The sequence below is a fragment of the Podarcis filfolensis genome (genome assembly GCF_964270895.1).
Source record: "Podarcis filfolensis genome assembly, chromosome: 15".
In the NCBI taxonomy this organism is placed as follows: Eukaryota; Metazoa; Chordata; class Lepidosauria; order Squamata; family Lacertidae; genus Podarcis; species Podarcis filfolensis.
The window spans coordinates 27,993,289-28,065,377 of record NC_139618.1 but is presented as its reverse complement, the minus strand read 5'-3'; the positions used below and the strand labels follow the sequence as shown (position 1 = coordinate 28,065,377).

The window sequence follows — 72,089 nt, the reverse complement described above, 5'->3', positions numbered from 1 at the left end:
GCAACATTCTGTGTATAAGACGACCCCCAATTTTAAACTTAAAAAAATTGGGGGGAAATACAGTAAATATTAGCCCAAAACACAGGGAGTTTGCTTCTGTGGCACTGCAGGGGAATCTGGGCTCATCCTAAGGCAGGACCCAATTGTTCATTTGCCACAGTCTCAGGGTGAGATCCAGGGCTGTGTGTGACTGTTTGTACCCCAAAAAGGGAAGAAATTGTGCTAAGGCATTCCAAAGTAAAAACTCAATTCTGCAAACTGTACACATGATCCAAGTCGCAGAAGTATGGGCCTTTTATCTTAGCTTGCCTCATTTCTTTTGCTATTTTGCTTGATTATTCCACTCATGGGAGGAATTTAGGATGTCTCTATTTTCATCAGAGAAATGTTGGAGGATATGGGATTAAGGAGCAAAACAAGGCCCTCAACCCACTGGCTTCTGAAGATTCAGCAGATGTCACCCAAATCACTTTCGAATACAGTGGTACCTCAGGTTACATACACTTCGGGTTACATACTCTTCAGGTTACAGACTCCCCTAACCCAGAAATAGTACCTCAGGTTAAGAACTTTGCTTCAGGATGAGAACAGAAATCGTGCTCCGGCGGCATGGCAGCAGCAGGAGGCCCCATTAGCTAAAGTGGTGCTTCAGGTTAAGAACAGTTTCAGGTTAAGAATGGACCTTCAGAACGAATAAAGTACGTAACCAGAGGTACCACTGTATATTGCTGTAGCCATGAGGGATAGGAACTTGCTTGTTTATTAAAAACAAAAATGGAGTGCCTAAATTTTCAATTTCTGTTCAGCATCTTGTGATAATATCATCGTTGTTGTCATCTGTCTGCAGTGCATCAGCAAATAAATACATGATGATGATGGTGATGATGATAAATTATATTGCCACTTTCTATGGTCCTGTAGAACCACAGCCAGGGGAGGGAGGGGCATTCTGTATCATGCTTCATGAGCCTTATCTGCAAAAGCGCCTATAGAGAGATCATCAGGTCAGGCTGCTTGTCTGTCAAGTAAATATCCTTATGTTACACTTGCTGAACGTAGCTTAAGGATGTACAGCAGGCTCAGTGCTGACACCTGTTTCTTCCTGGTAATTCACATGCACTGGAACACTTTTGTACAGAGCTGCATGCTTAGCTGGAACCATGCAGTATAAAGTCTTTCTTATACACACAGAGAGCTCTCCGCACGAAGCAGCATCTTTCCCTTCCAGGCAAAAAACATGTTCTTTAATATTTAAACCCAGATGGCCAGGAGACAAGCTGCTTTTCTTTTTTATTATTTATTCTTTTAATTAAACACCAATTAGAAAGGAAGAGTGAGAAAAGGCATTAAACGTTTAAAACACACACAGGCAAACACTCTCCACCACAGCTGACTCAGACAGAGCTCTTACAGGCTAATTGGGTACTTAAATGATCCTCTCAGACTCCATATCAAACAATGTATAATTCCACAATAGATACCTGCACTTTGATTGCAGACAAGGAAAGTGATGGATGAGCTACTTTTTTCATTTGCTTCCAAGATTTATGCTGCAATCCTAACCCTGCTTACCTGGGAGTAAGTCCTGTGGAATTCAGTGTTTACTTCTGAGTAGAGGTGCCTAGGGTTGTGCTGTTCTATCCAACCTTTCTTCCTCATTCATTAGGATTATACTCTGCTCCAAAAATGCATTACCTGGACAGCCCACAATAACATGATTTTTAAGATAATCAAATAACAGGCATCTTAAAATAAAAGCAGTGACTTGATAAAAGCAGCGTTCAAAGAAAACAGATCAACAAAATTTTAAAAGTTTAAAAGTTTAAAAGCCCTGTTTAGGGAAGTTTTTAATATTTAATGCTATATTGTTTTTAACACTCGATTGGGAGCCTCCCAGGGTGGCTGGGGAAACTCAGCCAAATGGGTGGGGTATTAATATAATAATAATAATAATAATAATAATAATAATAATAATAATAATATTATTTATATCCCACCCTCCCCAGCCGAAGCCGGGCTCAGGGCAGCTAACAACAACAACAACTATTATTATTATTATTATTATTATTATTATTATTATTATTATTATTATTAGCTTTTTAAAATGTTGCTGTTGTTTTAAAAAAGGTCTTTCCCTGGTATCAGGAACCAGACTCAGGAACAGGTCAGTAATAAAACACCCCTTGTCAGTGAAATTAACTCTTTATTCAAAGGAACCAAACAATGCAGGCCTGGTGATGACAATAACTCTTCCCAGTAGGTCTTGCCCCAATGAGGTAGTTGCAAGGACAACCTTGTCTTTCTTTGCTCCATTTCTCTGCATGTTCTGGGAGACCAGGGGCAGGAGGGGGAGATCCCCTGGATTCCCCAGCAGCCTACCTCATCTCTGTCTACTGGCCGCCCCTCCACTGCAGCCTCTGAATCAGGCCTGCTCTGTGCCCCATCCTCTTCCTGCTTACAAAGTCCTGTTGCCTCTTCAGCTTCATCCTCCACCTAGTCTGCTCCCTCTTCTCCCTCTGGCAAATCACCATCATCCCACCACCAATGCTCTGGTTCTGAGCCTTCTTCCCATGGGCGTTCCCCAGCTGGTGCCTCCCACCCACCACTCCTCTGCATCCAGCCAGTCCAGGACAGAAGGACACTGGAGTGGGTGCCAGGTGAGCTTTTCTTGGGGAAAGAATCAGCATTTGGGGCACCAGTGGCCGAAAGGCGGCTCTTCTTCTTCTTCTTCTTCTTCTTCTTCTTCTTCTTCTTCTTCTTCTTCTTCAATTTATATCCTCTCAAACATAGAAACATAGAAACATAGAAACATAGATGTAGCCACTCAAAACATCTCAGGTGGTGGAAGAACTCAGAGAAGGGCTTCTAAGTACAAGCAGACATACCAGGAGTTAGTTCATCCTCCAGACTCAAAGGCTGAAGTCCCTGAAACCCAGAGGTCAAAGCCAAGACCAGAATTTTGAACAATGCCCTGAAACAGATTGGGAGCCAGTGCAAATTCATGATGGATGCTTGGGCGTTGTCTTGGACAGACAGGTCACTTTTCAGAATGACTGCGTCGTTACAAGAATGCCTGCCTCTGAGCATGTGCAGAGCACCTTGGTCTCCTCACTGAGGAGTGGCAGTCAGCTCCCCCATCCCATGTCTCCAGAGCCTTGAGGGTCAAAACAGTTATTGGACTCAGCTTGAAAAGTCAGAATGTTTAGAAAGCATCTGGATGTGTATAAATAGGGGAACTTCCTTTGAAGCTTCCAAGCTCGTTTTCCCCTCCCTTGGAAAATGCAAAACAATGAGATGGAGAGGTTGTGAAGGGAAGATGACTCTAAACGCACCACCGAGAATTCAAAGATGCTTTAAAGCAGGGATATAGTCCAGGGGAAAAGTGTCTGCTTCCAATGCAGATTTGCTTTTGTTTGAAATAGCTGGTGCTTATTTTAAGCCCTGCTGGCACATTGTCATTTCCCGATTGCCTGCTTACTTCTGCGAAAGCCATCCTTAATTTCTCTTTTTTTTTTTAAAATATTTTTATTCGAGAATTTTTTCCATATAAACATAACATACATAAACATACAAAGACAAAAACAAAACAAAAAACATGTACCATTTCATATCCTAATTTCTTGTACCTTTCTTCCCCGACTTCCTCATGCCTCCCTTTTCTGTATTCCAAATTCTTATCGATTACTCAGCAAATCTTCCCTTATTTTAATTTAGATTTAAACTAATCTTCCTTATTCTCCTTGTCTTAACCATTGCTAATAGTAACCATTTACTTTCCAGTCCAACATCATTCTAACTTTCATTAACTTTGTAATATTTCTTTAAATAGTCCTTGAATTTTTTCCACTCTTCTTGCGCTGCTTCTCTTCCCTGGTTTCGGATTCTGCTCGTCATTTCTGCCAAGCCCATGTAGTCTATCACCTTCATCTGCCATTCTTCCAGTGTGGGTAGCTCTTGCGTCTTCCAGTACTTCGCAATGAGTATTCTAGCTGCTGTTGTAGCATACATAAAGAAAGTTATATCCGTCTTTAACACCCCTTGGCCGACAATACCCAAGAGAAAGGCCTCTGGTTTCTTGGAGAAAGTATATTTAAATACCTTTTTAGGTTCATTATAGATCATTTCCCAGAATGCCTTAATCTTCGGGCAAGTCCACCAAAGATGAAAAAATGTACCTTCAATTTCTTTACATTTCCAACATTTATTGTCAGGCAAATGGTAAATCTTTGCAAGCTTGACTGGGGTTATGTACCACCTATATATCATTTTCATAATATTTTCTCTTAAGGCATTACATGCCATAAATTTCATCCCGGTGGTCCACAACTTTTCCCAATCAGCAAACAAAATATTATGACCAATGTCCTGAGCCCATTTAATCATGGCTGATTTAATTTCTCACCTCTCTTTGAAGATGGAGCAGGGGCCTCGCCTTAGCAGCAGAGGGGTATGCCAGGAGGGCAGCCCAACACTGCCTGTGTCAGGCTGATGGGATTACTGAGGAGCAGCTGTCAGAGTCAAATGTGTCATGTCAACTAAAGCCAGGGCAGATGATGGGAAGTTACGACTGATTTTGAGGAATGGACAAACTGCAAGGCATGGCAGGAAGAGACTTCCAAGATACATCATCAGGGGAGGGGGTTTGGGGGGTAGGGGACAGGAAAGTTTATCCAAATCATTCTGGGACCCTTGGCACCTGCCTCCATCAGGACAATTTCATTCTGACCAGGACATGGCTTAGGTCTGCCACAAGGCAGCATCTAGTGGCACTAGCTAAGCAAGGGCTGTTTGCACTGATGGCTTGTTTAAGAACATGGAGATAGGAAGCTGCTCAGGACTCCCATCCCAGCAGGGGGGTCATGGAGAAGAGCCTCCTGCAATGTAGAGTCCCCTTAGTGGACAACAAGGCCCCTCCAAAACATGGATCCAGTCCTGCTGCCAGGTCAGATTATTTGTCTGTCTAGCCCAGACCTGTCTACACCAACTAGCTCTCTGAGATCTTAGGCAGAAGTCTTTCCCATCACAAAGAAAGCTGACTTAGAATCATAGAATTGTGGCATTGGAAGGAACCTTAATAAGACGTTGTACTATTTTTGATCTAGTCTAGTGTTTCCCAGACTTGGAGCTCCAGCTATTCTTGGACTAAAGGTAAAGGGGCCCCTGACCATTAGGTCCAGTTGTGGCCGACTCTTGGGTTGCGGTGGTCATCTTGCTTTATTGGCCGAGGGAGCCGGCGTACAGCTTCCGGGTCATGTGGCCAGCATGACTAAGCCGCTTCTGGCAAACCAGAGCAGCGCATGGAAATGCCGTTTACCTTCCCGCCAGAGTGGTACCTATTTATCTACTTGCACTTTGACGTGCTTTCGAACTGCTAGGTTGGCAGGAGCTGGGACCGAGCAACAGGAGCTCACTCCATCGCAGGGATTTGAACCACCAACCTTCTGATCGGGAAGCCCTAGGCCCTGTGGTTTAACCCACAGTGCCACCCGCATTCCATTCATGGACTACAACTCCCATTATCCATAGCTAGCAGGACCAGTGGTCAGGGATGATGGGAATTGTAGTCTAAAAACGACTGGAGACCCAGATTTGGGAAACACTAATCTAGTCTAATGGTAGAGAACTGGAACCAGTCAGTGCTGTTCCCTCACCTGTACTGAGTGATTTTGACAGGTGAGTCAAGCTCTGCCCATCTGTCAATCACCTGATGTCACCATGACACCAGGTGACCCATTTTTGCTTTGTAATATGCCTAGCCAAGCTGATGGGCACTGACTTCAAACGCTTCTTTGGGCAGGTTCCCCATGGGAAACTGCATAGCACAGCTTCCAGCAGTCTGGAAGTCACTTCCTATCATCTGCCAGGCACTGACTTCAAGCCCCATTTCCTGCAGAACTCCATAGAGCAGCCGATCACAGTGGGCTTGCTGTCACCACCTGATAGGAACATAGCATAAGAACATAGGAAGAACCTGCTGGATCAGGCCAGTGGCCCATCTAGCCCAGCATCCTGTTCTCACACTGGTCAAGCAGATGCCTGTGAGAAATCCACAAACAACACCTGAGCGCACTCTCCTGTGGTTTCCAGCCACTGGCATTCAACATCACTGAATAATAACCATGGAGGCAGAGCATAGCAGTCATAGCTAGTAAGCATTGACTGCAAGCTTCCTTTCGAGAGCCAGTGTGGTGTAGTGGTTAAGAGTGGTAGTCTCGTAATCTGGGGAACCGGGTTCGCGTCTCCGCTCCTCCACATGCAGCTACTGGGTGACCTTGGGCTAGTCACACTTCTTTGAAGTCTCTCAGCCCCACTCACCTCACAGAGTATTTGTTGTGGGGGAGGAAGGGAAAGGAGAATGTTAGCCGCTTTGAGACTCCTGAAGGGGAGTGAAAGGCGGGATATCAAATCCAAACTCCTCCTCCTCCTCTTCTTCTTCTTCTTCTTCTTGTGAACCATCAGAAGTGCACTTTCAGGTTACTGGTTGAGAACTACTGGCAGTTTTCTGGTATGGGGAAATAGCCAGAACCAAATTGGGACCCACACTGGGCCTCATTAGCTTCTCAGGCCAGAGGTTCCCCAGGCCAACTTTAGTCCACTACTACCTCCAGTTCTCAGGCTGAGAAGCCACCCCACCAGCTGTGACCCTGATTCTTTAAAACTTGAGATGCCAGGGATTTGTCCAGGGCAGGTGCACCAGCTTCTAGGGGATGAAGCAGTTTTGGTCCCATCTCAATGTCCAGAGGGCATTCGGCTCTGCCCCTTGCCTCCAGGTGACATCACATGTGTGATACTGGGACGTCATGTTGGGCCACCTCAATCATCTTGAGAAGATGGCGCCTCTGGTCCTGGAACATTTTGCATGCAAAGTGTGTGCTCTGCCTCTGAGCTATGCTCTCTCCACAAGCCAAGATGGATTCCCCCCTGCCACTTTTAACCTTGCTTCATGGTTATCTAGCCTTTGCCAAAGGCAGCTGTGCCAAACCCTTGACTTTGACGGAACCGGGGCCCTCCTCTCTCATCTGCACTCTCTCTTTCTCCCCCACAGCAGAATCGTCCTTTTATTTTTGTGGCAGAAGGGAAGGCTTGCTCCTTTGTTGGCTCCTTTTAATAAAGGATGATTAGCTACCCTCAAAGGGAAATGCAGAAGTTCATGCAGAGGTGTGTGTCATCTAGGAAAACTGGAGGGTTATAGATGTTCACTTTGTAGCTTTATGAAAGTGGTCTGCCTTATGGAACCTGAAATGACCAAGATTAGATTGAATTAATATGTACCTTTTTTAATATAAAGATTTCCAGTACAAGCATTTCATAAAAATGCAAATCTCAGCTGAGATTTATAATTAGTGCAGAATATGTGCAGAGCTAACAAATTATCAGCAAAGCCAACCTCTCCACAGATAATTGCATGGGCCCGTGAGCAGCCTCTGATCACCAAGCCACTGAACCTGGGCCAAAACTTGCCAGGTCTAGCTGCAGATGGCAGGGCATTCAAGCCTGAATCTTGCTGCTTGTTGGCTCTCCAGTAGGGAGCAAACTGTGCGCTTATCTCTTTTTGCCATGGGCAGCACTGGGGATGGAAGACTAGGTAGATCACTCTGTGTCCCTCTGGACCTCTCCACCTCTCTCATGTCATGGTTAGCACCTTCCCAGGCAGGAAGACATCTCCTGAGACACAAAAGATGCACGAGGGTAATGCTGTACTTAACCCTACCTGTCTGCAACATACTCTCCAACATTTTAACAATAGAAAAGCAGCCATGCTTGAAACATCAGGATTCTGTTCATAACAAGGGGCGCTGGCCTCATGTCCCCTGAGGAACACGGGAAGCTGCCTGATCACTGAGTCAGACCATTAATGCATCTAATTCAGAATGGTCCGCAAAGACTGGGAGAGGCTTCCCGGGGTTTCCAAAGCCGTACGTGGAGTTGTTTGGGACTGAACCTGGAACCTCCTGGATGCAAAGTGCTCTACCACTGAGCTACGGCTCATGACTACACCTCACTGAAGGCTGCACTGTGGTGGTTGAATTCATCTACTCTTGCAGCCACACTCTCACCACAGACTTAGAAGCCAAGACAGTACAGTGGTACCTTGGGTTAAGTACTTAATTCGTTCCAGAGGTCCGTACTTAACCTGAAACTGTTCTTAACCTGAAGCACCACTTTAGCTAATGGGGCCTCCCGCTGCTGCCACACCGCCGGAGCACGATTTCTGTTCTCATTCTGAAGCAAAGTTCTTAACCTGAAGCACTATTTCTGGGTTAGCAGAGTCTGTAATCTGAAGCATATGTAACCTGAAGCGTATGTAACCCGAGGTACCACTGTATTTGTTTTGTTGCTTTAGTAAAGAAACAACAGCAGTATTCGATGAAGCATTTGTTGTAGCACAACAGGATTTCCCTCCTCTCCTTTCCCAATGTGCCCACCATGCCATACCCAAATCTGCTGTGGAGGGTTGAGGGAGCTCCCAGAACAGGTTTAGGGGGTGCATGGAGGTAGAAGGGGTGGTGGTGTTCTGTGGTGCGAGGGATGCTCTTGCCCTGACAGCATGTCCACTATTGAACACACTCCCCCAACTCATTAACAGGTTTATCAACTGATCAGAAGAGATCTGAGCAGCTGCAGCTTGTGAAATGGGAGTCTGTGCACTATGCAGTGCCTTCGAGTTCATACTTACACACTGGCATGGAGGAACACTGGAATATTTCTTTTGTATTTCAAGAACAACCACAAGCACAAAAGCACCTAATGCAACAATAGCTGATGATGCATCCCATTACACATAGTCATAGCTACAGACGCCCACCCCACCCCCACTCTCTATCCATGCAATCTCCCTCTCTTTCTCACCCACAGACATCTGTTGCTTAATTAGTAATACAAGCCTATCTTTTACAGCAGCATATAATCAATTCCTGCTCATGAAATTCCAAGTTCTCTCTTAATATAATGGACCACTGGGTTCCAGCTACTTAAAACTTCTTTATAGTTCACTTGATTTCGCATCATCACTGTTAATTTAATAACTCCCACTTGCTCTCATAACTTCCTAATCAGCTCAGGTTTACCTGCCATTCAGCTTTCCTTTTCTAGACTCTGGGTGGGCACTATCAACACAGAAGCACAGAGTCGGAAGGGACCTCTTTGGACACATTGCCCACGTTCCACACCATGCAGGAGATTAACCACTACAGCATCCCTGCTGAGTGGACCAACCACATTCTGGGTCCTACCCTCTGGATCAACAGAAAACTAATTTTCTCCACCAATTTGCTCTTCAAATATCTGGAGATCACTCTCATATCACCTATTAATTGACTCTCCTCCAGGCTGAACACACTCAACACCTTCACCATATCCTTGCTGGATGGTTTCTGGGCCTCTCAACTCCTCTGTTGTCCTCCTTTGGGCATGTTCCAAAAATTCACCCATTCCTTCTCTATAGAGATTTGAGTTCTAGACACCCTGGGGGAGGAATCTTAAAGAATGACAACTCCAGCATCTCACATGAATGAAAATGTCCACAGACATTTTGTCTCACTGGGCCAAAACTAGGGAGAGAGATTGGCCGGGGACAGAGATTAAGAAATACAGATTGTTGGAGAATACAGTCTCCATTCTTCCAAATTATGGAAGAGGCAGGGCTAATCTGGCATCTGATAGCCTCCAGGTGGATAGGTAAGAGAGGCTTGAAAAGACAAGAAGGACTGGTGGACAGCCCTGCCCAAATCCACAACCACCAAGAACAGGCATAGGTCAACTCGGCCCTCCAGATGCTTTGGGACTACAACTCCCATCATCCCTAGCTAGCAGGACCAGTGGTAAGAGATGATGGGAATTGTAGTCTCAAAACATCTGGAGGGCTGAATTTGCCTATGCCTGACCAAGAGTGACGAGGTTTCCCACAGTCCCCAAGGCCCCCAAATGAACTGCATTGCCAATGAGATAAAGCAGCAGTCAGATATTGAGCCTTAGCAGAGACCAAAGGCTTATGGCCCCCCTTGCCTGCTCTGGGAAGTACTATGAATTTGGTTTTGAATGACGATCCTATTTGCCACATGAACACTGTGGCAATGCTGCTGCTGCTGTTGCACATGATGATGGGATTTGAATACATGTTTGTTGTATCCAAAATGGACGCTAAAGTGCCTTTGCTACTTGCAGGTCTTAACCCTTCAGCAGAGCTGATTTGCTTGCCCTGGTGTGCATCTGGACACTTCTTAGATCTTCCATGTAAAGGCAATCACCAGTCTGCCCAGCTGCAGCAGCCCAGAGGTGTTACCAGAGAAGTGGAAGGAGAAGTGAGCTCATCGAAGCAGCACTTGGAGCCCCAACTGAGAGCTCTGACCCCAAAGTGGCACCTGAGCAGGGGCTGCTGAGCCTGGAAGGGAGCCATGCAAGCCTGTGAAGGGCCCTGAAGCAGCTCTGCCCTGCTGATGCCATTTAAGACGTCCAAACCACAAATTTGAACACATTTGGTTTTAATGATGATAAAGATCTATGCTCCAGGTCCCTAAATGCTCCTTCACTTTGCCCAGCCTGGTGGAGAGGTTGAATACGGCTCCCATTATACCGGCTGTTTGAAGAGAGCTTGTTGATTGTGAGAGTCACTCTCTTCAGTGCTGTCTGGCCCTTCTGCCTTTTCAGGTCATCCATCCCCTCTGCAACAGGCATGCAAGAGGAGCCATGGATCAGCTTGTCTAACTGCCTCCCCTGAAGCGGGTGGTACTTAACTTCTTCTGAAATGAGCTAGGAGTCAGGGGTGAGCAGCGAGAGACCCATGTTTGCTGCTGCTGAGTCCAAATTATTCTGGGTGGTGAAGTCCCAAAAGGTCCTTGAACGAAATGGAATGTGAATTTATTGCGAGCTAGTGAACATCCAGGCATGATGGGAATTTCAGTATGTGGTGAGAATCCCTGTATGTTGGTCATAATATACAATTAGAAGACTGGGAAAGATTACTGAAAGAGGGAATAAATGTCACGCCTGCAGTGCTTTAAAGGAAAATATAATGAAAATGATGTATAGATGGTACATAACACCAGTGAAATTAGCTAAAATGTATAAAATAAATAAAAATGTTGGAAATGTAAGGAAAAAGAAGGTACTTTTTACCATATGTGGTGGGAATGTAAGAAAGTGAAGAACTTCTGGGAAATGATTTATAATGAGATTTTAAAAATGTTGAAATATACATTTGTAAAAACAACCCAGAAGCCCTTTTACTTGGTATTGTGGGTACAGAGATTCATAAGCATCATAAAAAAACATTTTTATATGTGACAACTGCAGCAAGAATACTATTAGCCCAACGATGGAAGCAGGAAGAATTACCATCAAAAGAAGAGTGTCAGGTGAAATTGATGGACTATGCCGAGTTGGCGAAATTAACTGGGAAAAATCAGAACCAGCAAGACCAGAGTTTCCTGAAGGACTGGAAGAAATTCACGATATATTTGAAAGACAATTGTAATCAATTGACATCGCTTGTAGGGTTACAAGAAGTTTTGCAAGAAGAACTACTGTATATGACATCAGTTGGAGGTGAAGCATTTCAGAAGATATGTGAAGGGAATCTGGAGCCATTTAGGCTGTAGCAATCTAAGTAGAAAGGGACGCGGATGGCGCTGTGGGTAAAACCTCAGCGCCTAGGACTTGCCGATCGCATGGTCGGCGGTTCGAATCCCCGCGGCGGGGTGTGCTCCCGTTGCTCGGTCCCAGCGCCTGCCAACCTAGCAGTTCGAAAGCACCCCCGGGAGCAAGTAGATAAATAGGGACCGCTTACTAGCGGGAAGGTAAACGGCATTTCCGTGTGCTGCTCTGGCTCGCCAGAGCAGCTTCGTCACGCTGGCCACGTGACCCGGAAGTGTCTGTGGACAACGCTGGCTCCCGGCCTCTAGAGTGAGATGAGTGCACAACCCTAGAGTCTGTCAAGACTGGCCCGTACGGGCAGGGGTACCTTTACCTTTACCTTTAATCTAAGTAGAGCCTGGCTGCTGTATCAGGTGCTGTATCAGGCATCCTGTTCTCATAGTGATTGAATCACAGGATCGTAGAATTGTAGAGTTGGAAGGGACCCTGGGGATCATCTAGTCCAGGGATGTCCAACTGGTTGACCGTGATCCCCAGGTGCTAGCGGGAGATCATGGGCTCATTTTCCTCTGTGGGGGAAAGAGAACATCCGGCCCCATGCCCTCGCTCCTTCCTTCCTTCAAGCACAATTGCAATAATGGAAGATGGACTTATCACTGCACTGTTGCCAGATTTTTTTTCAATGAATCTGGGGACACTTTTCAACTTCAATAGGAATGATAGGATTTTGTCAGGGGACTGATTTGTAAATCTGGGGACTGTTAGCACCTGTCTGGTAACCTTACCCTAAAAAAAGCTCAACAACTTTGACCTGCCCCTCTTAAAAAAGCCTTTTCCCATAGAAAATCTGCCCTTTTTCAAGGAGTTATGAAGTCAAGGGGAGCACACCATCTGTGTTCTATAAATCCCACTCAGCTGAAAGAGCAGTATGCCTTGGTTAAGTCTTTCCATTAAAATAATAATATTAATAATAATTAATAATAATAATATTAATAATATTATTATTATTAATAATAATTCTATTTTATAAAACAAACAATTGTCTGAAGCTTGTGATAGCTCAGTCGGTTCACCATGAGACTCTTAATCTCAGGGTTCCAACCCCGTGTCAGGCAAAAGATTCCTGCCCCCCTAAAAAAATTATACAACTTTGGGTCCTCCCCCAAAATGGGTAGATCACAGTCTCTTGGGAGTTGGACATTGCTGATCCCCTGCAATGCAGGAATATGCAGCTGTCCCATACAGGGATCAAACTTGCAACCTTGGCATTATCAGTTCCATGTTCTAACCAACTGAGCTACCCAGATGCCAGTGGAAAACCCACAAGCAGGTCAACAGCAGCTCTCCCCTCCTGCAGTTTCCTGCAACTGGTATTGAGAAGTATAGCGCTTGTGACAGTGGAGGTGGAACCTAGCCATTGTGGCTAGCAGCCATCAATATTCTTATTCTTCATAAATTTGTTCGATTCTCTTTTAAAGCCCTGCAAGTTGGTGACCATTGCTCTCTATTGCAGGAGCAGATTCTGAACCAAAAAGAAGACAGTTTATGTACTCGGCGTAAACAGTTGCAATGGCTGAGACTTGCATAAAGAAGCAACCTTTTGCAAATTTATTCCGATGCCATTGGAAGGATTTTATTTCCTTTAAAGGAGGGCTGCACAGGTCAAGAGTGACAGGAAGAATTCTACAAGACCCAAGATCTCTGCCTCCAGACCCTAGGCAGCTCCCCACCCTCACTGCTCCATTCTCTCCAAATGACACAATCCAGTTATCTCTGATAGACAAGGATAGAGACCCAAGAAGACTTGATGACTGCTCTTTTGCTGCTTTGCTTTCCGGAAGGTGCCAGACACCTAAGAGAGGCTAATTAACCTTGAGGTTTAAGGAGGAGGGTGTTTTGTTTGTTTGTTTGACTCTGGTTGAAGATTACTGTAAAATTTTAATTAAGTTATGCAAATGAGTTCCTCACTTAGGGATGATAATAAGGTGTCTGGCGGTTGTCTGTATTTACGAGTAAGCACACACAAGAAGCACACACACACACATGCGCCATTGCCTACCCCTTTGCAGTCATGTTGTGATGTGTGCATCTGCCCCATCATGGCACCCAGATGTGCCACCTTTGCATGTGCAGGGGACACACAAACACAACCCAGGCACAGATCCTACAGAAAAGGCTCTCAAATGGTCTACATAGGCAAGATACACATTGGACGTACTCCACACAGCAGGTTGCTGTGCAAGCCCCATCAAAATGTTGTGCATGGGATTCACAAACCCACTGATTGATAAGCAACATATGCAACCATATTTTGTTTGGTTTTCCTTCCCTCTGTAGCCTGCAGCTGAGCTCAGTTGCTTGAGTCATCTGGAGCTTGGAAGTCTCCCCTTCTTTTCCAAAAGGCAAAGGTTATTTTGGCATGGTTTAATTATGGAATCTGCTATGGGATGTGGAGATGGGCCCTAGCATAAATGACCTTCTAAATGCTTTAATACATTCCTGGAAAATGAGTCTATCAGTGACCATGAGCTATGGTAGCTAGTGATGGAACCTCCATATTCAGGCAGAGCATACCGTTGGCAGCGAGGTAGTGGGGCTGTGCAGCAGGGGGCACCTTTTGGAACCTAGTGTGTCAAAGAACTCTAGTTCAAAATTACCTATACACTAACAGGCAATTGATTTCCAGGATTTCAGACAAGGGTTTTGCCCAGCCCTACCTGAAGATGCTGGTAACTGAACCTCACACCTTCTGCATACAAAGTAGATGCTCTACCACTGAGCTACAGCTCTTTCCCAAAGTTTCCCTGAGGGGCACTTGGCTGGATATTTCTGGAGGCAGGTGTTGGACTGAAAGATGCCCCCCCTTAGTCCAATCCAAGCTTGGAGGTATGCATATGGGGGAGAACTAACTCTCCCTTCCTCTGTGGGTGCAAAAATACTCAGCTCCCCTCTAGTGTTAAGCCCTTAGAAAGTGCTTTTCACACTACTCTGATTTCAGCCTCTAGTTCAGGCATAGGCAAACTCGGCCCTCCAGATGTTTTGAGGCTATAATTCCCATCATCCCTGACCACTGGTCCTGTCAGCTAGGGATGATGGGAGTTGTAGTCCCAAAACATCTTGGAGGGCCGAGTTTGCCTATGCCTGCTCTAGTTTCAGTCCAGCACTGGAGAGTCTGCCCAGCTGAGCTCTGAGTTCCTTACATGCCTCACAGAGAACCTTGAGCTGAGATAGCTCAGTCGCTAGAGCATGAGACTCTTAATCTCAGGGTGGTGGGTTCAAGTCCCACACTGGGTGAAATATTCCTGCATTGCAGGAGGTTGGACTAGATGGCCATTGTGGTCCCTTCCAACTCTACAGTTCTATGTGGTTCAATACCTTGGCTGCCCCCAACACACACACACACACACACACACACACACACACACACAGTATGATTAGGTTGTTTCCCCCCCACATCCTGGGATCATCCAGGCTCTCTGGAGTGAGATGTTTGATAAGCCCCAGGATACTTATTGCTCACCAGGTCAGTGGTTAACCATAGTTTCTTGTGCCTGGGAAATGCATTGTAAGGCACGTGCCAACCTGATCCTTCCACTCTAGCCTGAGCTCCGGAGGAGACCCCAGATTCATTCCTGCCCTCCGGTGCGCTGTAACTTTAAAAGAAAGAACGAAAGGGGGTATTTTATTTCCGCACAAAACTATCCACTTTAAATACCCTTTTTATTACATTATCTGCATAGTAATACTAATAATAGATCTTGCTGACAGTTCTAATGAGGCTGGAGAATATAAGGTTTCCAATAAAGTTAATTGTTGCCTTTAATATTCTCATACATTTATACATGGTAAATCTTTAAAGGAAAAAAACACTCATTTCTCTCCTATTAAAGATTCAGGAGCAGCCCAGTCAGTGTCTGGTGCAGAAAATGCAAGCAATTGCTTTTTCTAGAGTCTGGGTGCAAATCATGAATTACACACCATCAATGAATTACACACCATGCTGGTCCTTTAGACATCATGAAACAGGCTGCATTTGTGGACCAGCTGTTCCCCCCCCCCTGCCAAGGAATAAAGGAGAGTGCTGATACACTATGCTGGTTGACAGGCAAGGCAACATTTGTTAAATGATAATCATATGGACTAGTAGCTTTGGAAGGAAAGTACTTAGGTAAGAGAACTGTGACATGACCGGGGAAGCTGGCAGAGATAGTAATGAGGAAGGCAGAGCCCTGGGCCTTAATGAGCTGAAATTGGGGGAGGCCAAGAGCAGGAGGAGCTTATTCCTGTTTCTCAGAATAAACCTCAAAGTTGTTGAGTCGCACTTCAAATTGGAGCACCCAGGTTGAATGACATGGAATCCTAGGATGCTGTGTTATGTGAAGACTATGGGAACAGTACGTAAGTGTTCATTCTGAATACTGAAACAGAGTTACTGCATGATGCAATGGGTCAATGCATCTGACTGTTAACCAAAAGGTTGGTGGTTCAAGCCCACCCAGGGATAGCTATGGGCAGGATTTCCTACATTGCAGGGGGTTGGACTCGATGACCCTTGGGGTCCCTTCCAACTCGACAATTCTTTAATTCTATGCTACCTCTGATACTGGAGGTAGTCAACTGTCATCATAACAAGTAGCCCATCTCTTTCCCAGGGTTTGCCACCAGCGATGCCACACACTGAATATGGGACTTTCTGGAGGTCTCTGTGGGGACTGGTGGTAGTTATACAATAGTGAAGCAACTGTGCTGTGCTCATTTATGCGTTTACTGTATTTCTTAATCCTGCTTTTAGACAATTACTGTATCTCAAAACATCTCGTATCAAGAGAGAGAGAGATGTGGAAACCAAAAGGATGAGATACACAAGGAAAGAGGAGTGGTGGGAGAAGGAAGCTCAGTTCTTCAGTGTGGTGCACCATCTGCAAGCATTTGGATCATAGCTGTCAACTTTTCCCTTTTCTTGTGAGAAATCCTATTTGGAATAAGGGAGTTTTCCTTTAAAAAAAGGAAAAAGTTGACAGCTATGATTTGGATCCAATTGGGGTTAAGCTGGTTTTCCCTTGCTGGTTTTCTTGCTCAAATAGCAATGGGTGACTCTTGGCCAATGGATGGGGCCAATTTGACTTTCTTCCCTGCTTCTGCACTCCCAGACTAAGTGGCAGTCAGAGTTGAGTCCCGCAGGTGATGGGAAGCAGTCTTTCTGCAGCTTCTTCTTCTCTGGGTTGGGCCAAGCTGATCTCCTTTGCATGCTGTGATTTTCTTCCGGCAGGCGGGGGCTGCCAACTCCCAGTGGCCTTTATCCCCCTCCCCCTCCAGTCAATCCCAGAGATCAAAGGGTACTTTCCCTAGTTTCTGCAATCCTGAGGAAACAAGCAACTAGAACAGAGTGTTCTTCCTTCAGGCAGTGGCAGGAGTAGAAGGAGAGAACCAGCTCGCTGCATCTGCTCCTTCTCTGCCTGGTGCATGGACCAAGGTTGGTTGCTCCCAGATGTCCTATTATATGGGAAACTCCAAGGCCACAGTCAAGGGACCTTGTCAAGATGTGCTAAGCTCACCCCATGGGTCTGTCTGAATCATGGCCCTCTGCAGAAGCAGCTGGTGGACTCCTTCAGCCAATGAGAAGCTGTTCCTTCACCATTGTTTCCCTTCTCCTAGTCACCCTCCCCAATCCCTGTCTTTGAAGCCCTGTGGTAATTTATTCAGGAAGACCCTGATTGGCTGTGCCCAGATTTATAGCGGCTGGTTGGATAATTAAGCGTGCTTTATGCAGACAAACTGTTTTCCGCAATCTAATTGCTGATTCCCTATAAATAATGCAAGCAGGGGAGGGGAGGGGAATTATTACACTCAGGACATTGCCCGCCTCCTCATAATTTGCTTAACAGAAATAAGCTCGTCCATCATTTGCAATGATTTCCTTTAAGACCATATACACGGCTGCTCTTTACAGGCTGGGAACCCGGCGCAGCACACTGTGATTGCAAATTTAATTAAATTATTTGGATTGTTTGTCCGCTGCACGCGAAGTCACTCCCAGGCAGAGTCCAGGAGCAGCAAGATGGGGTGGCTTAAAGACTGGGGTGTGTGTGTGTAGAAAGAATCCATTGGAAAGAGTGGGTTGCTAATAATTATTAGCACAATAACATATTGTGCTTTTCCCAGTGCCTTCCATCCTGGAAATGATCCCGAAGCTCATTAGAGAGCTTTCTCTGTGGCATCCCCTAAACTGTGAAACTCCCTCCCTACAGAGTTGCATCTAACATCTTCATTATACAGCTTTTGTTGCATGAAGATACACCTCTTTCCCTGGCCTTTATCAATTAAGGTTGATTCCCCTCCCCGCCATGAGACCCACCTCTTCTGTGCCGTTTTTGCCTGTAATTGATTTACCTGATTTTGTAACTGTATATAGACGCTTTTTCATCTTTTACTTGTTTTTACTTGTATGGTTATATTGCTGTAACCTGCCCTGGGATTCTATGGTGAACAGTGGCTGCTGCTCCTCCCCACTCACCTTGCCATATTCTGAGCCATCTCTCAGTTTGGCGGGGCTTCTTGGGCTCTGTTATTCCAAGTATGGGCACTACTAGACTGCCATCCAAAGACACTTAAGACGATAGAAGACCATGGGAGTTACTCTTTAGTGCCAAAGGTTCTGGGCTTTTAACTGTGACTCTTGAAGGCTGAGGCTGGGACCTGGCCATGACTGCTGCTTGGGAATGGGTGGTCACTATGAGGCAGTGTTGTTGTTGTTTGGGGGGAGTTGTTGATGTTGGTTTTTTTGTATCTTTATTTTAGATCTTGAGATTTATGCAGAAATTGTTCGATTTGGTTGTGTGTTTTTTGATGCTTTATTTACTGTTAATGACTATTTTTGTTATGTTGCAGTTATGTATTTTTTCAAGTTGTAAGCGACCTTGAGCATGATTTGAACTGTGGGAAGGTGGCATACAAATAAAATTACGTATGTATGTATGTATGTATGTATGTATGTATGTATGTCTCGACTCTCAGAGGTTTTGTCATCCCACCCCCCACAAGTGTGGAGGACACACTTAAATGGGTGTGTGACACAGAAGCACTAAATTCTTCTGCCCATGCTGGTATGGTGGTGTAGAATTTGCTGCCATTTCAGCATCTGCTTCCAACGCAGGGCCCACAACTGAATTCAGGAACCTTTGAATACATGATGAAGACTCTCTCCAGACCTGTTTTTGAATATGGCTACCCTCTGGCCCTGGCCTGGCCCAGCCATTGAAGCCTGCTGAAGGTAAGTCAAAGAAAGATTTAATGAGAAGCAACCAGACCTTTTGTATGGATGGACAATTATTTATTATTACATTTGCTATTGCAATAAGCAGTCCCTGCCCACCCATGTAGAGAATAGAATGCATGAGAATGGAGGAAGGAAGGAAAGAAGGAAAGAGGAAGGGAGGGAGGAAGGGAGGAAGGGAGGGAGGGAGGGAGGGAGGGAGGGAGGAAGGAAGGAAGGAAGGAAGGAAGGAAGGAAGGAAGGAAGGAAAGAGGAAGGGAGAAAGGAAGGAAAAGAAGCCATGTTCCATTGCATTCTGCAGGCCGTGCCAGAATTGTATGCTAGACAAAGAGCTTCCCCACTGTGCTGGGTGTCCATGGCCATATGGAAGCCGAGATTCTTCAAACAACACCATACTTCGCTCTTCCTGTCAGCTGAAAGAAACATATTTTGGTGCAAAGCAAAACAGGACCTCAGGCACTAACCGCAACACATCGGAGGCATTGCTAGGTCCTTAAAAGACTTGAGCGGGGAGGGGGGAAAGGTCTATGACCTACATTTGCATAACATTTGCATCTGTTAATATATATGCATAAATCAAAAATTAGGCTGAATTTCAAAGGGAAAGCCTCATTGTGGGTAAAGTTAAAAAGAGGAGAAATTAAATTAAAGCGCAAGTGTGCTCATTCTGCAAATACTCTTCTTTAATTTGCATGCTTTATTCTGAGATGGTTTGGGGGCAGGATTTAGACCTTGGAGCACAGAGCACTGCAGGAACAGAGCATAGGGATCTGAGGGGCAGTTGAAGAAGATGCATGGAGGCCATAAGTGTGGGATTGTATGAGTTTCATTCCCTAAACCAGGGATGGGAAATGTGTGGCCCATGGGATGTTGCCAGACTACAACTCCCTCCATCCCTGACCATGCTGGCTGGGACTGATGGGAGCTGAAGACCATCAACACCTGGAGGGCCACACGTTCTCCATGGCTGCCCTAAAAAGTGGAGCTTTTCAAAGTGACCACTGGCATCTTTTGAAATGGATCTGTAAGCATGAAAGAAAGGACTAAGAGCAAGAGGTCTGGAACACCCTCCCACCCCAGCACACACAGAAATATGGCAACATTTGGGGCCATTTAGGTTTTTTTTGTGGGGAGGCAAATAAAAAGAGAACATTGTAGAGATGAATAAACTGACACATGGTGTGTAGAGATTGGATAGCGAGAAGTTTTTGTCCTTCTCACGTTATACTAGAACAGGCATCCCCAAACTTGGTGCTCCACCTGTTTTGGAACTACAGTTCCCATCATCCCTAACCACTGGTCCTGTTAGCTAGGGATGATGGAAGTTGTAGTCCCAAAACAGCTGGAGGGCCAAGTTTTGGGGTGCCTGTACTAGAACCTGAGTGAGGCCACCCAATAAAGATGAATATTGGAAGATTCAGGGCACGCAAAGGAGATACTTCTCCACACAGCAAATAGTTATACAAAGGTGATGGCCAACTTGGATGGCTTGAAGGGGGGATTAGACAAATTCATGGAGGATGAGGTTATCCATGGTTAGGATGTACCATGGTGGCTGGTTGTATGAACCATGGTCAACACATTCATAGTCACATTCATGTCAGGAACTGTGATGGCTCTATACCAGGGTTCCCTAAACTTGGGGTCTCCAGCTGGTTTTGGACTACAATTCCCACCATCCCTGACCACTGGTCCTGCTAGCTAGGGATGGTGGGAGTTGTAGTCCACAAGCAGCTGGAGACTCAAGTTTGGGAAACACTGTCCTAGAGGGTCAGAGCTCCATACAGTCTCCAGGATGATGCCTCTGGATACCAATAGCTAAGAATCACAAGTGGGGAAAGCGCTGTGGTTCCTTCTCAGGTCCTACCTCTGGGCTGCCCAGGAGGCTGGACTAGATGGGCCCCCTCTGGCCTGATCCAGATGCATGTTCTGATGTGACACTTATCTTTAAATGGAAGCAAATAATCTCAGGAATCCATATGGCAGGAGCAGATTCCGTGTGAAATATTGTGGAACGTGGAACTGCCAAAGCCAGACAGTCAGATGTATTCCTAATGAATCTGGCCAGGCTCTCTCCACCGTTCCATCCGTGTTTCCTGTGACTCTTCCAAACTCTGTGAGTTGTCTATTCATCGCATCAGTTTCATCCATTGGCATTATTTTGCATGCTTAACTGCAGCCATCAAGCACTGCCTTGTTTAAAGGGAAGACACTGTCATGAATCCAATATAACAGAACATTATTTCTTTCCTTATCACATACCGAGCTCAATCCTTTTGTAAAGCGACAAGCATATGTGATAAAGAAAAATGGTCTGTGATAGCAGATCTGTGTTGTTGGCTTCACACAAGCAAGTGATTCCACTTTAACAGTCGATTATCATATATATGTTATTCAGGGACTTGTTCCTCCACACGGTGTTAATCCTGTGGAGTCCCACCCTCTCTGTCTCATTCCCAAGAATGAATTGAAGGGCGACCATCGGCAGCAGGGACTTGGTTCTACTCATGCAGACTCCCTGCAAGTTTAAGAACTCATTGAGCGTGACAAGGACAGCAGCAGACAGGGGCGAGGCAAGCATACTCACCCCTCCTTCCTCCTTGGCACAATTTACATTTCACTAAGGGACAAACTCTTGGAAAGGGCTTAATGCTGGGAGTTCAGTGATTTGAACTGAAACCTCTTGAGGGACTCAGATTCAGGACCTGCTGTGTGAACTTGGGACTATGGTCACTGGCGGAGGAAGAGGAGTGCAAGGGGAGCGCACCGCCCTGGCAGCGCGATCCTGGCAGGGTGCCATCGCAGCTGCCCCCTGTCCACACTGGGTGCCACGCCCCTGCAGGTGGCATGCCCCACCCCCAGGACGCACGCAACGCCCCTGTGGGTGGTGCGCCCCACCCCCGAGATGCACGCCAGCCCTGCCCCCACCTGCTCTCCGCCCCCCAGTGCCAGAGCATGAAGCTCCGCCACTGACTGTGGTGACCTGAGTTCAAATCTCTCCAGATGTGCAGCTCACTGGGGCAAACTTAGGCAGCTCCTAGGGGCATTGTGAAGGAAATATGGGGTAAATCTCATGGCGATGGCCCTGAATTCCTTGAAGGAAGAGCAGGATACAAAATTTAAAATAAAAGCAGCAATTCTGAAGGGCAAGTGTATGCATGTTCACTCAGAAATAGGTTTTGCTTCTTTTGTAAAGTGTTTGGGATGGAAGCCTCCCAAGTGGAGGAAATAAGTTTTCCTGGATCTACTCCTGAGTCAGGAAAGCCCATCTCAAATACACCACTCCTGGTTCTGTGATTTGCTCCAACTGTCAAGTGTGTCTAGTCCCTCTTTTCCCCCCTTTGCTCTTTAAACAATATATATTTATATTTTTAATGTGTGCATAATATAAAGCACCAGTATAAAAATGTCAGGGAAAGTTCAACCCTATTCATTATCCATTTCACACAGATTAAAATTTCTAGCGGGCTTCCTGGTTGTGACTTGAGTCGCCTTTCCTTTAATGAGCTTGATATAGGAGGCAACGGATGCTAATTCACCCTCGCATCTCTACCCGAGCTTGGCTTTTACTATATAAAGCATCAAGGTCGCATTCTGGGGGAATCGTCTTTTTACCAAAGGTGCCATAATAATAATGAAGAAGCAATTTGTTTCAGCAAACTGCCTACAGTAATGAAGCTTAATTATAACCGTGTTATTAATACTGCTGCTTAAGGTAATTCGCTTCTGAGCAGGGTGCAGAACAGTAAACTATAATTTAAACAAGAATCGAGGCCTAATTTAAATCATCTGATCTACTGTGGAGAAAGGCAAACAGAATGACTGTAATCTCATGCAATGCTCCACTCTCCCCTTTGGAACAGCTGCCCAGGAATGGAAGGCAGGCTGTGAAAAATGTCAGAGATTGTTGCAGGATTTTTTTGGTCTCTTAACACTCTGCCTCTCATTGGAAATCAAGTGGGACTCGTTTGTCTGGAGAAGGAAGGGGGGCTTCCCATGCAAAATGGGCCCTGTGGTCCACTGGGCATGCTACAGTCTTATTTACTTAAAACATGTGCATTTATTTAAAATGTTTGCCCAAGGTAGCCTAATACCAATTAAAAACATAATGCATCATCATAACCCAAGCCAACATTAGCAAAACAGTAGCATAAAAGCTGCTTTCTTATGCTCTTCTATAAATGCCCATACAACTGAGACTCTCCCAGGCATTGAAGCTATAAATAGAACACGTCACATCTCTCTGATATCAGCAACTGTTGTGCCTCCTCCATCTCCTTGTGGAGTATCAGCTGAAGTGTGGTGGTTTGGGGAGTGGGATGTGCTACTTTGAGAAGCTGGATCTGCACACCCTCTCTTCTTTCCCCAGAGTGGCCCTCCTGTAAGCTTCACTGCTTTTGACCAGGGCTCTGAGTGATGCATTTGTACTGCTCAGAGCTTTGGAAGGCAGCAGTCTCCCAAGAGTCATGCTTGCCCTGTGCTGAGCCCAAAATAATGCAGGAATTCATCAGCAAACAACATAAAGGGCAAACACAACAGTAAAGTATTTCTGTTCCACTGCACGTGCTCTAAAATTCCTTGCTTTCCCCCCAGCTCAGAATCCCTGTCCAGTCTGATTGAAAGACTCAGTGACCCGTGTTGAACCCAGCTGACTGGATGAATTTGGAAGAGCGTATGGCAATGGAGATGACAGCCTTGCTTAGGTTAAGGTCAACTCTGACCAAGTTGTCAAGAGTCCTGCTCCTTCTCCTGGCCCTTGCTCCAGTTAAAAAGAAACAATTTCATAGGAGCTCTCCATCGTCCTGAAAACTCATGGCCAGTGCAAAGGAGGAAAAAAAATCTTCTATGGCATTAAAGAAATAAAAAGGTATACAACCTTATAGTCTTATTCCTGTCCCACTCAGTCTAACTGGATGCTATCCTGAGAAGTAAATGATGTGCTTTGCTTTCCAAAGATCCCATAGCCCACTCCTGGCACCCTCTGCTAAAAGTAGGGCCAGGTAGGAGGACCTGACAGGGCTTGATCAGCCAGCGGTCTGATTCACAGCTCAGTGAGAAAGCACAAGCTTTGAGTGCAGAGGGTCTGTTATAAGAAAAAAACCTGCTCCTTTTCCCTTATGGGGTACCCAAGAGCCTGTCCTTATGTAAGTGCTTTATCTGTAGGAGAAAATAACAGAGGCCAACCAGAGAATACTGAGAAGCAAAGCGGCTAGTAAGCATGATCTTTATTAAACTATTGCAACAGAGTGCTCACCCCACACACACAGGAGGAAGGAGGAACCCAGAACAATGGTGTGCAAGCCCTTATATCAGGGTTCAGCAACCTTTTTCAGCCATGGGCCAGTCCACCATCCCTCAGACCATGTGGTGGGCCAGACTATATATTTAAAAAAATGAACGAATTCCTATGCCCCACAAATAACCCAGAGATGCATTTTAAATAAAAGCACACATTCTACTCATGTAAAAACAAGCTGATTCCAAGACCGTCTGTAGGCCGGATTGAGAAGGCGATTGGGCCGCATCCAACCCGTAGTTTGCCTACCCCTGCCTTATATAGACTTTTGAAATTGCCACCCTGTAGCTCAAGACCACCCCCCAATACATCATACATACATCACAGAAGGGGCGGTCTACAACAGAATCCTGTCTGGCAGGAATCCTGTTAATGGGTTTACCTGGACAGCAGGACATTATTTTGTGATGATAAATACTTAATTCCTGAGTCCAGGTCACAGGCTCACCCTGTTCATACAGAAATGTGCCCTTATAATTCTCATAACAGGTCCAAATTTCAGGAGCTGCTGGGGCTCAAACCAGAAAGGACCCCTTGGCTGTGTGCACTTCTGCCGCAAGTGGTCAGCCGCTATGGCTGGGAACATAAGCCTGGGAAGTGCATGGCTCCCACCTACTTTACTGGCGCCATCTTCCAGACTGTTCATTTGCTCATATGGGCTATAGTGAAGAACGGTATCTCTCAAGGCAGGCAGTCCTAGGCCCACCTGGAGATGCCAGGGATTGAACCTTGGACCTTCTGCATGCAAAACTGATGTTCTACCTCTGGGCAATGGCCCTTCCTTGGTGGTTTTCCTTTGACAACTTGGTGCCCTCTGGGTGTTTTTGGAACTTTTACTGAGACCATTAGCCCACTTAGCTCAGCAGTTTTCACACTGTAACTAGCAAAGTCTCCCAAGGATGTCAGACAGGGGACAAGGCTAACCCTGCCTAGAGATGCCAGCAGGGACCAAACCTTTTCGCATGCAGAGCAGATGCCCGGCTGCCCTTTTCCTTCTTCCCATCGCTTTCTATTTCCGTCACCCCTTTGCTGCCTTTTCTCAGCCTGTCTCCAAGGTCCATCTGCCTCTGCTGATTCTGGGTGGCAAAATAGGAAATAAAACTGTACATCTCCTTCACCAGTAATAACATTTCCTCACTTCAGTCGGAAGCACTGGAAAGAGGCAAAACCGCATCTGTCCCTTCCTTGGTCCTCTTTAGAGTTGAGGGTGAAATCTCTCCTCTTTGAATCTGCGCATGCAAAATTCACTCATCCTTAGGGGATTGAGCAGGGTTTAGGGCAACGAAACCCCAGTTTACCTTTGCTCCGCCAGGTGCAGTTCTGTTAGGAACTGAAAGTCAGGAGAGCCGTGGAGGCTGAACAAAAGGTATCACGCTGGCAGCAGCTGCTGTTTCTAGAGAACTGGGGGAGGCAGGGTTTAAGAGGGGGTGGAGGGGGATAGACAAGAGCTCCCCCATGCAAATGCCACTTGACTGAAGACCCCTGCAGGCTGTTTCATCTCATATTCTCTGAGTTCCAAGGGGGTGTCCAATTCTGAGGAACAGTAGTGATAAAGTCATTTGCAGCCTCCTACTGAGACGCAGTGCATCAGAAGCAATGAAAAGCAGCAAAGGCACTCAGTGATCCAACCCCCGCCCCCCTGGCACCTGCCCTCGCCTTGTCAAAGAAGGTCTTGAATCTGATACCTGAGCAAAGTGAGGATTTCAGGTCAACCAATGGGAACCCCAGACAGATTCTGCAGAGGAATAGACTCTGTCACAGCCCCCACCATTATCCAGTGCCTTCATTGCAGTGAGATATAATGTGCTTGGGCTTAAGGAGTGAGGGGTGGGTGAGAGGAAGGGGAAACCTCACTGATTTCATTGCTCAGAACTTAGGTGAAACTAGTGGCTCCTTCCATGCAGAACAACTGCGAGATCAACTTACACCATATAAGTCCACTTGACCACTTCAATCTGTGGAACTGACACTATTACAGGTGCCACATAACACCTGTTGCACCTTGAAACTCCCTGCCTAAGGAAATCAGCCCTGAGTGCTCACGGGAAGGACAAATCCTGAAGCTGAGGCTCCAATACTTTGGCCACCTCATGAGAAGAGAAGCCTCCCTGGAAAAGACCCTGATGCTGGGAAAGATGGAGGGCACAAGGAGAAGGAGATGACAGAGGACGAGAATGTTGGACAGTGTTCTCAAAGCTACCAGCATGAGTTTGACCAAACTGTGGGAGGCAGTGGAAGACAGGAGTGCCTGGCGTGCTCTAGTCCATGGGGTCACGAAGAGTCGGACACAACTAAACAACTAAACAACAACAAATTGACATCAGGCAGGTGCCTTCACTGTGCTCTTTTTGCTACCTGCTAAAATATTTTTGTTTAGGCAAGCCTATCCATATGGGCAGAATATTGACATGTGTTTTAATCTGGCTTTTAGCTCATTGTTAATCATTGTTAAAAAGTTTCTTTTTTAAAAAAAAAATTCCACCAGAAGTATTTATTGAGATTTCCATAACAACAATTCAAACAAGACAAACAATAAAGAAACAAAGAGTGACGACTGCATATTCCTGCGAAGGGATGTTTTGGAAGTGAAAGTCACGTAACGGTAAGGTAGCCTGGCCACATAGAGGAATGTGTCATTGGGGGCTTATGTAGCATGTTATTTTTAACTATAAAGCACATAAATGGGTACCATACAACATCTAAATGGTCTTATTTGGTAACCCCTCTTTGAACCCTCCTGTGATGGGTTAAATTCTCAGATAAGGCAATGTACCCTACACTCGCAAACCATCCATCCCTAAAGGGACTTGCTGCAAACCTCCAATGCCTGGTGATTTCAAGTATGGTTGCAGCCAGCAGCAGAGCAGGCAGTTGCTTAGAGTATGATGCTGATAACACAGCTGCATATTTCTGCATTGCAGCGGGTTGGACTATATGATCCTCAGGGTCCCAACTCTGCATTTCTATTATTCCTTGTGAACAAGGGTAGGATTTAAATTGCTTTCAGTGGCCAATAAACTGCTTTATTCTTTTTGTAAACCACTTTGAGGGTTTTTTTTTCTAATCAAGCGGTATATAAGTTTCATGAAATAAAATTTATAAAACTAGGAAATTGGAAAGAAGTAATAATAACTTGAATTGGAAATGTTAAAGGAATTGTACACTGCTGGATTTTTCTAGCTCAGTTTCAACTCTGTCCTTTTTTCTAAGGCTCAAGGTGCACAACATTTTCAACAGGTAGGGGTGAAGCATACCCCACACATATCAGTCTTGGCACATTGAAACATAACACATTTATTGAAGCCTAAGCTTTTGTGGAGCAGAGTCTACTTTCTCAGATGCATGAAGTGTTATCCCATGTTGAAGGTATACATGGTGCGAGTGGTGCAAATGAGAGAGAATTGTAAATAGCAAGGTCACAGGGACCTGAAATACTGAAAAGTGCAGACAGATTATAATTATGCTATTAAAGGTAAAGGGACCCCTGACCATTAGGTCCAGTCATGACCGACTCTGGAGATGCGGTGCTCATCTCGCTTTATTGGCCAAGGGAGCCGGCGTACAGCTTCCGGGTCATGTGGCCAGCATGACTAAGCCACTTCTGGTGAACCAGAGCAGCACATGGAAACGCCGTTTACCTTCCCGCCGGAGCGGTACCTATTTATCTACTTGCACTTTGACGTGCTTTCGAACTGCTAGGTGGGCAGGAGCTGGGACAGAGCAACGGGAGCTCACCCCGTCACCCCGTCGTGGGGATTCGAACCACCGAGCTCCTGATCGGAAAGTTCTAGGCTCTGTGGTTTAACCCACAGTGCCACCCGCATCCCAATTATGCTATTAGCAGTGGCTATTTACAAACAAAAGGTCACTGTTTATAACACAGACAACCTAGCATAGGTGAACAAATGAACCCATGTAGCATAGTTATATATATATATAAAAAACTATAATATATATATTATATATATATATATAAAACACCATGCTACATGGGTTCATTTGTTCATCTTGATTCAATGCATTTGATAAAGCAGGTTGTAGTGCGCAAAAGCTTCTGCTGTTATAACTTTTTGTCTTTCTAAGGTGTCACAAGAGGCTCTGTTGCTTTTGCTGCAGAAGAGACTAATGCATATACTCCTCTGGAACCTGTGCACTTTCCTCCAAACAGGCACCTTACTTCTTGAGATGGAAAAGTCCTTCTCATCTGCTTAGCTCCCATAGGGTGGGGGGCACCCACTTGCCAGACACTGGTCCATCAGAAGCCCTTTTTCTAGCTCCATGGAAGATGACACTTGGCCTCAGCTTACAAACCCTGAGTGAAGGTCTGAGCACTCAGCAGGGCCCAGGAAAAAAAGACAGAGGTTTCCGGTGTGCATATGTCACCTTGTGCGACATCTGTGATTCCCTTTGTTCCTGTCAGCCTAACAAGTATGCTTAAATATATTGCTAGCAAACATCTGGCAGAGAGATGGCAAAATTGCTTTGCTTTCCACATTCCCAAGCCTGCAACCTTTGCAGCTGTCCCTTCCCGCTTTTTGCACAGAGGATCACTCAAGGTGCAATGCAATTTCAGTGGGGTGAAGTCTTACAGGACATGAATATGGCTCACTTCATAAATGGGCTCAACATACAGATCTTGACTCTCAGTTGCCCCAAATCAACTTTGAATTGGCAAAGATTCCTGGCAACCCTCCTCCCCTACCCACCTGGGCCCACAAGTGATTGCAGAGTGGTGGAGGAGGGCACACAAGCTTGCCGATCAGAAGGCCAGCAGTTAGAATCTGTGTGATGGGGGTGAGCTCCCATTGCTCTGTCCCAGCTCCTGCCAACCTAGCAGTTTGAAAGCATACCAGTGTGAGTAGATAAATAGGTACTGCTACGGTGGGAAGGTAAATGGCATTTCCATACGCTCTGATTTTCATCACGGTGTTCTGTTGCACCAGAAGTGGTCTAGTCATGCTGGCCACGTGATCCAGAAAGCTGTCTGTGGACAAACGCTGGCTCCCTCGGCCTGAAGCAAGATAAGCGCCACCATCCCATAGTCGCCTTTGACTGGACTTAATTGTCCAGGGGTCCTTTACCTTTTTTTCACCTTTTCACCTTCATCATTGGGCAAATGGGGGACTTTTTTGAGTCTAAGGACCACATTCCCTTCTTGTAAACTTTCCTGAGTCTGCATGCCAACAGTGGGTGGAGCCAACATGGGGTGGGGCCAGATCCAGCTGCCCCCCCCCCCGACATCCATCCATTCACGGCATCCATGTGTTGTGTTTCATCCTTCCTCCCTTCCCAATGATGAATAGGGAGCACTTTTAGGGGTGGAAAAGGGAGTTAACATTTCCCTCTGCAGCCCATGACCAGCAATGCTGAAACTCATCCCCATGTGATAATTAGGCTTTTCAGAAGCTTCAAATGGAAGGTTTAATGAACTGCTGTGACGGGGGATGAGAGTGAGGGTGCGACAGCACATGGGGTGAAGGTATTAACTGTCCTCTCACTAACTGTGACTGACCCATGCCCAAAAATACCTCCTGTGCAGCAATCAGGATTCTTAAATAGCTCCCAATGGAAGCTTTTTAAAAAGGTGAAAGGCTGCTTGGGAGAGAAGCCAGGGAGGGAATCCTGTGGGCTGGATGAGGAGGTGCTGCAGGGCCAGATTTAGGTTTGATGAGGCCCTAAGCTACTGAAGGTAATGGGCCCCTTTATATGTCCAGTTGTCCTTTGCCAACAACAAATTGTCTCTGTTTTTCGTGTTGAATATATGCTGTATGGTAATTTATGGACCTAATAGGTATCTAAAGCCATTTGCACATAACAAAATATGTATTTTATCAAAGTAATTGTATTATATTTTGGAAATGTACATCCAGTTTTTTCCCCTTTAATTTTTTTTGTGGGGCCCAAGAGAGTGGGGCCTTAAGTTATAGCTTGCTTAGCTTATATGTAAATCCGGCACTGCCCACTAGGCATCGACTTGGATGTACGAACAGGGCAACAGGGAAAATCGACAAGTCTTCCACAGAAACTTGTATGACCTGAAATGCAAATCCTTACACATTCAGCTACTAAACAGTCATCAGGGGCAATCCTGTGATCAACATGCCTGCAGGAAGCAGCTCTTTAATCTGAAGTGTATGTACTGAGTTTAATGGCATAGAGTGAACTGCGGAACTGGCACTCAGATAGAGTGGGTTTCGCTATGGTGGTTCTCAGATCTGGCCCTTTCAGTCTAGAAGGTTGCTGGCTGGGACTCTTCCAGTAGCCAGGAAAGTAATCCTTCCTAACCATTGTATGAACAAACTATTGTCTCTCAGTCTGCTGTAGCCCTGGGTATACAAATGAACCATGCATTTGTGGAGATTTTTCAGGCACCATATTTTTCAAAGAAAAAATATTATTATTATTTTATTATTATTATTATATTTATTTATATGCAACCTTTTCCCCAAGCCAGGAAAAAAAATGAATAAATAGGTTAAATGGTGTGTAAGTGTAACTATAAATATATTGAGAGATTTAAATTTAGAACTATGGCCACCAGGATCTTCAGCAATAAACATTATTATTTGGTCTGTGTATGAATGGCTGATGTGACTCACTGCCAGGAGAGAAAGAGGAGGGGGAGAGAGATGAACCTATTAAAATAATTAAGTTATTGTGAATCAAAGTGGGAGCTCTAAGCAGGCTCCTGCTTCTGTGTTGAGGAATACACACACACACACACAAACAAACATACATACACACAACATTCTGATACGCTGATGAACTCAGAATCCCTTCCAAGGAGGATGGAAAGTCCAGTCCCTGGTTTTCTCTGCATAGTAAAGACAGCAAAGAATCTCAAGGCACCTTAATGACTATTAAATATATTGTATCATAAGCTTTTGTGTCCCTGACCAGAAGCCAGGGCACTTTGGAAATACAGGGAGTGACTATAATTTCAAATCAGAGAGAAAACCAACCAGCCTATGAGTGGCAACAAAATTGATAGTGTTAAAAAAAAAGTTTACAGTTTAGGGAGGTATTCCCATATTAAACTTTATGTACCTGCATTGTGTATCTACTGTCACCATCTGCTTGATCGCCTGGATGAACAACCAGATATTCTGAGCATAAAGTCAGGGAGTAGAATTAGTGGGAAGGGAGACTTAAACTTCAAATCCTTGTTGTTCACCCTCCGCATTGCTCCTGCAAGGGATGACGGATATGGAACCAGATTCAAATCCTTTCTGCAAGGCAGCAAAGCTGGGAAATGATGAGCTGGTCAGCATTTACAGGAAGAATTTGTTCCACTTCAGAGAAACATCCTCACCCCCCCAGTTGTTGCGGATAATAGCAACTCATTTCCCCTAAAATATCTGCTTGCGTTTTGCATTTGTAGGAGGTTTGGAAATGAAGGTGAGACAAAGGTGTGCGCACAGAAGTAAAGAGAAAGAGAAGCAAGGAACATTTGGGTGCCTTTTTTTAATTGCGCTTTTTTCTATTAGTTAATCAGGGAGTCTTCTCACTGACATGGAGGCCAAAGCCTCTGGCATTATCTGCCGGCTGCCATCTATCATTAACTGACCTGTGCCTGCAAAGTGGTATTTATGAGCTTCCAACTGGCAAGGAAGCCGTCCTCTCAGAGGAAGGTGAGGACCAAACTATTGACCAAGGGGGAAGGGATGTCAGGGATGATGGATGGCTGAGAGCCGCAAGAACCAGCTGTTTGCTGGGGCCAGCAGGCTTTAGACAAACCTTTGTGTCTGTGTCAGCAAGGCAGATGCTCCTAGGATAAATGGGAGACTTGTCTGTCTGTCTCCCTATCTTGGGGAAGTGAGGCATGGGGGGAATGGAAGAGCAGACACTTCTTGTGTCTCTGATGACAAGACTGAACCCCAGGGCTTGATGGGGAGGATTTTTGTTGAAAGTTTTTTGCAAGATAAAAAAACCACACACAACTCTCTAATGCAGCAAATAGTTAAAGTATGGAACTTGCTCCCAGAGGAGGCAATGATGGCCACCATTTTGATGGCTTTAAAAGAAGGTTAGAGAAATTCATGGACGATGAAGCTATCAATGGCTTCAAGCCATAACAGCTATGCTCTGCTTCCACAGTAGGAGGCAGCAATGCTCCTGATTTTTCCTCTTCCTCTTCTTCAGTTATTACCTGTCCTTCACCCTTAAGGTCCCAGGGCAGGTTACAACATTAAAACACAAGATTGCAACACAATATTTTAAAAAATAATTTTAAACAACTTAGAAGTAGAGAAATAAGATGGGACCTGTGGCAACAGCCACACGGATGTTATTAGCCCAGAGATGGAAAGAAGAAGAAGAATGGCAAATTAAACTGTTGGACTATGCCAAAATGGCAAAACTGACCAGAAAGCTCAGGAACCACGAAGACCAAAACTTTAATAAAGAATGGGAAAAATTTATAATTTCTCTTGAAGACCACTGTAAATAGGTGGAAACATTAGCAGGACTGCAATAATACTTGTAATGTAGAAAGTGCTATGGAGACCATGATGTTATATGAAATGTAGATTATTGGAAAAGATGCAGTAGAAAAGGTTTTATAATAGGACCCATGCAGGGGAGGTGGGAAGTCCAGAGATTCGGAGGAATCTGTAAATGTGGATGTGAATGGTTGTATTGTTATAATTATATATTTGTAAAATCAAATGAAAACTATTTCAAAAAGGAAAAGAAAAAGATGGGACCTAAAAATATACACCTCGAGTGTCAAAAGCCAGGGCTAAGAGGGACGTCCTCAGCCATCAGAAGCTGTATAATGAAGGTGCCAGCTGCAGCTCTACGGGGGGGGGGGGGTTCACTATTTAGGAGTTGCCACTTAGAATGCCCTCTCCCAGGCCACTGCCACCCTGAATTTCTGAAGGTGGAAGAACTTCCAAGAGGCCCCCACAGTTGCCGGAAAGCACTTGTGCTCAGCTCCTGTTTTTGGATTTCCCTCAGGATCTGGCTGTCCACTGTGAAAACAGGATGCTGGAACTAGACAGTGTAGGGAAGTGTATCGATGCTAAGAGAGGTGTATTTACTAAATATTATCCTTCCGTTCTGCCCAGATGCTGAGGTCCAGCGCCAAGGGCCTTCTGGTGGTTCCCTCATTGCGAGAAGCAAAGCTACAGGGAACCAGGCAGAGGGCCTTCTCTGGCACCCACCCTGTGGAATGCCCTCCCATCAGATGTCAAAGAGATAAACAACTACCTGACATTCAGAAGACATCTTAAGGCAGCCCAGTTCAGGGAAGTTTTTAATGTGTGACATCTTAGTGTATTTTTGGTCTTTGTGGAAGCTGCCCAGAGTGGCTGGGGAAACCCAGCCAGATGGGCGGGGTACAAATAATAAATTATTATTATTATTCCTTTCTCACATTTGTGAGTTCAGTGGAGTGCAACCCTTTTCAGTTTAAAAGGAAGGTTAGATGGGCTCGTTTTAGCTTTTTAGTTTAAGAAATCCAGGACGCTTTAAGGCAGACTGGATTCTCCTGGCATTTCCCCCTTTTCTTCCCACTTAAAACTATAATCACACAAATAGTCTCGTAAAAGGTAAAAAAAAGTAGCATTTACTTACTCAGAGTTTTCTGTTGCAGAACAACAGATACTTGTGCAGCAGCTTTGTTCAGGAAGGCTTAAAATGGTCATTCAGTTACAAAGACTGGCTTAAGTCTAGCTTTAAGATGGATTCTCAGACTTAGAAGTTGTTCTCACATTTCTGGCTTGGTGATGAGATGAAGAGGTCAGAGTGAAGAGAGCCAAAAGAGGATGTGCCCAGGCAGGTAAGGAGAGAAAGAGTGCTCTGCCTTTCCCCATCAGGGCACAGTGGAAGTGTCCCTCAGAGTTCTCTCTAGCATGCTTACGGAAAAACTCTATGAGCTTCGGCTCCTATCATGTGCCTATGTAGTAAACATGCATTGTTGGTTTGACTGCATCAGGGTTGCCATCTGTTCTCTTTTTCCAGGGTAAAATTTCTGTCTGGCTGGATTTGCCAAAATGTCTCTGGCTATACTTTCTGGATGAGACATAGACATAACTGGTGGTTGAAGACTTGCTTTCCTCTTCTCTTCTCCTGCCCCCTCAGCAATATATCACAGCTTCTATGGCCTACATATAGTTGTTGTTGTTGTTGTTGTTGTTGTTGTTTAGTCGTTTAGTCATGTCCGACTCTTCGTGACCCCATGGACCAGAGCACGCCAGGCACTTCTGTCCTCCACTGCCTCCCGCAGTTTGATCAAACTCATGCTGGTAGCTTCAAGAACACCATCCAACCATCTCATCCTCTGTCGTCACCTTCTCCTTGTGCCCTCCATCTTTCCCAACATCAGGGTCTTTTCCAGGGAGTCTTCTCTTCTCATGAGGTGGCCAAAGTATTGGAGCCTCAGCTTCACGATCTGTCCTTCCAGTGAGCACTCAGGGCTGATTTCCTTCAGAATGGATACGTTTGATCTTCTTGCAGTCCATGGGACTCTCAAGAGTCTCCTCCAGCACCATAATTCAAAAGCATCAATTCTTCGGCGATCAGCCTTCTTTATGGTCCAGCTCTCACTTCCATACATCACTACTGGGAAAACCATAGCTTTAACTATACAGACCTTTGTTGGCAAGGTGATGTCTCTACTTTTTAAGATGCTGTCTATCATGGATAGACAGCATCCCCTTCATGGATCACTGCCTTGCCGTGGCGAAGGGGCTTGAATAACTCAGAGAAGCTATGAACTATGCCGAGCAGGGCACCCAAGATGAACAGGTCATAGTGGAGAGTTTTGACCAAACGTGATCCACCTGGAGGAGGAACCGGCAAGCCACTCCAGTATCCCTGCCAAGAAAACTCCATGGACAAAGACAAAGACAACATATAGCAGGGGGTATTTAAAATTAGAGTTGTCATAGTGTCCTTCTTTTTGCTCTTCAAAATATGGCAACGCTAGACTGCATTGTAAATATCTCAGAGACAGGCCACTGACAGGCTCTTCTTACGTTCTGACCATTCAGATCTCATCCTTTTTAAAGGAAAATAAGTGTGTGTGTGTGTGTGTGTGTGTGTGTGTGTGTGTGTTTGTAGTCTGGGATCCCGATCTTGAATCTGTATTGAAAAAAGGCTATCAAAGTTAGCAATGAAGGCATACAAGAAACTCTCATTCCAGGACAGAGTCTCCTGGACCATGTGGCCTAGAATTGTTCATGTCTCCAGGGCTTCCAGTTGAGATAAAGATCCAGTGCATGTATGAATGTCTTTCAGAAGGAAACTGGTTACCCTGCTTTCAGAGAATAGGCAAAGGAGCAAGGAATGACTTGAAATTACTGGGATGTAAATCAAACATTAGGAATCACTTCCTCCCTCCTTCCCTCCCTGCCTACTGGCTCAGTAGAAGAACAAAAGAGCAGGCAGATGATAGCGGATGCAAAACTCCCTCCTCCTGGGAGAGAGCTTGGATCATGCCTGGACTGGAAAAGAAATCATGTGGTATGTGTTAGGCTGTGAAAATCCTGCCCCACTGCAGGAGATTGAACTGTGAGGGTCGACTTGGGAGCTTTTCAGTATTATTTGTTCAGTGGCTCCCCCCCCCCATGTGTGAGAGATTGTGGGGAGAGAGGAAAGGAGGAGGAAGAAAAGTGACTAGGTTCTAAGTTCATCGTACCGAGTCTCCAGAGTGTCACATAAATAAGATGTCTTAAATTGGCTGTCTCAAGTAGGGAAAGGGACTCTGTGTTCTCTCCCAGGGTTCTGCATGCACCGAGCTTCTCAAAGCAGGAAGCAACCCTTCAAAACTTAGTCCAGTGCATAAGAGTTATTCAAAGGGAAAGATTTCCAAGCAACAGCAAAGGGAAATAATCTGAAATGGGCCTTTTTGGAAAGACAAGGGACGGTTTGTGTAACTCACCATTAATTGGAGGTTCTGTTTATGATTGAATACCTGCTTGTCCATGCTTTTGGAGATTGGCTGAGTCAAATGGAAGACGATGGGTGGCCTTGGGAGGAAGTGGAATGCAATTACTGGACTCCTGGGGGCCAATCCTTCTGCCAAAAGGACCCAGGCGGTTTTTGTCCTGTGGGCAGCAGGGGTGGGAGTGTTGCAGGAAAAGCACTTGGAAGCAGGATCTGATGAGAGAAAGTTGGTCTCAAGGTGGCAAGATATGCACACTGGAGAGACAGGATGGACCTGTCACTGAATCATTTGGGTAAGTGAGAATTTCACTTTTCTGTTGTTCCCCCTAGAGCAGGAGAAGGTCCCCAATGTAATGGGAGCCGGAATGCCAGCTGGCTTCTTCTCTTAAGGCCTTGCTCTGCAGAACAGAACAAAACTCAATAATAGTTTCCTTGCAAGGTTTTCAGGGAGGCCAAAGAATCCTTTAGCTCTGGAGGTTTTTAATTAGCAGCCGCTAGAGCTATTTGGTGGTGAATCTATTGAGCTACGACAAGACCCTTTGGATAGATGCAGCCCTTCTCTGGGTTAAGTGGTAATTAGTCTTAAGTAAGAATAGAATTAATATATCTGAGATGATGAAGGCTAGTGAGAGTTGCTAGTGTGGGTGGTGGGCTGCTGGGACATCTTCTCACCAGCTGGAATTCTTGGCCCAAATTTCCCCTTTATACCATTTTCAGGCTGAGAGGAGAGGCATCCTTCCAACATGAGTCAAATAAATTATCTGGGGGCGGGGTTAGTAAAGAAACCTAGAAGGTGCCATCATCCCACAGCAGCCTCTGAAGAAGCCCCTTCCCCTTTAGGTGGTATCAAGAAGCATTACTTTTTCAAGAGCTGCACAGCATTCTCAGTTTGGAGCACTTCAGTCCAAGAAGGACACAGATCAACTGGGAAGGAAAAAGCTTCTGCTGCAGGGAAAGCAGCAGCTGCAAAGTTCTACCCTGGATCTTTGTGGCATGGAGAGAGGGGGAGAAGATCCAGTTCTCTCATATGCTGGATTTAACATTACTTGGCGTTAGGCAGCATTGACAAAAGAGCACATGTAGCTCAACTTGGAGAGATCTTGTTTGACTGTCCAATCTCGCTTGCAGAAGTTTGTGGTGTGCAAAGTACCCTAATCATGCTGGTTCCTTGGTTCAAACAACTTGCACTTTGGGTGAAATGGTAGAGTAAAACCTTTTAAAGTGTCAGATTTGATCCAGGGAAGTTGATTGGTCCTAGAATGGTGGTCACCTCTCCTGAAGGAATGGTGGTGCTGGATTGGCTGGACAGATGTATCACGACCTCAGAGCCCAGCAGTTACCAGGACTCCAAGACAGAGGCTACAGTCTCAATTCTGCATCCTCACAGGTGCCTTTCTGAGATCAGGGGTGCCAACTTGAATAAAATATAGGGGGGCAGGTAAGCCCCACCCAACATAATCATCCACAAGATGTGACACATGCAGAACATTTGATTGGCAATGCCCATCAACTTTGGGGGGCAGTCCCCTCAAATATTTTATTGGGGGTGAAGGGACCTCAGCCACTAGGAGTTGGCTTCTATACACCCCAACACCTCACCAATCCAAAAACTCAGAGAGCGCCACAGGTCTCCCCAGGCCAAGGAGCGTAGGAGAACTACCCATATTCAGACCAGAAGGTTCACCATTTAAGAGGCCCTAGTTCTTCAAAGGGGTGAAGAGTCTTGGAAAGGTGGCCTGCTGGTAGATAATCAAAGGGGCTCCGTTCACATCTTGCCCTTTTTGGAGCAATTGGCTCATTAGGAGCTCTCTGTGGCTTTGCAACAACTGACCTGCTTGTGAGCAACTCCACAGGACCCATAGTGATGAGTGTCCTTCTGCACCCATCTCATTCAGGTTCTCCTCCCTGGAAACCCCCTTTTCCCTTTTTAGTTTTTCAGACACGAGCCTGATAGAAAACCTTTCCTGTAAGGAATTATGTGAATCAATTGCAGCCTTGTTTTTTTATTACATGTTTGTTCTGTACTAAGCAGCAGTGGGTAGTCCATGATTATTTAATCAACCTGCGATGGCTTCTGAAGTCTTACTTAATATCCCCCTTCCACTTCCTTCCACCACCACAGCATATGTTTGAAATGTACAGAAAGTGCATTCAGGAAAGCCTACGATGAACATTTGGTTCCCTAATTAGGGAAAGGCTTTCCTTTACTCCCCTGCAGGAGGTCAGGGATGGCAATTAGAATTCTTTGCAGGGCTCTATAGAACAACAATGGTGCAGTACTGGTTCTAGCAACAGTATTGTTGTTAAGGAGGTGCATCCCAGTATCTTTTAACCCTACATTATTATAAGGCACTTTTTCAGCTGGAACTTGCTGGAACTCTGTTCCGGCACCTCTCAGGTGGGTGCTATTTGAAGAGAATGAGAGAGGTGTTCATGCTGAGTTCCGGCAACTCTTTTTCTAGAAAAATAGCACTGGTTATTATTGTCTTCGTTGATTAATTGTTAGGGAGCTAAAGGCCCATCTGAATGAGTGAGTTCTGAAAGCTTGACCTGAAGTTACTTTCAAGTGGAAGCATTGTGGATTCCTTACTTTAGAGAAAAGGAGAGTAGCAGGTGACATGATATAAGTGTATAATATTATGCATGGCATGGAGAAAGTGGACAGAAAAAAACATGTTTTTCTCCATCACTTATAACACTAGAAATCATGGACATTCAATGTAGCTGAATCCTGGAAGATTCGGGACAAATTAAAGAAAGTACCACTTTACACAGCACACAGTTAAACTATGGAGGTAGTGGTAGTCATCAATTCAGGTGGCTTTGACAAGGATTGAATAAATTTACAGAGGGTAAAGCCATCAGTGGCTACTAGCCTTGATGACTATGTTCTGCCTCCACAACTGGAGAAAGAATGTTTGTGAATAGCATTTGTTGGAAACCACAGATGGCAGAATTCAAAGCTTCACCAACATGCTTCTCCACTAGCCTTGTGTCTTCAGAGAACTCATGGGAGAGTATTCCCATGATGGTCTTGGCTACAAAGGCCCAACAGCTTTGGTTCTTCTTGCCCCTTCATCCTTGGCCAGATAAATACAGCTTTGCTAATTGAGAGTCACATAATTAAATAATAATAATGAAAAAGAAACCCAGGAAGGAAGATGGCAAGATGGCATTTGTATTGTCTCCTCACCCCGCCCCCCCCCGCTGCAGTGATTACTTCCACTCCTACCAGACAATGAGTTATCCTCTCCCAGATCCCGAAGCCTCCTGCACTTTCTCTCTGACTCCTTGTGGGGTCACCTGCAGTGCCTTGCAAAGCATCATCTCATCCCTGTGAAGATAGCGCAACTACCAGAGAAAGAAGAGTAATGAGAAAACAATGGGCCAATTCTCCCCACCCTGCACGAAATCGATAGGAGAGACCCGGGGGGGTCACCTAATTGGATACTGCTCACCGAGAGACCATTACAATAAGAAATTCGATCACAGCATTTCAGACAGCCTGTGAAATCATAAATCACATGCGGCGCCCAGCTCAGCTTTCTCTCCATCTGAACGCTTCATTGATTTGATGCTTCAGCTCTCCTCTGCATGAAAGAACAGCCACCCTCGTGAGAAAGCACCTGATGATCACGTCAAAGACTGCCAGGGCTGCGGGTGGGCTCCCAGACCACCCTGATCTTTATTAGGACAGCCATTCTCAAACCATGCTCTTTTGGAGAGGTATTGGTAGGTTGAGGAAATAAATACTTACACAGGCTTTCCAAGGCCTTCGAAGAGGCTATCTGATGCCTCTCTGAGTAATTTGCTGCTCTGACCTGCCCTTCCTTCTAATCATCTGCCATTGGAGATTGCAGGTAATTCAGCCTTGATCTGCCTTCAAGATAGGATGTGCCTGTCGCCTCTCAGTATGAGAGGCATGCCCATATCAGTGACTCATGCAGAAACACAAGGGAAGGACTCCCTCTGAAGGCAGGTAAATCTAATTCTTACAGAGCCTAAGTCCAAGCCTTCTAGGCAGGCATAAGATTGAAGGCCTTCAAAGCCCTAAATGGCTCAGTACCAGGATGCATTGTATGAAACTGACCGTCCATTACGGTTACTGGGGAGGGACCTTGTGTGCATCCTTCCCCATTCTGAGGTCTTGTTGGCCAGGACGCCTGTCTGCAAACCTGTACCCCATCTCAGACACTTGGAGCAACAGTTTAGCTTCACACCCCAATATCTTCTTAAAACTCCATGGATGATGTGGTGTGCTCAAGCAGCTAATTGGCTCCACCTTAGAGGTTGCTCTAGCTATTTCTTTTGCTTCAAGCCCCGCCCTCTCTCCTGGAGCTCCATAGGTTCTCCTGGCCCTGGAACCTCCCGTAGTTCTTCTCTTGCCCCCTGCACCCCTGTCTCTGGCTGCATGGTCTCCTGCTCCTGGTCCCCTTCCCCTGAATTATCCTCCTCCCAACCTGTCTCCTTGGCCCACATATCATCGTTCCTCACCACTCCTTGGGCTCCTGCCAGTCCCTGACACTGTCCTCTGATCATCTCAGGAGGCGAGATGAAGTTGGGGCAAGTGGCATAGTGGCCTGTGCGGTAGAGCCATGTTCCTGAGGTCCAGGTTCCAGTAGGTAAAATGGAAGTACCGTAAGTGTGAGCAGAATGGTTCGTGGTTCTTGGTCTGCAAGGTCCAGGCAAAGCTTATAGAGCAGAACCAGGGTAGAATCAGATCAGGACAATGGCCCGAATGCTTCTCACTTGCAAGGATGATGAATAGACAAGCCACAATGGCTGGATTGGAATAGGCTACAGACTTATTAATACCATCGCTGTGCATATTTTAAAATTGCCGTAACATTTAAATAAGCAAATAAGGGTGATGATGGAGGAGAACCTGTGTTATCCTGATGCAAAGCCAGCAACCATGCCCGAAGGAAAATGACAGCCATTGAGCATCCACCCAGCTATGCCATCCATCTCTCTCTCTCTCTCACGCCATGATGTCAAAGCAATGAGAGTTCAGCAAGCTGTCCTAACCTCTCCTACCTGCCAAATCTGATATTCCCCACTCCATTTCAATTTCTAACAGGCTCTTCCTCCAGCTGCCAAGTTGGGATGAAAAATAAGCATTAGCCAAATTCAAATTGCTTTCTCTCTCTCTCTCTCTTGGCCCCAGCCCTGGGGAAGGCAGAAAGTGCAGCTTGCCTCCTTCCTGGCACCAAACCCCCAACATCGGAGCCAGAGAGGCAAACACAAAGAAGATTGGGGGTTGGGGCGTAGTGTGTGCCTTCAGGTTGTTAGAAGGAACACCAACAATGCTGAAATTCTTCAGCAATGGAACTTAAATACAGTACTTGCATTTCATGCCAGCCAATCAGTTTGGGGCACATCTAACAACCTTCATGGCCCAATCAGCACCACCTCCTCAGGGCTCACAAATTCCCCTTACTTGGCCTTTGGCAAAGGACCCTTATGGCAAGAGGAGCTGCTGCTTCAATGATGTGCCAGAGCCTTCGGAGACCTTATAAAACTTGGTATCTGAAGAAGTGCGCATGCACACGAAAGCTCATACCAAGAACTAACTTAGTTGGTCTTTAAGGTGCTACTGGAAGGAAAAAATTTTTTTTGTTGTTTTGACTATGGCAGACCAACACGGCTACCTATCTGTAACTTATAAAACTTGGTTAGCCTCATGGTTCTTTTGGCTCTACTCCCTGCAGTTCTTAAAGGGCCATTGCTTTATTCAACAATCAGTGAATAATTTATGACAATGGCCTGCACTGAGAGACAGGCCTCTGGATCGGATGACTCTGGTAAAGTCGTATCTTCTGCTCTGGAAGAACCAGATGGGACATGATGGAGATTCCTCTTCTATTTTTCCACCAGAAGCCTCATTCGGCTAGTGTTGTGCTTGGCAAAATCCGTTTTCCCCCCATTAGGTGTTCACTAGCATGTCATTTTGACACTCAATCTACCTTTGGCTCCCCTCCCCCATTTCATCTCCTATGTTTTGCCAGCAGGGCTGAGGCAGGGGCACTCAAATTTATGCAGCCCTCATTTTGCTTTCCCTGAAATGCCTCAGATGCGGCACAATTCCTGGACATGGTGAAAGAAACAAAATAGCACTCACCTCAGAAACATAGTGACCCCCATTTGTGCTTGTCATTTCCCCACCCTTCAAATGTTCTGGGTGTTGGACTTTAGCACCAACACAGAGTGTGTGCAGTGACTGGGATGAAGAAATAAAATGCTGTCCGCAACATCTTTGCTTCTTTTTATTTTCAAAAACATAACAGTCAAAAGCTGCAAGCCGCTACTCCTCACCAGCAGCATACAAAACATTTAATCAACTTAAATACAGTTTTCAAATAATCAATTATCCTATCACATCCCTTCCTGCATCTGGTGCAGAAAGTAACTCCCCTTTTAATTAGTCAAATAGTCAGGAGAACACAGGTGTGCAGCTAAGTGGGTCAAACTGCAAACATACACCTCTGAGTAGCACCATTGACCACCTTGACATAAAGAAAACCCAACACTGGAATTTAAAAGGTTTTTTTGCTTGTTTCAATGTATATCCTTCAGTCTACATATAACACCCAAGGCAGTTCCTCCTACCATGATGGTGCATCATGTTGAACCCCTATTGGGAATTTGTGAAGGATGGAGCTAGAAGAATGTAAGAAGAGCCAGTGGACCACCTGGTCCACCATCCAATTATTACAGCAGCAACCAGATACCTATGGGAAGTCCCAAAGTAGGACCTGAGCACAAGAACACTCATCCCACTGGTGTTCCTGTATAATTCATATTCAAAGGTAGAACATAGCCATTGCAATTAGTAGCCACTGATAACTGGATCCTCCTTCATTAATTTGTCTAATCCTCTTGGCTATCACTGCCTCCTGCAGGAGCAAATCCCATAGTTTAACTATGTGTATTGTGTGTATAGTTAAAGCTATGGTTTTCACAGTAGTGATGTATGGAAGTGAGAGCTGGACCATAAAGAAGGCTGATTGCCGAAGAATTGATGCTTTTGAATTGTGGTGCTGGAGGAGACTCTTGAGAGTCCCATGGACTGCAAGAAGATCAAACCTATCCATTCTGAAGGAAATCAGCCCTGAGTGCTCACTGGAAGGACAGATCGTGAAGCTGAGGCTCCAATACTTTGGCCACCTCATGAGAAGAGAAGACTCCCTGGAAAAGACCCTGATGTTGGGAAAGATGGAGGGCACAAGAAGAAGGGGACAACAGAGGACGAGATGGTTGGACAGTGTTCTCGAAGCTACCAGCATGAGTCTGACCAAACTGCGGAAGGCAGTGGAAGACAGGAGTGCCTGGTGTGCTCTGGTCCAATGAAGAGTCGGACACAACTAAACAACAACAATTGTGTGAAGAACTTGCTTTTGTTCATCTTGACTCTTCATTGGATGTTCCCAAGTTCCAGTGTTATGGGAGACTGTGATTGGGAGCAAACTCAGAGGTGCTCTTCCCTTACAGAACCAGCCCTAGATTCAAGTAGGTAGCCCAGTGACTGAAAAAGAGGCTTGACAGGTTTGGGACTAAGGTGGAAAGTGGATCACAACCTAGGAAGAGGCAATGTGAAGCTGAGTTACTGACCGTCTCAAAAGTCAACCACACCCTAGGTCAGGCATGGCCAAACTTGGCCCTCCAGATGTTTTGGGACTCCAACTCCCATCATCCCTAGCTAACTGGACTAGTGGTCAGGGATGGTGAGAGTTGTAGACCCGGAACATCTGGAGGGCCAAGTTTGGTCATGCGTGCCCTAGATCAACCCCAACCTCTCTCACCACCAAAGGAACACAAGCGAATAGCAAAGAGAACCCATACAAGTGACACTGACACAAAACCCCACACATACAATAAGTAAAATAGAAACCCGACCCCACCCCAACTCACCATGCCCCCCTCCACCTCTTCCCCCCTTTTCTTCCTAATGTAACACTAACGCCTCAACAAATGAAACTGATCTGTAGAAAACGTAACTTGAAAAAAGAGGCATTGCACATACTTTTGTAAACCAAGAAATCTTTAATAATAAAAAAGTCCAAACTACATTTTTTATATACAACCATATATCATCAACCTCATAATCTATGATGGAGCCATACCTTTACAACATGACACACAGTTATAGTTAGTTCACTTTGGTTTTCTTTCTTTCTTGTCTACCAACATTTTCTCTTTATTTATTATTTCATGCACCTTAGTGGACTAGAGTACAACTTCATCCAATACATCTGTTGGACTTCCATTCATGAAACCTTGTGCCAGAGTAAATTTGGGATTAGTCTTTAAGGTGCTGCAAGATTCTTTGTTAGCATTGATCAAAGGAGAGATAAATTTAATTCCTGGGAGGAAGGGGTGGTCACCTACTATGAGCAATGTTTCCACTCCACAGTTCCATCACCTGCAGAGTGTGTAGTGTGCAAAATGACTGAGGGAAGGAGGGAATCAAATGCTCTTAGACCACTGTGAAAGAACCTCTGCATAGCAATAAGGCGCTAAAGCATAAAAGAGCAAGTTTATGAGCATTTGCTCATTTTCAGACACTTTCCCTTACACATGTGAGCACCCTGGACAATAGTTAAATGTATCTATGCAAATTGGATCTCAACATCATTTAGGAAAAAAGATTGATTTAAGGAGGAAAATGAGCATCCCAGCCTGCCAAAGAGCTAATGTTATAGACTCTGCCTTCCAAATTAACTCAGGAAAAAAATTATAGAAGGAAGGAAGGATAGATGGGGGGGTGACACCTGCTTACGTGCTCATTAATTGAATCTTTTTGCTTTCTTTCATAGCCTGATGGCTTCCATAATCCTAGAATAACTAAATGGCAGAGTCATAGATGAAAGGAAAAAAACAGCTCTGGAAGCATAATAAAATGTTAAAAGAAAGCTTTTAGGATTAGTCTTTGATTATGGGCTTTGGGACTTTTTAAAAACGTCTTGCAGAGATTGCTTTCCATTTTCCCACCTGGCCTCCAGGGCAGGTAGTAATGATAAAATAATATATGGCACACCACCATTTTGGGGATATGTGCGGCAGTCTTATTAGTCATCACAACCGCTTGTTGTAGCAGGACAGTTTGGTCCTCTGGGGTATCCACAGTTCCCAGTGTTGTTGGACTACAACTCCCATCTGTACCAGCAACTGATGTGGCCGGTGGTCAAGGATTCTGGGCGCCATAGTCCAGCAGCATCTAGAGTAGCCCAGTTGCCTACCCTTGCAAATTTCACTGGGTGAGTGGGATATTGCTCAACAGAGCTGCTCCCTTATTCTATGCCTATTCCACCCTGGAGTAGAGGGGAAAATCTTGAAAATGCAAAATTCATAAAAAAGAGATATTTCACCTACCCGTTTCCCTGGAAACCCTACCAATCAGGGACTGTGTTAGCAACAATGCCCACATCCCACCCAGTCTCCAGGCAGTCCCACAGGCAGGCAGGGGAATGAACTCTCTTATACTCCCCACAAGTTGGCCACCATTTTAGAGCACAATTCGCAAAGCAGAGGAAGAAGAGCCCAGACAACACAGTGCCTGCATTGCTCCCCAGGCAAGATGCATTCTGGGAACACACGGAGCTCCTTTGGAGTGTGCTTGCATTTGCCCTGGGTGCAGTGAAGGCCAAAATCTATCAAAGGTCCGTTTTGTTCCGGAAATCCCACCAGGTTCCAAAGCCATCAAAGCGGCCAAGCTGTTTCTGTTAAATTGATGCCCTGGTTGGTGGGATCAGCAAGAGCAGCCTCCTTTCTTACCGCTCCCACTCCTCTGCCCCCCACCAACAAGTTGCTGCCCCCGCCCCTCTAAATCATAAATATTTAAAGCCACAGCCAACCCTTATTCCAGCAATGTAATGGAAACTCTGCACCAAAATCAATGGCTGCTTTCTTCCCGAAAACTTCTGAGCCTCCAGCTTTAATCGGCAGAAGTGTGATGTTTTATCAATCAGGTCTGTTTAAGAGTCTGTTTCTTTTAGGGATCAAAACTTTGTTTCAAACCATATATACTTTTTTTTTTTTACTTCTTTCCCCCCATCTTGAAAAATGTGAATGTCCTTGAACTGGGGAGAGTCCCCTACATTAAATACACTTGGAGACATGAAAGCAGCTTGTGCTCACTCTGCAGAGTCTCATCCCCGGGGAGATCCTGTGAAATTTCAGTGTTTGTGTAGCAGCAAAGGAAAGATTCGTTTCTTGAAGGAGTTCGTTTGAGAAACAGGGGAAGGGGAGGGGTGGCGTGGCGAGGAAGAGATTTCAAGCTCCACCGTATGTCTGGAGTTAATACTGGAGAGTAGCTGGAGGGGGGCATGCAAAGGGATCGGAGGGATGAGGGGAAAATAAAGCCACACCATGGCTATAGAGCATGGGTAGGCAAGCTAAGCCCATGGGCCAGATCCGGCCCAGTCGCCTTTCTAAATCAGGCCCATGGACGGTCTGGGAATCGGCATGTTTTTACATGAGTAGAATGTGTCCTTTTATTTAAAATGCATCTCTGGGTTATTTATGGGGTCTGCCTCATGTTTTTACATGAGTAGAATATGTGTTTTTGTTTAAAATGCATCTCTGGGTTATTTGTGGGGCATAGGAATTTGTTCATTTTTTTTCTTCAAAATATAGTCTAGCCCACCACAAGGTCTGAGGGACAGTGGTCCGGCCCCCTGTTGAAAAAGTCTATAGAGGCTTGTGGTCCCTCTGTTGCAGGGTAGGTGGATCTGCGGTCCTCTAGAAGTTGTTGGACTCCCATCAGTATAGGGCAGCCCTTTGTCCAGCATTACAGTGGTACCTCTGGTTACGAATGCTTCAGGTTACAAGCTCCGCTAACCTGGAAGTAGCTGCTCCTGGTTGCAAACTTTGCCCCAGGATGCAAACGGAAATTGTACACCGGAGGAGTGTGCGCAGTGGGAGGCCCCATTAGCGAAAGCACGCCTCAGGATAAGAACAGTTTTAGCTTAAGAACGGACCTCCAGAATGAATTAAGTTTGTAACCAGAGGTACCACTGTATGAGGAGGCTGACGAGTCACAAACATAGCAGGGCTGCCTTACACCGTGTTATATCATTGGTACATTGGTACATTTAGTCCAGCCTACTACAAGAAAGAAGATTCCACCTAAACATTAGGAAGAACTTCCTGACAGTAAGAGCTGTTCAACAGGACTTCCGGTCAGCGCCGGCGCTTAATGGCGGATCTCAACCGGAGCTCCGGGAGAGATCTGCTTCGTGGGTTCGGGTCCTGTCAGCTACGGCGAAGCGGGGACCCTTAAAAATCACAGGCGCGTTGCCTGTGAACTGGAGACTCGGCGGGCACCTTTGCGCCCCCCCGACGCTGCGAAATAGCCTTTTTAAAGGCTCCGGAGGAGCGGAGGGGTCTTGGAGCGGTGCTGAGAGTCGTCTTCACCCAGCCTGCGAAGCGAAGCCGCGTCGCCATTAGCGGAGAGCGCTGACTTCTTCCCGGGAAATTGGATTAAAAGAACAACTATCCGTGAGTAGGATTGACCGCTAAAATATAACTGGACACTAAAAGTAAAGAAATTGGGCACCGAGACGGACAAGCACTAAAAAGGAAGTCTGCTTTCCGTTCTGTAGCAAGATCAAAGCGAAAGGCACTCTAGCTGTAACTGCTTGAGAGGAAATTTGCGGGATTTAAGAAATCCACCACCAAAGCAAAGAACTCCCCCCCCCGAAGGCAGGAGGAGGGGGAAGAAGATTTTAAAAGTATTTCCCTGCCAATTTAAAAGAATTGGATTAAGTATCGCTGCTCTTTAACCTGGGATCGGACTGCCGGAGAAAAGGAACCGGCTAAGGACTGTTGCCATAAGAAGCTAAAAAATATCTCAAATTGACTTTGGTTACTTCCAATTTGAAACACTGTTTCTGTGGCATTACAAAGTTACTTACAGGACACTATTGACTGGGATCCCCTTGAAAAAGGAAAGAAAAATTGAAAGGGACTAGGAAACTTTTATTCCTTCTTTTTTGAAGAGTGTGGGATTACTTTGAGAAGTATAGAACTGACTCTACGCCCCCTAGAGGACCTACAAATTGTTTCAGCAACAAGTGGAGTTTAAAATTTGAGAACTTTGTTTGTGAGTTTCAAAGTCTGGGAATGACCTTGACTAAAAGACTTTGTTATGGCAGATGGTAAAGAGAAAGGGGAGTTACAAGAAACAACCTTGAGATCTGGCAGACAATACAAAATTGACACTTACATGCAAAGAAGGGCTTCTGTAACAGGAGCCTCTGGAACTATAGTGGCTGCAAAGCCAAAAGCGAAAGCAATGTCTACAGAAGAATCATTTGCCAAGGTATTGGAGAAGATAAATGACTCTTTGGAGGAACTAAAAAAGCAAGGTGCGGAGACTAAATTGCAAGTTGCTGAAACTAAAGTACAAGTTGCTGAAACAAATAAAAAAATTGAAGAAATCTCTGGGAAAATTGACCTAAATACTAAAAGTATAACTGACCTAGGGAATAAAGTGAACTCAAATGCAGAAGCAATTGGGAAATTATTGGAAGATTCATCTACAACACGAAAGATAGCCGAGGAAGCTAAGGAAATTGCAACTGCTGCGGAGGAAAAATTTCCACCAGTTTACAAGAAATTGGATGAATATGAACTGGCACTCTCTATGCAGGATATGCAACGCAAGGAGAGGAACCTGAGGATCAGACTTGTGCCGGAAAAGGAAGGAGAGAACTTGGTGGATGATTTGACAAAAGAATTTTCTGACTTTTGGAAGCAGGAGCTGAAGAAAGAAGATTTTAAGATAGAAAGTGCATTTAGATTGGGAATAAGACAGAAGAGAAATCGACCCAGAGATTGTCTTATTACCTTAAGATCAAAGGAGGAGCGAGATAAAATATTGAACCTGCACTACCAAACAGCCCTTCGAATTGAAGACTTTTTTATTGAGATTTTTAAAGACATCCCTAAGAGTATCTTGGACGCAAGAGGACATTATAAAGACCTGGTGACACTGCTGAAGAAGAACTACATACCATTCAGGTGGGAATTTCCCCAAGGCTTGTCTTTTAAATATAAGGGAAAGAAGAGAAGAATAAAGACTGTAAGTGATAAAGACAAGTTCTTGGGAGAACACGAAGAAGACCTACAGAAAGAGACATTTCCAGGACAAGGGCATCCATCACTGGACACGAACACGGTACCACCGACAGACGAGGAACAAAAACAGGGAGCTGTAGGAGGAAGGAGTAAATAATCCCATCATGGCTCTGCAACTTCTAACCTGGAATTGTAATGGCTTAAATATTCCCAGGAAGAGAAAAAATATATTTCATGCCTTAAAGAAAGACCAATTGGACTTGATTTGCCTACAAGAGACCCACGTGACAAGAGCACACAGAAAATTATTAATAAATAAAAGACTGGGACAGGAATTTATATCTTCAGACAGAGTAAAAAAGAGAGGAGTGGTGATCTATGCAAAAGAAAAATTGCAACCGAAACAAATTTTTAAAGATGATCAAGGAAGATATTTGGCAATTGAAATTCAATCTCAAGGAGAGAAGTATTTGATAGTGGGAATCTATGCACCAAACGAAGGGAAAGCTGAATTTTTTAAGAAGTTGCATGAAATTTTGATGGACCATATGGATTACAACTTAATTTTGATGGGAGATATGAATGGAGTGGTTTCAACAAATATGGACAAGGCACAAAGACAGGTAATAACAAAAGATGGAAGACTACCAAAGACTTTTTTTGAAATGACTGACAATATGGACTTGATTGATATTTGGAGAACAAAACACCCATTAGAAAGAGAGGGAACCTTCTTTTCTGAAGCCAAAATGACATGGACAAGGATTGACCAAATCTGGGTGACTAGCAGTATGGCTCCGAATATAAAAAAAGTAGAAATCTGCCCAAAAACTTTCTCCGACCATAATGCTGTAAAGATGGTGATGAGGCAAACAACAACTGGTTCCTTCAGATGGAGAATGAATGACACCTTATTTAGAGACGAGGAGATCTGTAAGAAGGCCCAAAAAACCTTGAAAGACTATTTTGAAATCAACTTAAGGTCTGAAGTAGAAAAAAGAATAGTATGGGACGCAAGCAAAGCCGTGATGAGAGGGTTTTTGATTCAGCAAAATACTTTAAAGAAGAGAAAGCAAAATGAGAAAAAGGAGAGAATTTTGGAAAAGATAAAAGAAGGGGAAAAACAATTAAGATCGAAGCCAAAATCCCAAGAGATTCTAAGAGAAATCAAATTTCATCAAACACAATATATGGAACTGATGAATCAAGAATTAGAGTGGAGAATTAAACAAATGAGACAAAAGACTTTTGAATCTGCTGATAAATGTGGCAAGTTACTGGCTTGGCAAATAAAGAAGAGACAAAAACTCAACACGGTAACAAATATAGAAGTGGAAGGAAAAAACATAAGCAACCCAGCGGAAATTAGGAATTGTTTTCAGAACTACTTTAGACAACTTTACACACAAGGGCCGCAAAAAGAAATGGACATACAACAGTTCCTCGAGGAAAATGGGCTGAAAAAGGTTTCGCATGAAAGTAAGATAATATTGAACCAGGAGATATCAGCACAAGAAATAGAAGATGCCATTCAAGGCATGACGCTGGGCAAATCCCCTGGACCGGATGGATTGACTTCCAAATACTACAAAGTTTTGAAGGAAGGGTTGATACAACCTTTGAAGGAAGTCTGCAATGAGATTATGGAAGGGAAAAGGGCACCCGATACGTGGAGAGAGGCCTACATTACACTTATACCAAAGACAGAGACTGAAAAGACCCAACTTAAAAACTACCGACCCATCTCGTTATTGAATGTGGATTACAAAATCTTTGCTGATATTTTGGCAAAAAGACTGAAGAGAGTTTTGATGGAGGAGATTCACGGGGACCAAGCGGGCTTTCTCCCAAAAAGGCACTTGTCGAACAATGTAAGGAATATAATTGACATTTTGGAAAAGCTGGAAGTGAACATAAACACTAAAGCTGTTTTGATATTTGTGGATGCCGAGAAAGCCTTTGACAACATTTCTTGGAGTTTTATGTTGAAGAACCTCCGGGGGATGGGGGTAGGCCAAGGGTTTGAAAATGGTATAGGTGCAATATACTCTGAACAGAAAGCCAAACTAATTGTAAATAATGTGGTTACAGAAGAGTTCAAGATTGAAAAAGGGACACGTCAGGGGTGCCCTATCTCCCCATTACTTTTTATATCGGTCCTGGAGGTTTTGCTTAATATGATTAGGAGGGACCAGTTGGTTAAAGGGATTCAGGTCGGAGCTAAACAATATAAACTGAGAGCATTTGCAGATGACTTAGTACTTACATTGCAAGAGCCAGAAGCTAGCACGAAAAGAGTTTTGGAAATAATCCAAGAGTTTGGTCAAATGGCAGGATTTAAATTGAATAAGTCTAAGACAAAGGTTTTGGAGAAAAATTTGACACAGATAGAAAAGGAAAGGTTCCAGAATGAGACAGGGTTGACTGTGGTTAAAAAAGTGAAATATTTGGGTATAAATATGACAGTTAAAAATGTGAATTTGTTTAAAGATAATTATGAAAAAACTTGGAGAGAAGTGAAAAAAGATTTGGAGATTTGGTCCAACTTGAAGCTTTCCTTGTTAGGCCGTATTGCAGCTATAAAGATGAATGTATTGCCAAGAATGTTGTTTTTGTTCCAAGCATTGCAAATAATTGATAAAATGGATTGTTTCAAGAGGTGGCAAAAAGACATATCTAAATTTGTCTGGCAGGGCAAAAAGCCCAGAATTAAATTTAAGATACTAACGGATTCAAAGGAAAGAGGGGGGTTTGCCCTGCCAGACTTTAAACTTTACTATGAAGCGGCAGCTTTCTGCTGGCTGAAAGAATGGCTACTTCTTGAAAACACAGACATTTTGGATTTGGAAGGTTTTAATAACATTTTTGGGTGGCATGCATATTTGTGGTACGACAAGGTTAAAGCACATAAAAGTTTTAAAAATCATATTGTCAGAAAAGCACTACTAAATGTCTGGGACAGATATAAAGACTTGCTGGAAAATAAAACTCCAAGGTGGCTGTCGCCAATGGAAGCTAAGGCAGTTAAAAAGTTAAATATGGAGTCCAAGTGGCCAAGATACTGGGAAATTTTGGAAAAGGAAGGGGACAAATTGAGATTGCAGAGTTTTGAGAAATTAAAAGGGAAGGTGAGAGATTGGTTCCACTACCATCAAATTAATGAAGCGTTTAAACTGGACAGTAAAATTGGCTTCCAGGTGGAAAAATCAAAATTGGAGACAGAACTGTTAGAACCCAGTACTAAGAATTTGTCCAAAATGTACAATTTGCTGCTGAAATGGAATACACAAGATGAAACGGTTAAATCGGTTATGATTAAATGGGCTCAGGACATTGGTTATAATATTTTGTTTGCTGATTGGGAAAAGTTGTGGACCACCGGGATAAAATTTACGGCATGTAATGCCTTAAGAGAAAACATTATGAAAATGATATATAGGTGGTACATAACCCCAGTCAAGCTTGCAAAGATTTACCATGTGCCTGACAACAAATGTTGGAAATGTAAAGAAACTGAAGGTACATTTTTTCATCTTTGGTGGACCTGCCCGAAGATTAAGGCATTCTGGGAAATGATCTATAATGAACTTAAAAAGGTATTTAAATATACTTTCCCCAAGAAACCAGAGGCCTTTCTCTTGGGTATTGTCGGCCAAGGGGTGTTAAAGACGGATATAACTTTCTTTATGTATGCTACAACAGCAGCTAGAATACTCATTGCGAAGTACTGGAAGACGCAAGAACTACCCACACTGGAAGAATGGCAGATGAAGGTGATAGACTATATGGGCTTGGCAGAAATGACGAGCAGAATCCGAAACCAGGGAAGAGAAGCAGCGCAAGAAGAATGGAAAAAATTCAAGGACTATTTAAAGAAATATCATAAAGTTAATGAAAGTTAGAATGATGTTGGACTGGAAAGTAAATGGTTACTATTAGCAATGGTTAAGACAAGGAAAATAAGGAAGAATAGTCTAAATTTAAATTAAAATAAGGGAAGATTTGCTGAACAATCGATAAGAATTTGGAATACAGAAAGGGGAAGCATGAGGAAGTCGGGGAAGATAGGATATGAAATTAGGATATGAAATGATACATGTTTTTTGTTTTGTTTTTGTTTTTGTATGTTTATGTTTGTTGTATTGTGTTTATATGGAAAAATAAAAATATTTAAAAAAAAAAAAAAAAGAGCTGTTCGACAGTGGAATTTGCTGCCAAGGAGTGTGGTGGAGTCTCCTTCTTTGGAGGTCTTTAAGCAGAGGCTTGACAACCATATGTCAGGAGTGCTCTGATGGTGTTTCCTGCTTGGCAGGGGGGTTGGACTCGATGGCCCTTGTGGTCTCTTCCAACTCTATGATTCTATGATTCTATGATTCTATGATTCTATTCATGATTGGCAGTTGGGCTCTCCAGTGCCTCAAATGGCTGTTACCTCAGTGTTGTGTTAACTGGCAATGATGCCGGGGTTTGAACCTGGAGTCATTTGCAGTCAAAGTTGGTTATGGGTCCTATATTTCCAGGCTGCCCTTCATCCGAGGATTGCAGGGCAGTCCACCATTTGTGGTGGTGGAGCATTGCATGTAGATAGATGGGGCAGGTCTTGGGCCTTCCTTCCTTCCTGGGTTATACCTCCCTCTTCTGTTCTCTCCCTGCAGCCACGTAGCTTGATTGCCAATGTGATTGCAGGCTCCTCAGTCGTGAGCTACCAGGTAGTCCGTGATGGGCAGGCCTTGTGGCATCTCTCTGCTGCGTCTGAGACGGCATCTGCCCTGTGTTCTTTCTCTCCTCTTCAGTCAACTCAGACAACCCACGGGAGTTCCCATGCAGAAGGTTCCCAGCTTTGGGGTCCTGGCACAATGTAAGAAGCTGCATGATGTAAGAGGGAGTGTGTGTGTGTGTGTGTGTTTGTGTGTTGTATCAATATGTCATCTCACTGCAGTGACAGGTGTGAAGGCCCCTCAGCCTCCATCCACGCAGCAACCATGTTTCCAGGAGCTTGCTTGTGACTAGACATGCATTTGCATGCACTGATTCCTGGAAAAACACCCTCCCCATCATTCTCACATAGTATCCAACTTCCCCTTTCAGCATGGCAGCTAGCTAAAACTTCTCGCCTCCATCCCCCCCCCCCCCAGAAGCCCCCAGCCCTCATCCAACCAATCTCTCCCTTTTTATCAAAGGGAGGAAGGGAGGGTAAGTAAGCAAGCAAGCAAGCAAGCAAGCAAGCAAAAAGATAGTCTCCTTTAAAAGTTTTTTTTAAAACCCTTTTTGATATACTGTAGAGGAAAGCTATTTAGGGGGAACCAACAACATAAAAACCAGGGGGGGGGACGGGGGGGATTCTCCCCCCCTCTTTTTTTCAGTGGTGGGGGTGAGTGTGAGAGAAGAAATAAGTGCTTTCCAGTTCTTTGTTTACATTCTTTGTTTACTCTTTGTTTGCCTCTGGATCTTTGATTGTCTAGCCATGGGCGGTTCCTCCTGGATTGTTAGCAGGCTCTGCATAATTAGCTGAATACCTATGAAGCTGAAAGAGTTTGCTGGTTTGCGAGAGGGCTTATCCTCATTTCTTATCAGGAGACTCCTGGTGCCTGCAAATTATCTGCAAAGTATATGTAAAGTATTGATCCAACTGAGCTACCCCCTGGGAAGCTGTCAAGTCTCCACCTTTTGTTCACCCGGTATATTGCCTTGTTGAAACACTTATCACGATGTTATTTCAATACTGGTATCCAACGATAGGGCGATTTATCGCATGGCCCTATTCAGGGTACATACAGTGTACACAGCCATTGTACAGATCTGTGTACATACTCATTTTTTGGTATGTGTGGCTCTCTTCCCTCCATGGAGCTAAATGGTGCTGCATACAGATGTGAGATCTCTGCATGATTTCTCTCTTGAATTACGAGTGCAGTTAATAGGATCTGCAAGAATAGAAACAGCTGCCATCAAAATAAGGAACAGACCCACAGAAATGTGGCTCTTTCATCTGAAGCATCCCCACCTAGAGGATATGGATTACTGACTGCTGCCTTTAGCACAGAGAAATCCGTAACTTCTACCCTACAGCTGGCCCTATTAACTGGGGCAAGCCCTATTTCTCATCCCTGTAGGCCACTGTCCCATGTATGTATGCTGCTGCTGCTTCTTTGGCAATCCCTCATAGCTGAGTAAGATTGTCTTCAATGAACATGGTTTTAACAGTGAGTCTATAAGTGATTGTGGAGGCCAATTCTGGATCCGCACATCTTTCCACAGTGGGGACATAGGTTTCTGGGTGGGAGTTGGTCACAGTGAGGGTTTGCCAAGCGTGCCTTCCTCTTAGCACATTTCTCCCTTTCGTCCTGAGTTTGAGTGTCTTCAAAATCCATGACACCTTTTGTAAAGGCTGTTCTTCAATTGGAGTGCTCACAGGCCAGTGTTTCCCAGTAGTTGGTGTTTATACAGTGGTACCTCGGGTTAAGTACTTAATTCGTTCTGGAGGTCTGTACTTAACCTGAAACTGTTCTTAATCTGAAGCACCGCTTTAGCTAATGGGGCCTCCTACTGCTGCTGAGCCGCCGGAGCACAATTTCTGTTCTCATCCTGAAGCAAAGTTCTTAACCTGAAGCACTATTTCTGAGTTAGAGGAGTCTGTAACCTGAAGTGTATGTAACCTGAAGTGTATGTAACCCGAGGTACCACTGTACTACATTTTTTTTAAAGATTTGCCTTGAGAGAGACTTTAAACCTCCTTTGTCGACCACCAGCATTACGCTTTCCATTTTTAAGTTTGGAATAGAGTAGTTGCTTTGGAAGATGTCTCATGTATGTACACACACACACACACACACACACAGGCACTGGAGTTCTTCCAACTGTTTCCGCCCTAGTGCTGATTACAGATTGGGCCAGATTGTCTATTTGCTTAACTCTTCCTCTGGACCCAGCTGTACCACTTGCCCAATGGAGCAGTCAAGGTGCAGAACCAGCCTGCCTCATGTAGCAGGCTGGGGACAGTTAGGTGGGGTGGCAGATCCACACCCTGAGGAACAGCTCACTGCCTCCTGTACTTGTTGTCCATCTTTTCCTTCTCCACCTCCTCTGCCCTACCCCTGCCACCTGTTCCTCTCCGGTCTCCATTGGCCTGCTGGGGTTTCCCCAGGCCACCTCTAGTCACTATAGGACAGGTGGTGGCAGTGAGGCAGATATGGAGGGCATATTCTGCTTTGCCCTGATCAGCAACATGTCCTGGACCAGTCCTTTCGAGGCATGTGGGAATTCCTGCTCATTTTATTTTTTGTTGTTGTTTAGTCATTTAGTCGTGTCCGACTCTTCGTGACCCCATGGACCAGAGCACGCCAGGCACTCCTGTCTTCCACTGCCTCCCGCAGTTTGGTCAAACTCATGCTGGTAGCTTCGAGAACACTGTCCAACCATCTTGTCCTCTGTCGTCCCCTTCTCCTTGTGCCCTCAATCTTTCCCAACATCAGTGTTTTATTTTATTTTATTTTAATTTTATTATCTACAGTCCTTTCAACAGAAGACTTTACATCCAAAATAAACCAGAATACAAGCAAAAACATGACTCACATGTTTTCATTTGTACCAAATTCTTCTCAAATTCCCTTGTTTTTCTATTCTTTAATGTTAGTCTTCTTCTTTTAACTCCTTGTTCTTAGCCTATTAAATCGCCTATGTATCCTTAACAATTTCCCAAGTATTGCCCTAAGCCTCCCTACCCCCGACCCATTGCTTCCCTTCACCCATGTGCAATCTTCTCTCCATAATATTGTTTCTCGTTGTGTTAATCAAAGTTGTATTTACAACTTTTTATTTTATTTTATGGGGTTTTTTTTAGGGTTAAGAAGTTGTTGTCTTGAATTTTCAAACGTTTCATTTGCATTTTCCATTTGCATGTTACTTTGTGAGCCAGCTTAAGGGCATCCATTGGATGAAAGGCAGCATATTAAAATATATATATAACAATAACAAAAGTATCATCTAAGCGTTCTTGGTCTAGGGCTCCTTCTCTTCCAGTTTTCCTCTGCTAAAAGTTGGAAGGCATAGTAACTCTTTCAAGAGGGGTGGGGAGTGTCGACTAGTGTCAAAAGATGTGGACTCCATTCTCTGTCACGTCTTCCTTCCTGCTACAAAACCAGGAGACTTGCTTCTTTAATGACAGCTCAACAGATCAGAGATCTAGCAGCTGGAAGGCTAATGAAACACCTTTAGATACTAGACTTTGAGTGAGAATCCTGAAAAATGGCAACTCTGAAACCTGCCACCTCCTGTTGGCTACATCATCCCTTGGGTGGAGACTGGCCATGAAGCTGGGTGTTTGGAAACTGTCCTTATCCCAAGGCAGCTGTGTCCCTCTTTCATCTTCCAAAGCCCTCTGCCAATCTCCTCTGCATATCAATGAGCCCGCAATGAGGTTGCACTGCCTTTTGTGTCTCTTGCCAGCTCTGGAGACGGTGGCTATCCTCAAAGTTTTGCTTTTTCATAGTGTTTGTTCCAGAGGCTGTTTCTCCCTGCTTTGTGCTTTGGATTTGCTGCCTCCTCCTCAGACCAATTAGCGCCTTGTTGGTTCCTTCTCAAGTCAGAAAGATCTCTTGTGTTTGACCTTCCACCTTCCTGCCTTTCTAGGAGTCCCTTATAAGGAGCCATCTGATACCATTGCTTTTCCAGAGTCAATGGGAGGCTGTCAGAACCTCTCTCTAAACTTAGAGTCTAAAGACAAAAAAAGCCACTGGGTGGGAATAACTCTCTGAAGTGTCCCGAGGGAATGTGGAGGCGGGGGAGGGCAAGGGAGAGGCTTTATAATTATGGGACTTTTTAAAAAGAGAAATGATTTGAAATATCAAGAGAGAAATGCCTTTTAAAATTTCTTTTGTGTAATTATTATTAACAAATGAGGGTGTCGTGTTTTTGATTTGTTGCCAAGAGAGAAAGAGAAGGGAGAAATACAAAAAAGGAGGCAGAGCATGTGGAAGGGACTCTCATTTCTCAAGGGTAGCCCAGTCATGCTTTGAGCAGAATCAGAGCTCAAATATAAGGTGGCTGTTTAAGTACCTGAATGAGATCTTTGAACTCATTTTGTTGGCTCAGGTTAATTGGAGAGGGGAGCAGCTGGGCTTGAATATCTTTGAAGCACAGAGAAGGGGCAGGAAAGTTGCCCTTTGTTGGCATGAAGTAGCTTTTGGTGGCCCTGCTGTAGAATTCCCATGCTGCTCCTGGCAAGCAAACTGGGGACAGTGTGGAAAAGATGAAGAAAGATACCTCCTTCCTCCCTCTCTCATAACACCCCTCCTACAACTCAAGCTTACCCAATGGAATTAATTGGCAGCAATGCTGGATGGACACAAAAAAGTACAATGTCACCAGAAGGTGTTTGAAATTTGCTCCCCTAAACATGTGATGATGGCCACTATCTTAGCTAGCTTAGCTTAGACAAATTCCAGGAGGAGACGGCTATCACTTATGATAACTAGATGGCAGTTTGCTTTTGAATACCAGGTACCAGAAGCAAACAAAGAGGAGAGAGCTGTTAGCTCCATGCCTCCTGCTTGCCACTTTCTGGAAGCTTCTAAAATGGCTACTGACGGACACAGAATACATGGTGGGGGGCATTTGGTCTGATCCTGTCAGACTCTTCTTGTGCTTTCAGCAGTACTTCCAGCTTGGACCAAAAGCAAAGAAACAGCTTGTGAGATTTGGAGAGTGTCATCTTCTTTACCAGCCTTTGGGTGTGGGCCAAAACTCAGCTCTGGGGCTAATTTAGTGTGGTCTGAGGAACTTTTTGTTGTTGTTGCTGTGATTTTTTATTTTTATTTTTGCTTTGTTTAAAATGCTGCTGTGATCCTCATTAAAATCCATATGATTTTCAAACCATGCTGCCATTTGGCTGTTTTATGGCCTAACATCCCTCAACCTTACTTGGGGGAGAAAAAAACCAAAGCATTGATGAGTCCTGAATTTGACAAAAAGGTCTTCTCAATAAAGCACACAGCAGGACTTCCCCTCACCTTGCAAAAACAGGAAGCTTCCATTGGCCTATCTGGTCCAGTATTTTCTAAACTTGCTGACAGCAATGGTTCTCCAGGGTTTCAGGCAGAGGACATTCCCAGCTCTGTCTGGGCTGCCTAGGATCCATCCTGGGACCATTTGCATGCAAACCAAGTGTTCTTTCACTGAACTGCAGCAGCCCCCCTGGGTGCCACAGGCATTGTTTCTTGGTGATGTACACTGACTTAGACTTTGCTGTTCTTCTGCTGCTGGTGGTGACATGCTGCTGTTCAGGCACATCCAACAGGCAGATCGTGATCTGCCGGCAGATCACTGGACGTCTGTGGTAGATCACTGGCAGATCACTGGCTCCCCTCCAAAGAGGCTCAACAACTTTGGAACCCCTAAAAAGAAGCCCAAGTTGTTTTCCCCACACCCCAAAAACTGGGGCTTTCCTCCTCCCTAAAAAGTTCAACAACTTTGACCTGAACCCCTAAAAAGGAGGGGAGATAGATCACTGCCAGTTTTTAACTCTGCAAGTAGATCCCAGTCTCTTGGGAGTTGGCCACCCCTGCCCTATAGTACAGTGGTACCTTGGGTTACAGATGCTTCAGGTTACAGACACTTCAGGTTACAGACTCCGCTAACCCAGAAATAGTACCTTGGGTTAAGAACTTTGCTTCAGGGTGAGAACAGAAATCGTGCTCCGGCGGCGCAGCAGCAACAGGAGGCCCCATTAGCTAAAATGGTGCTTCAGGTTAACAACATTTTCAGGTTAAGAACAGGCCTCCGGAACGAATTAAGTACTTAACCCGAGGTACCACTGTATTCAGCTGTGTGGTGGAACAAACAGCTCTGAACAACTCAGGGGCAGGATCCATCATGCACAAGGAAGGACATCTCCTCCCAAGTATCCAGAAAGTCCTAGACAACAGGGAGTTCCTTGGTCCTCTTTTCTCTCTCTCGCTTTGCCCTCCTCCCTCGTTATGCATCAAAGAATTTCTCTTGCACCGAACTGTACGTGACCCAGTTTTGTATCCCAGGCACCTACTGTTGTTTGAAAGCTCGTAATGCTGCTGTAATCCCAGTTGATCAAAGAGTCTCCCCTATCCACCTGCAGGTATGAATATATATATATCTGAACAAGGTAGATAAGAAGAGGTGCTTTGGGGTGAGAAGTAGTATAATGAATTCCTTTTTAAAGCAGAGCACAATCTCTTGGCTTCATCATTTTCCCTTGGTCCTCATCTAGGTTTCCCCCCACCCCCTCAAGACAGAGAGTGCTCCTCCTCCATCCCATACAGAACCCCATTCCCTGCCTCCACCCCTGCGGCCGAAATTTGACAATATACGATACATGAGCAGCACACATGCCCATGACGAAATGAACATGAATACAGTCAAACCTCAGCTCCCGAACACCTCCATTTTGGAGAAAACCCGGAAGTAAATGCTCTGATTTCCAAAAGTTTTTCGGAAGCCGACCATCCGACGTGGCTTCTGCTTGAGTGCAGGATGCTGCTGAACATTTCGGAAGCTGAATGGACTTCCGGAATGGATTGCAGTGGTACCTCAGGTTACATACGCTTCAGGTTACAGACTCCGCTAACCCAGAAATAGTGCTTCAGGTTAAGAACTTTGCTTCAGGATGAGAACAGAAATCGTGCTCCAGCGGTGCGGCGGCAGCAGCAGGAGGCCCCATTAGCTAAAGTGGTGCTTCAAGTTAAGAACAGTTTCAGGTTAAGAAGGACCTCCGGAATGAATTAAGTACTTAACCCGAGGCACCACTGTATATTCCACAACCGGGGTTTGACAGTAAAGAAGAAATGAATAATCAGATGCTGATTAAAAAATTGGAAAAGAAGGGGCGTGGTAATGGGCTCCCTGCACGAGAGGGGGGGAGAACCCATGGCCCTCCAGATGTGATTGAACTTCAGCTGGAACTGAGGAGAGTTGGAAGTCCAACAACATCATATATAAATCACAGATATATATATATCACACATATATATATATAATCATATATATTTTTTATTTATTTTCCATTTAATTATATACATTCACATCATCATTATCCACTTTATCACCTTGGCTCTTTAGAGCCTATCAGCTTCCTTCCCTCCCACCTCATGGCTATCAAAATTAACCTTTCTATCATTGCATTTTATACGTTATCCAATTCTAATTACACTCATTACAAAATAACTCAAAATTTAAATAAATATAGAAAGGTAGAAAATTTCTCATTACAGGTCTTCGGACAACTCTGCTAGTGATGTTAATTGCTTACAATAATCTTTCAAATATTGTAAAAAAAAATTATCCAGTCCTTTTGAAATACTTGATCATGCTGGTTTTGGATTTTTCCTGTCAGCTTTACCAGTTCTACAAAGTCCATCATCTTCATCTGCCACTCTTCTTTCATTGGTACTTCTTGTTGTTTCCATTTTTAGGCTAAAAGAATTCTTGCCGCAGTTGTTGCATACAGAAACAGTTTTTTATCTTCCCTTGGTATCTCTTCACCCATTATCCCCAATAGAGAGGCTGCTGGCTTTTTAACAAAAGTATTTTAAAACATTTTCTTTAACTCATTATATACCATTCCCCAGAAAGCCTTTACCTCTTTACAAGTCCACCACACGTGGCAAAAGATACCATCCCTTTCTTTACATTTCCAACACTCGTTGTTTCTTGTCTTGTACATTTTAGCCAATTTAAAGGTAAAGGTAGCCCTGCCCGTACGGGCCAGTCGTGTCCGACTCTAGGGTTGTGCGCTCATCTCACTTAAGAGGCTGGGAGCCAGCGCTGTCCGCAGACACTTCCGGGTCACGTGGCCAGTGTGACGAAGCTGCTCTGGCGAGCCAGCACCAGCGCAGCACACGGAAACGCCGTTTACCTTCCCGCTATAAAGCGGTACCTATTTATCTACTTGCACTTAGGGGTGCTTTCGAACTGCTAGGTGGGCAGGAGCTGGGACTGAAAGACGGGAGCTCACCCCGCCGCAGGGATTTGAACCGCCGACCATACGATCGGCAAGTCCTAGGCACTGAGGTTTTACACACAGCGCCACCCGCGTCCCTACATTTTGCCAATTTAACTGGTGTTAAATACCATCTATAAATCATTTTCATAATATTTTCTTTAAGTGCACTGCATGCAGTAAAATTAATACATTCCTTCTACAACCTTTCCCAAGATTCTAACTGAATACTATATCCAAAATCTTTAGCCCATTGTATCATCACTGGAAGTCCAACAACATCTGGGCAGCTTCATATTTCCCATCCCTGATGTAGAAGATCCACTGTATTGTGATTTGCAAATGGCTAAATTGAGTGCTAGATGTCTCAGATCCAGAACATGCAAGTGAGTACAGTGGTACCTCGGGTTAAGTACTTAATTCACTCCGGATGTCCGTTCTTAACCTGAAACTGTTCTTAACCTGAAGAACCACTTTAGCTAATGGGGCCTCCTGCTGCCACCACGCCGCCAGAGCACGATTTCTGTTCTCATCCTGAAGCAAAGTTCTTAACCCGAGGTACTATTTCTGGGTTAGTGGAGTCTGTAACCTGAAGCGTATGTAACCTGAAGTGTATGTAACCCAAGGTACCACTGTACAGCAGCAGATTCCAAGCTCAGACTTACAGGCAGCGGTTGGAGACATATACCTGTTGTTTAGATTGACAGAAGAAAGCACACCTGAGGGCTTACTCCTGAGTAAATATGCAAGGGATCAGGTCTCCTGCTGTTAGAATTTTAGATTGGCTCCCCCCCTTTTTTTGCTTAAAGCACTGTTTTAAATGACCAAAATCAAAGGTAATGTTGCAGTATCTATTCTGTTTTGGCAGAATCAGAGCTGGCCTGAATGTCTGCTGTGTTGGAAGTGGTAATGCTGTCTGTATTTGGAATATCAAATTGTATTCCGGTTCCTCATGTATGGCTCTCCCTCCCTCCCACCACCACTTTTTGGTTTTAAGTTTGCAGAAGTTGCAAGTGAGATAGCAAAACCATGTAAGCAAATCTGCCTGGGGCACTTTGTGTGTGTGCACGCACACACACACGCAAGACATGTTTTGTCTCCTCCTGCACCTGCTTAGTGGAGAGAAACACCAGACTCCAAGGCCAATTCCTGGATTTCTCCCTGCAGCCACATCCCCACTGCCTAATTCAATTTGTTGCTATTAGCAGCTGCAGCCATATTTTCCTTCCCCCATATGGCAAAAAGCAAGCCCTGTACAAGTGATATAATGATAAGGTAACATATATGAAACAGGTAGGTAACAATTATAATTAACACCCCCCACACATATGTAACTTTTTCATTCCCCCCATCCCAATTAAAAAATAAATTCAAAAGCAGTTCATTTTGGCATTTTGTTCTTAATCTCTTTTTCAGCTCATACCTAACAAAGAGTAAAAGGGGACCCACCAAAGCCACTTCCGCCCTTCGAAGGAGGTGGAATTGCAGGCTTCATGGCCCCACCACGCACGCGACGGCTGGAGTCCAGTGATTGGGGGGATTCCTGGCTGCGTTATCCCCTGGCCAGCCAATTGGCTGGCTCTGGGGGCATGACCTGCCCTACTTAAGGCAGGACGCGGCCAGGGATCTCCCTCTTTCCCTGCCTGCCAGCTGTTCCTGCTTTTCCCACCCTCCTGCCCTATTAGGTTTTCATTCCTTAATCTTGCTATGGACCTTGGTTGGTCGCTGTTGAGGGGCCTGGTAGGAATTTTTCCAGTTGGCAAATTGACACCAGCCACTTGGTTTTCGCCTACCTTGTAGCAAATCGTCACAACTTTCTTGGTATTGGTGGTTAGGCATTGGTATTGTTCTGTAGATGGAAGAGGGGAGGAAGCGCCATCACCTGCCCCGCATATTGAAGGGTAGTCCGATAAAGGATTCCGGGGGGCATGGCCCTGTCCGAAGCCTATGGAGGTGAGGGCCTAAGGCACGCCCCCGAGTGGTGACCCCGAGGGAGTTCCTAGTTGATGTGCATCAGCAGGACTCCCCCTACTAGTGGTTAACCCTTCCTGGACTTCAAGCGGACAGGCTGAAGTCAGATATAGTCGGTTAGGACCAATGCCTAAGCCAGTACCGCTCATCACCAGTAACCAATAAAGTTGTGGCCTTATTTAGCCCATTAACCTTAATAATTGTGTCATGTGTCTTTATTTCTACTGGTGGGGGGCGGGAACTCGCCACGCAACTTACTTGTGTTTGACCTCTGTTGATCACTGGATGAGGAGGAAGGTGTCTTGGCCTGGTGGGGCAGATAGAGGTTAGTCATCACCTGGGAGGGCCATTCTGGTGGTGGAGAAATGACCAATGTCAAGGATAAGCCAAGGCTGTTTAATCTAACAACCTGGTGCCCTCAACTTGCCCCCCCCCCCCAGGTTGGACAGGGCTGGTGGAAGATGTAGTTCAAAACTGTGCAGGGGGGCAGTGAAGGCTGCTCTAGAATATAGAGATGGGCAAGAATTTATAGGACTGTAACTGAAAATCCAGCCCCAGTGGTGGAATGGAAGGTGTTATGTACTGAGTTGAATAGGATCCAAACTGCAGCAGTCTGATTGGTCCTAGAACAATAGGATTCAGAATGCAGCAGTCTGATTGGTCCTAGAACAAAGCAGCAGTATGATTGGTTGGCAGGAACCACGCAATCATGCTCCAGATATAAGTGAATCCACAACCTGATTGGCTTACAGTAGAATTCCAGAATTAGCCAATCATGTGCAGCCCATTGTGTAAATAATGTATATAAAGCAGATACTTTGAGGGGACATTCATTCATTCCTCCTCACCACTATGAGCTGAATAAAGAGCATGAAATCACTTTGCGACTCTGAGTGTATTTCACTGGCGACAAAGGTGGGATCCCGCTGAGCTGACTGCCACACACAGCACCGCAGCACCGCCACCTGCCGCACCGCTGCCCCGCACCGTGTATCCAGGCTTCAGCTCCAGGACACAAGGAACTCAGAATGGCCACCGACAGCAGCTTCTCGCCGTTCAACCCAGCATCTGGAGACCGGGAAGCGTACGCCTCCCGTTTCACCTTCCTCCTAGAAGCCAAAGGGGTCACCGACGAAGAAGACGCCAAGAAGAGGGTGATATTCTTCAGCGTCTCTGAGTATATTTCAGAAGGGATGAAGAACAGGGACAGAGGGACGATGGGGTGGAGAGGGGGCAGATGGGCAAAGGGTGGTAGCAACTGGCTGGCTAAAATCATACAGTGCAGGGCAGAGTATCTGCTATTGCAAGAACCTGGGGGGGGGGGAGGGAATCCTTTTGCTTACATCAGCAGCTGCAGAAAACCTATGATCCCAGGCTAGTATTTTCTGGCCTTGAATGGGAATAAAGAGCCAACTTTCATAAAGCTCATCTTGCCTGTGGAGAACAATCTCTAGACTCCTCAGAGCCAACAGCTGAGCGGCTGTTTACAGGCGAAGCCCACTGACCAATTGGGAAGAAATAAAAAAGAAAAAAAAGGTAAAGGTTATTCCATGGAAGGAATAGCCAAGAATAGTCTGTGACAGTTTAAACCAGAGGTCAGCAAACGTTTTCAGCAGGAGATACATTTTAAATAAAAGGACACATTCTACTCATGTGAAAACATGCTTATTCCTGGACCGTCTGCAGGTTGGATTTAGAAGGTGATTGGGCCGGCTCTAGCTCCTGGGCCTTAGTTTGCCTACCCATGGTTTAAACCAGGGGGTCAGCAAACTTTTTCAGTAGGGGGCTGGTCCACTGTCCCTCAGACCTTGTGGGAGGCCAGACTATATTTTGAGGGGGGAAATGAACAAATTCCTATGCCCCACAAATAACCCAGAGATGCATTTTAAATAAAAGCACACATTCTACTCATATAAAAACACGCTGATCCCCGGACCATCCATGGGCTGGATTTAGAAGGTGATTGGGCCAGATGCGGCCCCCGGGCCTTAGTTTGCCTACCCATGGTTTAAACCATAGCAGATCTGCTAGCTAGATTTCTGCTGCTCTTACCTTTGGTGAGGCCCAGGTGGTCCAGCACCCAGAGAGTGGAGCCTGGATACCTGTGTTTAAAGCTCAACTGTGATTTTTGTTTATGGTGTGAACTGTAAAAGGTAAAGGTCAAGGGACCCCTGACCATTAGGTCCAGTCGTGACCAACTCTGGGGTTGTGGCGCTCATCTCGCTTTATTGGCCAAGGGAGCTGGCGTACAGCTTCCGGGTCATGTGGCCAGCATAACTAAGCAGTTTCTGGCGAACCAGAGCAGCGCACGGAAACGCCATTTACCTTCCTGCTGGAGCGGTACCTATTTATCTACTTGCACTTTGATGTGCTTTCGAACTGCTAGGTTGGCAGGAGCAGGGACTGAGCAATGGGAGCTCATCCCGTCGCAGGGATTTGAACCGCCGACTTTCTGATCGGCAAAGTCCTAGACTCTGTGGTTTAACCCACAGCACCACCCGCATCCCTTAGGTGTGAACTGTAGGCAGCTGTTATCATTTGGTCCTGGTTCCTCCTCTGTAAAGTGAGAACCTATCTCTCAGGGCTGTTGAGAAGGGTATATGTGCTGCAAGGAAGACATGAAGCCAGAAAGACATGCAAGCGCGTTGCAAAGTCAAGCAATCTGTACTGATAGGAACCGATGATCTGTACAGACGACGAGAGCAAAGCAGAGTGTTTTCCCCGCCTTTCCCTCCTGAATCTAGGTTCCTTTCCACCTTAAAAAAGCTCTTGTGTTACATTATCACATTATGCAAACCAAATATCACAAAAAAGGCTGGTAGTTAACAAACAGACTCCTAGATTAGGCCTTGCCTCTGGGACGCTACATAATCAGCTTGCCTGCTTATCTGCTTCTGATCAGGGCAACATATCTTTATCATTCTGCAGAGTGAAGAAACTTACCCAAGTCCCACAGGAGCCCAGGAGCATTTCCGTTACATCTCTCTTCCCTTTTTATCATTTTTTTTTAAAGAAAACCTAGGTCCCAATCTCTTTCTAAACATTATCTGAAGTCACAGAGACAAATAGGCACTAATTGCAGTAGGTGGGAAGGAGATGCCTCGCTTATCTTTTTGGGTGATGGATACTTGGGTATGAAACGAAGGCTACCTAGTTCATACAGGGCAGTGATCCCAGGTGTTTTTATACTGATGATACTGACTCTGGATTTAATGACCTAGTGTATGTGTTCTTTAGATATTGTATGCATTTCTTCATTTACTTAAGATTATGGGAAGCCAGTCCTGCCATGTTCTTCCTGCTCATTCTGTTGTGTGCCCCCTGCCCCCCCCCAGACATCTGCCCTAAAGTCCTGTGATGATGGCACCACTGTCCTGATGGAGAGAAATTCTATAGCTGCAGCTGTAGCCCTCTCATTGCGGCAATTGTGAGGAGCTGTGCTTGCCAAACAGGATCTCTTTTGTATGTACGGTATATTAAAGGTGAGAGTGCAGAGTGATATACCCTGTTTCACATAAAGTGGCCAGAATCTTTTTATACAAACATTCCTCCCCACTCCTCTCATTGTGTACTTGCATTTATTGTGGCATCGTTGGATCTAGAGAGTAATCTCCTGCCCACAATATTTTGGGAGACGAAGGACTTTCATAATTAAACCATCCAGACAACAGTCTTGCCGCCTTTATGTTCTGCACAACACTTCGCTGGTATTAATCAACTGCTTGTTGGTAGGAGTAACGAGTCTGTCCACATGGCTGTGTTAGGCTTCCTTTGTCTGGCACATGGGAGATTTCCCTAGCTATTGGCCAAGCTACTGTGATGTCACAGCATGTCATGATCAATTTGGCGGAAAATATTCAAGTTGAACAAACAAGTCAACATTTTGTTTGGATAAATCAGAGTCTTTGCAATTCATATCCCCTAATAGTTTCTGATGGAGAGAGAAGAAGAGAGAATACTAATTTACCTTACTGCATTTGGCATGGCTTGTATAGATACCCCAGTAGTGAATTAAGCATTTCAAACCTGGAAATATCTGCCATCTTCAGTATGACTGGTGACTACATTTCCTCAGTTATGGTAGTAGTATATTTTGCATAAACAGAGACTGCGGAGCCAAACGTTAGAGCAACCTTTCTAAACCTAGTGCCCTTTCTTGGACTGTAACCCACAACCAACATGCCCAATGGTCATGGATGATGGGAGCTGTAGTCACACAACATCTAGAAGCCTCCGGGATGTGGAAGTCTACATCAGAGCATTGAACTAGAAGGAGGGACATCTGAGTTCAAATCATTCAGCCATCTCTCAGCACAACTTACCTCACAGGGTTGTTGTGAGAATAAAATGCGGGAGGGACACGAACTGCCCTGAACCCCTTACAGGAAAAGCAGGGTTTAAATGCAATAAATAGATGTCTATCTTCCACCATCCTTGCTGCAGAGCCATGGAATTATTTGTTTTGCCAGCCTTGTATCTTGCTCTCCAACCACAAAGGTTCTCCAAGACATTCTCAAAAATAAAACCCGATCTATAGGCTGAAGATACAGCCATCACAATATGGAGTACCATATAAACTATATCCTGGCTTCGGAGAAGAACCTTTCTAGGTATTGGTTCTCCTGTTGGTCTGAGAAAATTCCATCTCGAAACTGGAGAGACTCTTCAAGTAATCTGCCTTGGGAATACTTGGTGATTTTGCCGGTAATGAACAAACCTGGGCTGAAGTCCACCAGTTCCTGTGACTTCTGGCTGTGCACTTCCTCAATGGTGATGGGAGTCAAGAGAGGTCTCCGGGGTCAGATCCACCACCCAGTGAAAACAGATGCTTCTGGACAGGTGGTATCAGTGGGCCCCAGTCTGTAGAAACCTTAGAAGCTGTATCTGTTGGAGGCACTGGGGAGACAGGAATGCATGAAGCCTCCTGGATCCAGCCCCCTTGCTGGTGTTGCTGTTCCCCCAAGCCCATAGCAAGCAGTGGCTACAAGAAAATGGCCTCTCAGCTAGCTAGCTAGTTGTTTTTCATCTCTGTGTATTGCAGATCTCCTTTGCCTGGGACGTTCCACAGCTACCCGCTCTCTCCTGGGGCTCCCCGGGGTGTGCAGTTGCAGGTAAGTGGGCTGGCTCCCTGATCTCTTCTTCCTGCTCTGAACACCCACAACAGGCAGGTTGGAGGTAACATGACTGGACTCCAGCGAGCCAATTAGTGCAAAGCTGGGCCGGGTAATTGCCGTTTGATAAGATCCTTTGTGCTGATACTGCCAGATAGATAAGGAGCCTGGAACTGATCTCTTCAGCAGCCTCTCCAACTGGTGTCAGGTGGAAATAAAGACACACATTTCGTGCTCAGTAGCAGCTCATCAAAGTGATCAACGGATGAGCCACTTGTTTGAAGCCTGGGATGGGGTGTGTGTGTAGTGGATCAGAAGAACATGCCTTGTGAAGTGCTGAAATGTAAGTTTAAGATGTACATTTGATAACTACAGGTACTTAGTTATCTGTGTGAAACTTCACCACCCCTGTTCTTTCTCTTTGTGTGTTTTCCACATGTTATTATTATTAGGGTTATCAATTCTTGAACTTTGTTTTTGTGTGTGTGAAGGGATAGCATTGGGGACAGATCCTACAGGGTTGAGTCAGAAGTGAAGCCATGGGGTAGGGCAGGTCCTGCCCACTGACCTAAGGCATGAGGGGAACCTTTTCAGCCCTAGGGGCCACATCCCCTTTAGAGCAACCTTCCAAGGGCCACATGCCATTGCTGCCGCCAAAGGCAAAAGTGGGTGGGTCAACAGAAATAGGCGGAGCTGAGAGAAGGGTCTTCCCTGAAGATCTCAGAGCCCGGGCACATTCATATGGGAGAATACAGTCATTCAGTTAGCCTGTCTCTAAGCCATGTAGAAATTTATATGTCATAACCAGCACTTTGAATTGAGCCTGGAAACAGACTGGGAGTGTGTGGAGCTGCTGTACCAAGGACATTGTGTGCTCCCTGTTACATACACACCTCTCCCTTCAGGCAAGCCAGAGGCATGATTCCAGCCAGGCAAAAACACTCAAGCAGAGCAGGGCAGGTGAGGAGTGTGACCTGCAGAGGACCCCAGAGGCTGAAAGGAGAGAGGGGAGGCCTGGAGGGCAACTGATCTCAAAACCCCACCGCCCTAAAAAATGATGGGGAGCTAAACCAGTGTGGGAAAGGGCTCCTGTCTCTGACCTCAGTCAAAATGAGACCTACTCCGGTGTAAATGGGCTTGCTCAGACACATCCCTGGTGGTGTCCCCTTAACCTCCCCAGTCCCTTCTCTCCTGTTTTGTTGACATTTAGACTGAAAACTTCTCAAGACAGAGACCTGCCGTCTTCTTTTGTTATTATGACACTCCTGCACATTTGGTGCGATGCAAGTCATACTAATAATTGGACTGTATCCCAGATGCCACCTCGCCACTACTCTGCCATCAGCCTTAATGGGGCTCTGGTGGAAAAACTGCAGTGAAATGGCCATCGGTGTTACCCCACCCCCCAAAAAAGACTGGGGAGTTTTTCTGAATCTTCCCTGCTTTCTCCCCCCGCCCCTGCAGCCCACTGCAATTTGTCCAGACTTGGACTTTGCTTTACTCTGAGGAGTTGCGGCGTGAACTGCAATTGTGGAATCGACCTCAGGCCAAAGAGCATGAAGGCAAGTGAGAGAGATTAAAACAAACCAAGGGAAGAGGAGACATGAGGAAGCCCTTCTGGGAAGGCCTTGCATTGATTGAGATGGCTGGCTTTTGCATTCTGTCTGTGCCGATAGAGTCACCTGCACTCTCTTAACCCTTCAGTGAGAGCGATGATCACACAATGCAACACTGTCTAGAAAAGCTAAGGAACGGAGCAGTATCGGATCCTGATACTCTGCCACGGCCTGGTAGTTGATGCCTGCCTGTGCCTTAATTACATCATCAGTCCCATTAAATAATGCAGCAAGTGAGCGACACTGAATGAATATGCAGCAAAATGTACATAAATGAAAGTTGGAGCATATCTTGCCTCCTTTGAGTGAAGCTGGCAAAGCTAGGACTAGGAAGAGCCATAGTTCAGTGGCAGAGCCTTGTGTACAAGAGGTCCTATGTTCACCTCCAATTGCATCTCCAGCTAAGACAAGAAGATCCTCCTCTTCGAAACCCCATAGAGAACCACTGTCAGTCAGTGTAGACAACCCAAAGCTAGATGGAACCAATTGTCTGACTCAAGATAAGGCAGCTTCCTTTGTTCTGATATTTTTGGCTAAGGGGAGGAGGAAAGGGAGATGGGGAGGAGGATGCCATAGCAACAGATTGGCTTGGAATGAACAGCAAGAATTACTGTGGAGTGGGTCATTTTTGCTTGCAAGAGATGACACAGAAGAGGAATCCTCTCCTGGCAATCACCAGCAGAAAATCAACCAAGGATAATAAGAGTAATCTTCTATCATAGTAAACCCAGACTTGAACCTCTCTTGCTGGCACAGATCCTTTGCAAATCGTCCCTCAACCCTGAATGCATGGCATTCAAAACCAAGGAATGACAACTGATGCTTAGGCATAGTGGATCACCTTGCCCTTCCAAACCTTGCCCAACTGACCAATGTTTTTCCTTGTGCAATGCAATGTGTGAGCAGAAGCCCAGACTGCAAAAACTGGTAAGGAGTCTCGTGAAAGTTAAATGAAGTTGGCCATGGTGTGGCATGGAGCTTGAGAAGAATAAGAGGGGACATACAAGATCAGACTATATCAGTCCAGGCCAAGCTACTGCATCCCACAGTGGTCACCCAGATGCCTTTGTGAAGCGCACAGCCTTCTCCCCTAGTTATTAAGGCAGTGCCCAAGTAAACTGTGGAACCCACTCCCACAGGAGACAATGATGGCCAGCAACCTGGAGGCTTTAAAAGAGGATTACAAAATTCATAGAGGAGAAGGCTGCCAATGGTTTACTAACCACGACAGCTATGATAATCAGAGGCAGTATGCTTCTGGGTGCCAGTTACTTGAAGCCACAGAATGGGAAAG

General features: G+C 45.1%; 1 long non-coding RNA gene across 1 annotated transcript; it reads left to right on the top strand.

The window, feature by feature from the left end:
* Window positions 1–37,264: 37,264 nt before the first annotated feature.
* On the top strand, window positions 37,265–70,500 carry LOC310750834. Its single transcript, XR_014542323.1, has 3 exons — window positions 37,265–37,437; window positions 69,110–69,179; window positions 70,390–70,500. It is a non-coding gene; the product is annotated as an uncharacterized lncRNA (long non-coding RNA).
* Window positions 70,501–72,089: the final 1,589 nt, after the last annotated feature.